The sequence below is a fragment of the Heterocephalus glaber genome, unplaced genomic scaffold (assembly GCF_053883595.1).
Source record: "Heterocephalus glaber isolate CG9 unplaced genomic scaffold, H.glaber_assembly_v1.0 deba00000470, whole genome shotgun sequence".
NCBI lineage: Eukaryota > Metazoa > Chordata > Mammalia > Rodentia > Bathyergidae > Heterocephalus > Heterocephalus glaber.
Window position 1 is genome coordinate 11,320,331 of NW_028258145.1, and position 72,089 is coordinate 11,392,419.

At 41.4% G+C, this 72,089-nt stretch overlaps 1 protein-coding gene across 1 annotated transcript; it reads left to right on the plus strand.

Moving 5' to 3' along the window:
- Positions 1–19,613: 19,613 nt before the first annotated feature.
- Slc5a7 (solute carrier family 5 member 7) lies at positions 19,614–39,121 on the plus strand. Its single transcript, XM_013072087.3, has 8 exons — positions 19,614–19,951; positions 23,618–23,731; positions 24,555–24,710; positions 28,715–28,863; positions 31,395–31,538; positions 34,171–34,324; positions 36,655–36,872; positions 38,321–39,121. The coding sequence occupies exons 1-8, from the start codon at positions 19,774–19,776 to the stop codon at positions 38,942–38,944; spliced, it is 1,737 nt and encodes a 578-aa protein (XP_012927541.2). The 5' UTR covers positions 19,614–19,773; the 3' UTR covers positions 38,945–39,121.
- Positions 39,122–72,089: the final 32,968 nt, after the last annotated feature.

The window sequence follows — 72,089 nt, forward strand, 5'->3', positions numbered from 1 at the left end:
GAGATGACAATCGTAAATATATAGGCACCAAATATGAATTCCCCCAACTATACAAAACAAATGTTAATGGATATGAAAAACCAAATAAGCACTAATACAATTGTAGTGGGGGACCTCAATAACCCACTATAACAAATAGACAGATCATCTAGGCAAAAAATCAACAATGAAATAGTAGAATTAAACCAAGCTATTGAACAAATGGACATAATAGATGTTTACAGAGTGTTCCACCCTACAAAATCATAATGCACATTCTTTTTGGTTGCACATGGGTCATTCTACAAAATAGACAACATGCTAGATCATAGGACATATTTAAGTAAATGTAAAAGAACTGAAGCTATCCCCTGTATATTATCAGACTGTAGTGCAATAAAATTGGAGTTCAATAGCATGAAAAACCACAAACCCCCACAAACACATGGAAATTGAATAACACTCTCCTGAAAAACCAAAGGGTCACAGAGAAAATTAAAGAAGAAATTAGACAGTTTCTACAAATAAATGATAATGCCAGTACAACATACAGGAATGTATGGGACACAATGAAAGCATTTCTACAAGGGAAAATCATAGCAGTGAATGCCCATATTAAGAAAACGTAGAGAACTCAAATAAATAACCTAATGCTGAACCTCAAGCTCCTAGAAAAAGAAGAGCATGACAAACCCAAAGCTCATACAAAAGAGGAAATTATAAAGATCAGAGCAGAAATCACTGCAATGGAGACTAAGAGAATGATAAAAAAAAAATCAGTGAATCAAAGAGTTGGTTTTTCAAAAGAATAACTAAAATCAATAAACCTTTAGTTAACCTTAGCAAAAACAAAAAACAAAAAAGGCTCAAATCCATTCAGTTGAGAATGAAAAAGGTGAACTCACAACCGATTCAGCAGAAATCCAGTGCATCATCAATACCTACTTCGAGAACCTGTACTCTAATAAAATGGAAAACACAGAAGAAATGGACAGATTCCTAGACACCTATGAATTTCCAAAGTTAAATGAAGACGATATAGAAATTCTAAACATTTCAATTACAATCAGTGAAATTGAAAATGTAATTAAAAATTTACCAACAAAGAAAAGCCCAGGTCCTGATGGCTTCACTGCTGAATTCTACAAAACATTTAGAGAAGAACTACCTCCATTACTCTTTAATCTCATCAATGAAATTGAAAGGGGTTCAATACTTTCAAATTCATTCCTGGAAGCAAATGTTACTTTGATTCCAAAACCAGAGAAAGACCCAACCCAAAAAGAGAACTGCAGGCCAATCTCCCTAATGAACATAGATGCAAAACTCCTCAACAAGATACTGGCAAACAGAATACAGAGGGTCATCAAGAAGATCAAACACCCTGACCAAGTTGGATTTATCCCAGGGATGCAAGGATGGTTCAATATACATAAATCAATAAATGTAATGCACTATATTAACAGAGTCAAGGACAAATACCATATGATCATCTCAATAGAAGAAGAAAAGGCATTCGAGAAAATCCAACACCCAATCCTGATAAAGAATCCTACAGAAAATTGAAATAGACAGTCTTTATCTCAATCTGATTAAGGCTATCTATGAAAAACCATAGCCAACATCATACTAAATGGTCAAAAACTGAAAACTTTCATGCTAAAATCAGGAAAAAGAAAATAATGCCCACAATCATCACTCCTGTTCAATATTGTTCTGGAGACATTAGCCACAGTAATTTGAAAAGAGAAAGAAATAAAAGGAATAAAGATAGGAAAGGAAGAAGTGAAACTGTCATTATCTGCTGACAATATGGTACTTTACATAGAAGACCCAAAAAACTCTGCCAAAAGACTTCTAGACTTGATGGACAGATTCAGTAGAGTAGCTGGATACAAGGTCAGCCCTCAAAAAACAATAGCCTTCTTCTACACAAATATCAGACTCACTGAGAGACAAATTAGGGAAACAATTCCTTTTACAATAGCATCCAAAAAAACAAAATATCTAAGAATCAATATAACAAATGAAGCAAAAGATCTCTACACTGAAAAATATAGCACTCTAAAAAAGGAGATCAAGGAGGATATAAGAAAATAGAAAGACATCCCTTGTTACTGGGTAGGAAGAATCAATATAGTGAAAATGGCCATACTTCCAAAACTACTATATAGATTTAATCCAATGCTGATTGAAACTCCAACAATATACTTCACAGAGCTAGAGAAAACAATCCAAATATTCATTTGGAACCAGAAGAGACCTAGAATAGCAAAAGCAAGTCTGGGCAACAGAGACATGGCTGGGGGGTATCACAATACCCAACTTGAAGCTATACTACAAAGCTACTATGATAAAAAAAACAGCATGGTACTGGCAAAGAAACAGACCTGAGGATCAGTGGAATCAATTAGAAGATGCAGAAACAACTCCAGACATGCTCAACCACTTCATCTTTGATAAAGGAGCCAACTACCCTCACTGAAGTAAAGATAGCCTATTTAATAAATGGTGTTGGGAAAACTGGATTTCTACCTGCCAAAGATTAAAATTAAACCCATATCTATCATCATGCACTAAACTAAGATCAAAGTGGATTAAAGATCTAAATATTAAAACAGAAGCACTAAACTTGCTGTAAGATAAGTTAGGTAGAACTCTTGAAGACATTGGCATAGGAAAAGACTTTATGAACAAATCCTGAGGAGCATGGGAAATAGGACAAAGAATCAACAACTGGGATCTCATCTTATTAAAAAGCTTCTGCACTGCAACAGAAACCACCAACAGAGCTAAGAGACAACCTACAATGTGAGAAAAACTTTTTACCAGGTGTTCCTCAGACAAAGGTCTACTATCTAGAATATATAAAGAACTTAAAAAAATCAGGTGGCATGCCATGGCTCCAACCCCAGAGGAGACCTCCAGATCAGTGTGTCATGGCTTCCAGGCAGGAGGAGGCTTCTGGGTAGGCATGCTGCCACTCCCAGCATAGAGGAAGCTTCTGGATAGGCATGCCATGGCTCCAAGCCCAGAGGAGGTAGGCAACACGGGCACTAGGAACACACACACCCTACCCCCCCTCATTAAAATGAAAAGACAGGTAAAAAAGCCACAGAACCAGACTTCCAGATCTCCTACAGCAACCTCCAAGGGAACCGAGATGGAACACTCTGATACTCAAACCCCTGGTTCCCTGAACTAGCAAGGAAAGAGGATCTGGAAAAAATGAAATTAGAAATAATTTCTCACATAAAAGCAAAGATTGTGCCCATAGTGCAAGACATGAGTAATGAATGTAGAGAGAATACAGATAAAGAATATGGGACCTGAGAAACTTTATGGAATGCCAACATAGGAAACAAATTGAATCCATAAAACAGATGCTAACAGATTTCCAGGAGATTAAAAACTCCATTGAAAGTCTATCCAGCAGAATGAGCCAATGTGAAGACAGAATTCCAGATATAGAAGATAAGATTGCAATTAGTGACCAGGAAAAGAAAAAATTCTTTAAAATTTTAAGGGAACACAAGAAATCAATCCAGCAGCTACTGGATGATGCAAAGAAAAATAACATAAGACTCATTGGAGTCAATGGAGAAACAGGAGAGAGTGCAGATGACATTAAAAAAACTGTTCACAGAAGTGATGGCAGAAAGCTTCCCAAGCAGGGGAAAAGAATTTGACATACAGATAAGTCAGGCATATAGGACTCCAAATAGCCTTGATCAAAAACATCTACACATAGGCATATAATTGTTAAGATTCCAGAAACCCAGCAGAAGAACAAAATTCTACAAGTAGCTAGAGAAAAGAAGCAAATCACATACAAAGGAAAGTCCATCAGAATCACAGCAGACTTCTCAATGCAAACCCTCAAGGCAAGAAGAGCTTGGAGTGATGTATTTCAAGCCCTGAAGGAAAACAGCCTCCAACCCAGATTGATGGACCCTGCAAAACTATCTTTCAAAATTGATGGAGAAATAAGGTACTTCCATGACAAAGAGCACATTAGGAACTTCATGAATAGCAAATCATCACTCCAAAAAATTTTAGACAAAATCCTAGGATAAGACCACGAGGCTCAGAACCCTAGGAAGCCCAGCAGAATGAATCCATCAGACACAACAAGAAATTAAAAGCACAGGGGAGGATCAAACAAAAAGAAAAAGTCATGACAATGATAACTCAATACATATCAGTTATAACCATCAATGTTAATGGTCTCAACTCACCAATCAAAATAAATAGACTGGCAGAATGGGTCAAGAAGCAAAATCCAGCAATATGCTGCATACAAGAAAAACACTTAATTCAAAAATAAACTCATAGACTGAAAATTAAAGGATGGAAAACAATACTCCATGTGATGGGAACCCAAAAAAATGCAGGACTAGCTATTCTCTTTGCAGACCAAGTGGATTTCAAACCCACACTGATTAAGAGAGAGAAAGAAGGACACTATATCCTTGTAAAGAGAACAATCAAAGAGGAAGAGATGACAATCACAAATATCTATGCACCAAACACTATTGCACCCAACTATATAAAACAAATACTAATGGACATGAAAAGTCATATAGTCACTAATACAGTAGTAGTGGGGGACCTCAATACCCCACTGTCAAAAATAGATAGATCAACTACACAAAAAAAACAAGCAATGAAATACTAGAACTCAATCAAACTACTGAAGATATAAACCTAACAGATGTTTACAGAGTGTTTCACCCCACAAAATCAGAATACAAATACTATTTGGCTGCACACAGGTCATTCTCCAAAATAGACCACATACTCGCTCATAGAACATATTTAGGTAAGTGCAAAAGAACTGAAGTTATCCCCTGCATATTAAAAGACCATAGTGCAATGAAATTGGAGATCGACAGCAAAAGAAATTGCAAAAACTTCATAAACACATGGAAATTGCACAACACACTTCTGAATAACCAATGGGTCACAGAGGAAATTAAAGAAGAAATCAGACAGTTCCTTCAAATAAATGACAATACAACATATCAGAATCTATGGGACACAATGAAAGCAGTCTTAAGAGGGAAATACATAGCAGTGAATACGCATATTAGGAAAACAGAACGAGCCCAATTAAACAACCTGATGCTGAACCTCAAGCTTCTAGAAAAAGAAGAGCAAGACAAACCTCAAGCTCATACAAGGGAGGAAATTATAAAGATCACAGGAGAAATTAATGCAATGCAGACTGAGAAAACAATACAAAACACCAATGAAGCCAAGAGTTGGTTCTTTGAAAGAATATACGAAATTGACAAACCCTTAGCCAACCTTATCAGAAAAAGGAAAGAAAAGGCCCAAATCCATGCAATTAGGAATGAAAAGGGTGAAATTACAACAGACCCAGCAGAAATCCAGAGGATCATAAATACCTACTTCCAGAACCTATACACCAATAAGATGGACAACACAGAAGAAATGGACAGATTCCTAGATACATATGAATTACCAAAGTTGAACGAAGAAGACCTAAAAATTCTGAACAACCCAATATCAACTAATGAAATTGAAAACATAATTAAAAACTTACCAACTAAGAAAAGCCTGGGCCCTGATGGCTTCACTGCTGGATTCTACAAGACATTTAGAGAGGAACTGCTGCCACTACTGTTTAAACTCTTTAATGAAATTGAAAGGGAAGCAATACTCCCAAATTTCATTCCTGGAAGCAAGCATCACTTTGATCCCCAAAGCAGAGAAAGACCCAACTGAAAAAGAGAACTATTGGCCAATCTCACTAATAAACATAGATGCAAAAATCCTTAATAAGATAATGGCAAACAGAATGCAGAAGATCATCAAGAAGATCATACACTCTGATTGAGTGGGATTCATCCCAGGGATGCAGGGATGGTTCAACATATGCAAATCAATCAATGTAATACACTATATCAATAGAGCCAAGGACAAAAACCATATGATTATCTCCATAGATACAGAAAAAGCATTTGACAAAATCCAACATGCATTTATGACAAAAACCTACAAAAAATTGGAATAGATGGTCTCTACCTCAAACTGATAAAAGCCATCTATGAAAAACCAACAGCCAATATCATATTAAATGGTCAAAAACTGAAATCCTTCACACTAAAATCAGGAACAAGACAAGGATGTCCACTATCACCACTCTTGTTCATTATAGTTCTGGAAACATTAGCCACGGCAATTAGACAAGAGAAAGAAATAAAAGGAATAAAGATAGGTAATGAAGAAGTCAAATTGTCATTATTTGCAGATGACATGATACTCCATATAGAAGACTCCAAGAACTCCACCAAAGTCTTCTAGACTTAATAACCAAATTCAGTCAAGGATCTGGTTACAAGGTCAACACACAAAAATCAATAGCTTTCCTCTACACAAATGACAGACTCACTGAGAGAGAAATAGAGCAAATAATTCCTTTCACAATAGCATCCAAAAAACTGAAATACCTAGGAATCAACCTAACAAAAGAAATCAAAGACCTCTTCTCTGAAAACTATGGCACTTTGAAAAAAGATACTGAAGAGGACATCAGAAAATGGAAGGACATCCCTAGCTCCTGGGTAGGAAGGATCAACATAATGAAAATGGCTATACTTCCAAAATTATTATATAGAGTCAATGCAATCCCAATTGAAATCCCAGCAGCATACTTCATAGGCCTTGAGAAAACAATCCAAAAATTCATTTGGAAGAAGAAGAGACCCAGAATAGCAACAGCAATTCTAGATAACAGAGACATGGCAGGGGGTATTAAAACCCCCAACTTGAAGCTATATTACAAAGCTACTGTGATAAAAACAGCATGGTACTGGCAAAGAAACAGACCTGAAGACCAGTGGAACACATTAGAAGATGCAGAAACAACTCCAGACACATTCAGCCACCTCATCTTTGATAAAAAAGCCAAATACCCTTACTGGAGGAAAGATAGTCTCTTTAATAAATGGTGCTAGAGAAATTGGGTTTCAACTTGCCCAAGACTAAAACTAGACCTATATCTCTCACCATGCACTAATCTAAAATCAAAATAGATTAAAGATCTAAATATAAAAACAGAAACACTGAACTGGCTAGAACAGAGGTTAGATAGAGCTCTTGAAGACATTGAGGTAGGAAAAGACTTTAAGAAGAAAACCTCAGTTGCCTGTGAACTAGCACAAACAATCAACAAGTGGGATTTCTTTTTACTAAAAAGCTTCTGCACAGCAATAGAAAACACCAGCAGTGTGAAGAGACATCCCACAATGTGGGAAAAAATTTTCACCAGCTGTCCCTCAGACAAAGGTCTACTATCTAGAATCTGTAAAGAACTTACAAAAACCAGACCTCACAAATTTAAAGACCCAATCCAGAAATGGGCATCTGAAATGAACACACGTTTCTCACACAAAGAAGTAGACATGGCAAATAAACATACAAACAAATGTTCAACATCACTGGTCATTCCAGAGATCCAAATGAAAACAACACTGAGATTCCACCTCACTCCAGAAAGAATGGCTGCTATCATGAAATCAACCAATAACAAATGCTGGCAGGGCTGTGGGGAAAGAGGAACCATGCTCCACTGCTGGCAGAAGTGTAGACTGGTGCAACCACTGTGGAAATCAGTATGGAGATACCTCAAAGAACTAGGACTGGAAGTCCAATTTGACCCAGCTATTCTCCTGCTGCGTATCTTCCCCAAAGAATTAAAAGAATCATACCACAGTGATATATGTGCACCCATGTTCATAGCAGCTCAGTTTGTAATAGCTAAAATTTGGAAACAGCCCAAATGCCCATCAACTGGAGATTGGATCAAGAAAATGTGGGGTTTTTTTAAATGGAGTACTCCTCAGCCATAAAAAATGAGAAATTAGAGACATTTATAGCTAAGTGGATGCACATTGAGGTGATACTCTTAAGTGAAATAAACAGGACACACGTGTAAATACCAAATAGTTTCTCTAGTGTGAGAAACTGAAAGTGTAAATAAGGACTAAAAGGTATAATAGATAATGTGAAATAGGAAGAAAAGGGGCAAAGAGGAGGGGGAAGTGGGAGGGGTAGGGGAAAGGAAAGAAGAGAATGGAATTAATATGAGAAAATGAAAAAATGGAAACAAAGTCTTTGTAAATAGGGAGGGATGAAGGGGTCGAAGGGAGGGCAGGGAAAGGAGGAAAAAATAAGAACCAAGAGAGTATGTAAAGGTGCATATCTCCAATGATGAATGTCATTATATCGTACACCTAAAATGTACCAATAAAAGGATATACGAAAAAAATCAGAACCCCCAAATATAAAGACCCAATTCAAAAATGGGCATCTGAAATGAAGAGATATTTCTCAGACAAAGTAGAGATAGCAAATAAACTTATGAGAAAATGTTCAACCTCACCGGTAATTTGAGAGATGCAGATGAAAGCAATCCTGAGATTTCACCTCACTCCAGAAAGAATGGCTGCTATCAAGAAATCAACCAATAACAAATGCTAGCAGGGCTGTGCAGAAAAAGGAACCCTTCTCCATTGTTGGTGGGAGTGCAGACTGGTGCAACCACTGTGGAAATCATTATGGAGATGCCTCAAAGAACTTGTACTAGAAGTCCCATTTGACCCACCTATTTCCCTGCTGGGTATCTTCCCAAAAGAATTAAAAGAATAGAGGAGGCTCTCCAGCCAACATTCCACCACTCCCAGGGCAGAGGAGGTGAGCCAATCCCAGCACCCAGGAAAAGGAGGCTCCCAGGTTGCCATTCCACCACTCCCAGGGCAGAGGAGGTGAGCTGCACAGACACCAGAAGCACCGCCACCCCACCCCCCCACCGTGGAAATGAGAAGACACATAAACAAGCCTCAAAAACAGACTTCCAGATCACCTACAGCAACCCCAAAGGGAAACAAGATGTAACACTCTGATGCTCAAACCCCTGGACTCCCTGAACTGGCAAAAAAGATGATCTGGAAAAAATGAAATCAGAAATAATTTCTCAGATAACAGCAGAGATTGTGCCCATAATGCAAGACATGAGTAATAAATGTAGAGAGAATACAGATAAAAAAAATAGAGGAGCTGAGGAAAGTGATGGAATCCTAACATAGGAAACAAATAGAATCCATAAAACAGATACAAACAGACTTCCAGGAATTTAAAAACTCCATTGAAAGTCTACACAGCAGATTGAATCAATGTGAGGACAGAATTTCAGATATAGAAGAAAAGATTGCAATTAGTGACCAGGAAAAGAAAAATGGCTTCAAAATTGTAAGGGAACACAAGAAATCAATCCAGCAGCTGCTAGATGATGCAAAGAAGAATAACATAAGACTGATTGGAGTCAATGAAGAAACAGGAGAGAATGATGACACAAAAAAACTGTTCACAGAAGTGATGGTAGAAAACTTCCCAAGGAGGGAAAAAGAACTTGACATACAGAGAAGTGAGGCATATAGGACTCCAACTAGCCTTGATCAAAAAGAATCTACACATAGGCATATAATAGTTAAGATTCCAGAAACCCAACAGAAGAACAAAATTCTACAAGCAGTGAGAGAAAAGAAACAAATCACATACAGAGGAAAAGCCCCTCAAAATCACAGCAGACTTCTTAATGCAAACCCTCAAGGCAAGAAGAGCTTGGAGTGACGTATTCCAAGCACTAAAGGAAAACAGCCTCCAACAGAGATTGATGTACTCTGCAAAACTATCTTTCAAAATTGATGGAGAAATAAGATACTTTCATGATAAAGAGCACCTTACGAACTTCATGAATACCAAACCAGCACTCCAAAAAATTTTAGACAATATCCTAGGAAAAGACAATGAGGATCACAACCCCAGGAAGCCCACCAGAATGAATCCATTGGGCGTGACAAATTAAACGCAAAGGGGGAGAATCCAACAAAAAGAAAAGCTCATCACAAGTCTTTTAAAACTTTTAACTTCATCTCCCTAATGAGTGTATAATTCAATCTTGTTTTGTACTGATTAGTATTTTTCTGATTTTAGAGTTGCACACCTTTCCTTGTGCTGTACTGGCTATTTATCATCTTCTTGTGTCTACTTCTTAATTGGGTTGTCTATTAATGAGCGGTAAGTTCTTTATATATTGTGGTCAAAAGTTTTATGCATTATAAATATGGTCTGTTTAAGGACTACTTTTCATTTTAAGGATGTCATTTAAAGCTCTAAATTTTGATGGAATCTCATTTATCATTTTTTTCTTTTATACATCATGATTTTTGTATCCTGGGAAGTTCTTGCCTACTCTAAATTCATAAACATTTTCCCTTATAATTTCTTCTTAAAGTTTTATACTTTTAGTCTTTCATATTTAGGTTCATAGATCCTTTCAAGTTATTTTTATGTATGGAAATAAAGGGTTGAGGTTAATTTTTTATATACAGATACCAGGTGTTCTAGTGCCATTTGCTGAAAACACTGTCTTTTCCTCTGCTCTTGAATTGAGTTTATATTCTATAAAATGTTAATGTTAAATAATCTTTCAAAAGTAAGTGGACCATGTTTGTGTGGTTCTATTTCTAGATTCTCCATTTTATTCCATTGATCTACATGTCTTTCCTTACACCAACACTGCTTTGATTACTGTAGCTTTAGAGGAAGTCTTAAAATTAGGTACTAAATATCTTCCAACACCTTTTTTTTCTTTTTCTTTTTACTTTTCTAGGTCCTTTGTACTCCTGAATAACTTTTAAATTTCAAAATCCAATTTTTCATTTATAGTAAGTATACATAGACCTGAATTTTATATATACCTTGTGTTTTCTAATCCTGCTAAATTCAAGTACAAGTTCTAGGGGCTCCTAGAGATTTCTTAGTATTTTCTCTGTAGATGATCATTTCATCTACATAAAAAGATTTTGCTTCTACCTTCCCAATCCTATCCTAATTGTGTCATTTTATTGCCAGACTATTTTGGTTTAGGCCTATGTTTCAAAGCTGAATGGAGAGATGAAGAGTAGGTATATCTGCCTTTGTTCCCCACCTTAGGGAGAAAGCATTATATCTTCTCCATTCATATAAGGCATTTTTGCTGGAACTATGGAGTACATGTCTTTGATCTGTTAAAAAGGTTCTGTTCTACTTCTAGTCTCCTGATAGCTTTTACCATGAACACCTGTAGAACTTAGTCCAATACTTTTTCTGCAACTACTGACAGGATTATATGGCTTTTTCCTTTCCTCTGTTAAAATGATGACTTACGGGGGTGGATCTTCCAATGCTGAACCAAGACTGCCATCCCTATAATTAAACCACTTTCTACATACTGACAGGTCTAGCTTCTAATGATTTGTTTTGTTAAACAAATTTCTATCTATGTTCATACTTTTTTCTTCTATTTTCTTTATCCAATTTTAGTATTAGCACAATGCTGATTTCTTAAAATGAGGGGAGAAGTGTTCCTTCTTTTTTCTAGTTTAAATGTTTGATATAATTTATCAGTTAAAATGTATATGAGCCTGTTGTTGTCATAGAGGTAGGTTTTCAATCTAGGAATATACTTTCTTTAATAGGTGCTATTCAAATTTTATATTTCCTCCAGAGTTAGTTTCATTAATTTGTCTTCCAAGGTACTTCTTAGAGGTTGTCAAATTTATTTCAAAAAAGATTTTTGTAATATGCTCTCTGTATCCGTTTAAATTCTGTAAAAATCTGTGGTAAAGTCTCCCAGATCTTGATATTGTAATTTTAAAATGTATAATTGATATTGTGTAACAGGAAGAAAAGGTCTAAAGGAGCAGGAGAAGTGAGAGGGGTAGGAGAAAGGAAAGACGGGAAAGAAAAAATATGAGAAAAGGAAAAAAATGGAAACAAAGTCTTTGCAAATAGGGAAGGGTGGAGGTGGGGAAGGGAGGGCAGGGGAAGGGGAATAAAATAAGAACCGAGATACTCATGTAATGGTACAAGATCCTAATGATGAATGTAACTGTATTTTATACCTAAAATGTACCAATAAACTTTATGGGGGAAAAAAAGAATTAAAAGAATCATACCACAGTGATAAATGTGCACTCATGTTCATAGTAGCACGGTTTGTAATAGCAAAATCTTGGAAACAGCCCAAGTGCTCATCAACTGGAAACTGGATATAGAAAAAGTGGCTTTTTTATAAAATGGAGTATTACTCAGCCATAAAGAATGACAAACTAGAGACATTTATAGCCAAATGGATGCATATTGAGGCCATACTCTTAAGTGAAATAAATAGGACACACGTGTAAATACCGAATAGTTTCTCTAGTGTGAGAAATTGAAAGTGTAAATAAGTATTCAAATGATTAAAATGAACAATTGATAATTTGAAATAGGAAGAAAAGTTCCAAAGCGGTAGGGGAAGTTGGAGGGGAAGGGGAAAGGAAAGAATGGAAAGGAAAAATTATAAGAAAAGGAGAAAATGGAAACAAAGTCTTTGAAAACAGGGAAGGGTGGAGTAGGGGAAGGGAGGACAGGGAATGGGAGAAAAATAAGAACCAAGATACATCATGTAAAGCTACAAGTACCCAATGATAAATGTAAATGTATTGTGTACCTAAAGTGCACCAATAAAAGAATTTAAGGAAAAAAATAGTTTAAGGTCTAGTAGGCCTCTCTTCTTGGGTGGCATAGAGCTGCCTTTTCACTATGCCCTCCTGTGACGCTGTCTCCCTCTCCCTGTCTCTCTCGCTCTCTTTCCTTTGCTCTTTTTTAAAAATTAATTTTATTGGTACATTTTAGGTATACAATATAATGACATTCATCATTGGAAATTTGCACCTTTACATAATCTCTTGGTTCTTATTTTTCCCCCTTCCCCTGCCCTCCCTTCAACCTCTCCAGCCCTCCCTATCTACAAAGACTTTGTTTCCATTTTTTCATTTTCTCATATTAATTCCATTCCCTTCTTTCCTTTCCCCTATCCCTACTACTTCCCCTTCCCTTTCCCCTTCCCCCTCTTCCTCCTTCTTCTTCCAGTGCTATCAGATGAGATCTCCACCCTTACGACCTCATTTAACCTTAATTATCTTTTTAAAGATTCTACCTCAAAATGTAGTTACACTGGAAGTTAGATCTATAATATATTAATTCACAGGAAAACAATTCATTCTATAACAGAAGAGAATTAAATGTGTGAACACACACACACACACACACACACACACACACAGAATCCACTAAAGAAAAGAGGGCAATCAAACCTCAAGGGATAAAGAGTTGCATCTTACTGATCAGCAAAGAAAGTGGTCTTAAGATAGAATCTTCTCCCTGCAAAAATGCTGAAATGACAAAAGATTGTCATTGTTGAAATTGTAAAATTGTTGAAATGACAAAAGATTTATCAGATCGCAAAGACTGAAATTTTGAAAGAGGTCCATTGTGTGTGAAGTGCTATCAAATAGTATTTTTTTTGTTACAGAGAAATCCTTCGTGAGTCAACCATGACTTCGTAGCATAGAAATTGCTATTTTAACAGAAAAAGGCCTGTACACAATTACAGAACTGTAGGTTCTACTGTGCTTCCGGAAGTGTTTGGGGGAGTTACTTTATGCCATTACGCTGAAAGACGTTGGTATTTTGAATGAATTGGTGAATGGATAGAAAGGTGGACAGGTAGATGTTAAAATTTTTAAATGTTAAGAGAAACCTAGGTAGTAGTGTACATGGGCTAACTTTAATACACTTTTCAACCTTGATATCTGCTTGCATATTTTCATAAAATGTTAGAGAAGTGACCAGAAAGAAAAATGCTTCTGTAGCTATGGAGAGTGCTAGAAACAGTGCCCAGAATGACAGAAACTAGTCTTAAAACACAGTGTCCATCACTGCTGTACTTTTTATACAATGAGGATGAAATGGTGTATAATTCCTACATAACTGTTCATTTTGAAAGTCTGGAGAATTAGTCATCATATACCATTTGTCATAAGGACATAAGAAAAAAACTTGGCATTTTCTGGGCAATTGCATTTACATCAAAATGATTTGTCTCAATTGATTAATTCAAGTGTTATTGTTATTACCAGCCTATGGAAGTCTATTCTAACATACTCAGATCTGTGTGATTGAATCTTAACTTAAAAATGTCAGCTTCCCCCACCAACTCTAATCCCTAAGCTATTTCTTCTCCGTCTTTCTTGCCATATTTGCTTTCCATTTACAGCATTCCTTTTTTCCCTTCAATTTTTTATTACAATAATTACAAAAAGGAATGTATGATCTAGAGATTTGAAATGAAAATTATGCATAGTTTGGGTGGAGAAATGTCAAAGTTAGCATAAAAGTCCAGTTTACACAGAGTTAAAAGTCATTTCTTAAAAAAAAAAAAAAAGTCATTTCTTTGAGAACCAAGAGAATTCTGTTTTATATGGGCCACTAACTGTTAAACCCACAATGTATGCATGTACCTAACCACTAGAAGAACCAACTTTTCCTATTAGCTATCTTTTATTTTGCTCTTCATTTATATTTTGGGTTTCAAGAGGCATCTATTTTCCTACAAATGACTCAATTCTATCTTTCTTCATGGTAGAGTAGTAGTCCATTGCCTGTAAATACCACATATTCTTTATCCATTCATCTGTTGATGGACATTAGGCTGCTTCCAAGATTTAGCTATTATGAGTCATGCTGCTATAAACATGGGTATACATGGATCACTATAATCTGTGTCTTTAACTCTTTTGGGAAGATACCTAGAAAAGGGATAGCTAGGTCAAATGGAATTTCCAGCTTCATTTTTTGAGGAATCTCCAGAATGGCCAATTTTAACTCTTAAATATCAGGGTTTTTTTAAACTAAGATTTTTATTACTTCTCTTATCCTTATACTTTCAAGTGTCAATGCTTCTAGAAAAGTAGAGCAGTTTAGATGGTCAAGTTTAAAGCACTGTATTCCAATGCAGTACTGAGTGCTGAGCCAGAAAGGTGAACTGAATTGGTTTCCTCTTTCTGGAGTTCACAGTGAGGAAGAAGCAGACCAGCATCTTCCTGGCACGTGCAGTGGGACGGCAGCTGGAGAGGAACTCATTAGCCACAGTGTTTCGGGAAGGGTCTGGGCCATCCACACCTGTGAGGTTTCTGAAGGAATGAAAAGCACAAGTGTCGCAGGAGGGAACAGATGGAGAGGACACCCTCACCAGGAGCTGAGAACTGCTAGCCGGGACTACGTGAAGCACAGGCAGTAGAGGCTGAGGGCGCTTGCTATCCTTTGGACCTGCATCTCCTGTGAGTGAGTCCTCGTGCTCCTCCCAGTCCTGGCCAGCAAACACAAACTGGGCTTGGTGAGCAAAGCCATGATATGGGGCACACAGCACAGAGCCCCTGCTGCACGTGAGGTGGTTTTTAGCAAGATATTTCTCTGCAAGCAGGGACTTTTGTCCTGTGCACCAGCTACTGCAGCTGGGACTTCAGCAGCTCCAGTGAGGAAGCCAGGTGGCAATTACTGAGGCCACCACAGCAGCAGCTGCTTATGGTACATGATCGAGCACCCATGGGGAGAGCATACGCTGCACTAAGCACTTTCACACCCCACACAGTGCTCCTGGACTCATGATAGTGTTGGGTCCCAATCAACCCAGTGTCCATGGGACATCAGGTCAAAAATGCCCCTGCCCCCCTTAACGTGGCCAGAACACCCACAGCCGCCTACAGCAGGGCCAAGCCATCTTTGCAAAACCTGTGAAAGCCTGTTTTATGCATGGTATTGATGTCTGTGCCAAGCACTGGAGGGCGCTGAGGGTTTGCCCTGGCGATCATGCAGTGGTTGGCAGCCTTAACTCCAGCCCCTGGCCAACAAGGAGAGAGAGCATCACACCACCTGTCCCTATCCAGGGAAAAGACCCAGATAAAATTTTCAAAGCTTCTAAGTTTCCAAATCACAAGTCAAACCACTGTAAGTAGGGACATCTGTGTACAAGGCCACTCAACCTTCTCATTCCTGAGGTTGACACTCACCTTGGACCTTTAAAAGAAAATTAAAGTTCAAGGAAGACAAAGATTTGATAGAGCTCTCACCTGCTCAAAATGAGCTCACTTTGTGTGATTTGACTTCGAAGTTCTTTCCAACCTGAAATGCAGCTGGACCTCCCCAACCAGCCCATCACTGAGATTCACAGGGAAGGGCCTGGGAGAAACCGGGTCCAGCAGCTTTGCTGGAGATGTTCAGCTTCAGGATTCTGTAAAACACTGTGGGGCCTCAGGCTCTCAATTTCCAAAGCATGCTTCGATTCTCATGATCACCTCAGTTTGGAAATGACTGGCCAATTGCAAGTGAAACACAATGTAACCAATTAAAATTTATGAAGGGTTCAAGTTAAAATTGTGTGGGGAATAGGACACCATGGAAAGTGGTGACCTAAAGAAAGATGGGCCCCCAAACCTCAGTGTCTATTTGAGATATACTTGAGTCATTTTGAAAATGTTCACCCCAAGTTATGACCTGCTCAGAACACCAGTGTTTCGGGGGACTGCTGGTGATGCTACTGTTCTGTGGACCTGACTTCGAGTAGCAAGGTCACAGATATTCAGTGCGAGGAGAGGGATCCTTGGGTCTCAGTCACCTGTACTTGCCCAGTTCCTTGCATGATTCCCAGCACACGGGAGGAGTTCCCCATGTTTGTTGAATGAATAAGCTTTCCTCCCTGAGGGAAGAATATCTCAGTCTCATTGAGATGGTTTCCCAGTACTTCCCTGGGATCTGCAGGTATGGGTTCAGATCTTCTTGCCCAGTGTTGACAACAACACACTCAAGTGCAGCTTCTGCTCATTTATTTCTTCTTTCCATCCGTGGATGGGGACCTGCCGAGGGCAAGGGTGATCCATCATTTTCTATGTGTATCTTCAGTGCTAAGGACAGTGTTTGGAACACTAGCATATGTGTAGTCAATAGATAAATGATCTGTAAATGCAAAACTGCTTTCTGTCTCCTAAAGCTGGAGTCCATTTAGCACTGGCATTTATTTCCCTAGCTCCAAGTCTAATCACATCCTCAGCAGAGGAGACGGAGGGGAAGACAAAAGGGGAGTGGGTGTCAGGGTGTGTCTGGGACACGAGGCACAGGCAGTGTCAGCCTCAGACCAGACACAGGGTGCGGGGCTCACAGATGAGGAAGCGTCTCCCCAGGACCAGACTCAATACATCAGAGCTGTCATGACAATGGTGCCTCTTGCCATGAAGGACAGCTGCTCTGCTGGGCCGGATGTTTGTGGCCATTGTCAAGGTCACTGTCCTGGCTCAGACCTAGCACTGAGTCTAGTCTGGCACACCCTCCTTCTCAAAGTGAATTAGATCCCTGCTCCCCTGCCCAGAGTATGTGCCTGGCCCCACTCCGGGCTGCTATACCTGGCCAGGGATGCACTCTGAGAATGGCCATGGCTCTGCTTCCTCCCTGGGCCTGAGTCACACTTGCTTCCTGACCTCAGCCCTGGGTACTATTTCAGACCCTGCCATGGCCCACACCCGCCCTGCTACCACCATAATTCTGTCGTCACCACCTTTATGTATCCTCGGGGAGGAAAACTATAAACTAAGTTGTGGCCAAAGTCCAGAAGCAGAAATTGAGTTATAACTGTAAAAAAACAAAAACAGAAACAAAAAAAACAAAAAATGAATGAAATGACTTTCTTTTAAAACACTTGAGTGATTACAAGAAATTCCATCTCAATCTCCCATCTGTCAGGTCCCTAAAAATCACTTACATTGTCACCCTTCCTGCACACAGATCCTGACATTAGCTAATCACAAAGCCCAGCTGGGCAGTGTCCACCCAGGCCTTGGCCGATCTTACACCTCTGCTGAAGACCCTGGGCTTCCATTCCTGACATGACACTGGGTGCATCTGCTGTTTACACAGAGAACAGGGGAAGGGGCAAGGACATGCATTGGAAAGATCTTTCCCAAACCCAGTGCCGTGAGATGGGAGGTGTTCCAAACCCTGCCCAGAGCAGGACTGCAGCCAGGAAGCTCTGAGTGTGGGCCTGGCTTTGATAGACTGGCGTGTGGAATATGGAAGGATGGAAAGGTGCAGGGGGTCCTGGCTTTGGGGCTTGTGGCTCTTTCACAGGATTCTCTTTCTCCCACAGCGTTTCTCCATACAAAGGTGTGCACTGGCACACACATGGGAAACTACAGGTGTCTATGCACACACCTAAGCGTGCACACACCTCCACAGAAGGTGTTTGCAGCAATGCCCATGTGAAGAGTCCCACTGAATAACACAGATAGTAGGTATATATCAGAAGAACTGGGGGAAACGGGATGACATAGGACCTTGTTTACAGGAGCACAGTTGCTAGTCTTATCTGTAACAGAGCAAAGAACAACCACCACGGGGAGGGAGGAATCCGAGGGAGAATTGCTGAAAAACTTGTTTTCCTTTGAATTTTGCTTCACCCCCATCTGGGAAGGACCTGAATTCCTGGCCCTGACCTCCAGCTGCTCCTGGACCCCTCGGCTCCCCACTCTGCTTTCACCCAGCATAGAGAAGGGGGTCAGGCTGGGGCACCTGGGCTGCACTTCCCTCTGCCATCGCACCCACTGGCCCTCGCTCACAGCACCCGTCTCCGCCCAGCGCCGAGGTCTGCTGACGTCGCCTCCGCCCTGAAGATCGCCCAGCGGCCGCGCTATAAAGGGGTTCCTGATAGCGATCGATCAGATCCGATCGGTCGCCGCCACGAGCCACGACACCCACAGCTGCAGACCTCGGCAGCCCTGGTCCCTGACTGGCTTTCTCACCCTCCAGCTCCCTTGCAACCCACACTCGAGCCCCGGACCAGCTGATACCCTGCGTCCCCCTCAGCCCCTCCTGACCCACGGTGCACCCGACCCACCCGCGCACCCCGCAGCCCAGCCCGCCCAGTGCCCGCGGCCCCCTCGCAGGTAGGAGCAGGTGCCCGGGGACTCGACTGGGGCTCAGGGGGCGGAGGGATCCAGTCGCACCCACCTGCCGCGCGTCTGAGTTTTCCCCCAGCTTCCCTGTGCGGGTTGGAGGGTTGAGGTGCATGAAGCAGCCATGGCCACGAGGGGAATAAAATGAAAGAAAGCAAGAATTCCTGAAAGGGGGGGGGGGGGGGGGGGCGTTCAGAACTTCCGTCCTTCCTCTCAGGCTGGAGTTTCATGCCCCGCGCGGTGAAGCCTCTTCTCAGGGCACACCTGGGGAGCCCAAAGAGAGCACCCCACCCGCCGCATAGCACTGCCGCTCTCTGGCCAGTCTCTGCGCGCAGGAACTCCTTAAAAATAGGTAGCCAATGTGTTCTAAATGGATTTTCCTGAAGTTTTCGTTCCAGCCATAGCAGATCACTTTTGGAACCAGTTCCTGAAATCCTTTGACAGGACCGGTGGGGGGGAACAGGACAAGTGCTTGCAGCTCTGGGAGAATCCCTCTAAAATACATCGCTGCCTTTCAGAGTAAGAACTTAGTTTCAAAAAGCAACACAACCATGTTCTTTGTAAATGTTTCTGGACAGAGTTACTGGTTCTGATACAAAGTTAATTTTAAGTGGAAAGAGAAATGGTTATGATTTGCTTGTTAAGCAGCAACCCCTCTCCCCTTCTGTTAACTTGAAAACCCAGAGCGGCTTTGAATTGCTGAGCAGAAGTCGACGCCCGGCCCCACCTGCCTCTCTGAGCTCAGCGCCCCCTTCTCTCCCCCAGTCTGGGTTTCTCTGGATCATTGCAGCGTGTTAACCCCCGCCCTGCAGCTGGGCTGGCGGCGGCTGCTGCTGCGGTCCTTTGCTCTCTGGGATCTGGATGAAGTAGTCTCTGCCGGAGTCCTCCGGCTCAGGCCACAATGGCTTTCCACGTGGAAGGGCTGGTCGCCATCGTGGTGTTCTACCTGGTCATCCTGCTGGTGGGCATCTGGGCTGCGTGGAGAACCAAGAACAGCGGCAGCGCAGAGGAGCGCAGCGAGGCCATCATTGTGGGAGGCCGCGACATAGGCCTGCTGGTGGGGGGCTTCACCATGACAGGTAGGTCCTCGCCCTTGCTGGGTCCACCTTGCTGCCTTCTCTGAGTGAGTGACAGGCCTTGCTCTTTGTCCCTTAGGCAGTCTTCAGGTTCACTTTTGATAATTTTACATTTAGATGTGACAATGAAATGTTTTCAGTGCGGGAGGACTTGAATGAAATGATTTCACAGTCACTGGAGCAGCCCTCAGGGAGGCAAGGGTGGGCTCTCCGGACTGCATCCCAGGTGAGAGTGGAGGGCACGAGGCGGAGGGGAGTGGAGGGACCTGGCGCTGCACACCCTGCACCTGTTGGCTGAAGGGAGGACTTTGCCATGAGTCCCTCACATGTGCAGGAAGTTGTGCCTGGGCTCCCCTAAGGGACTGATGTCAATGAATATGAACCAGTGATCGCTTTTATCCTGAATCAATATATCTGGGGGCAATGCAGTTCCAAATGGATCGATTCCCTGTTTAGAAACTTACTTTTTCCACTTGATGCCTGATTTCCTTACCAGAAGCCACTGCACAGCACTAAAGCTGATATTTGCAGGAACCTTGGCCAAGGGGAAAGGCGGGTGTGTCCATCTGCACACCCTGCCCCACCCCTCTGCACTAGGAAGCCCAGGTCTGCTTTCTTCCCCTTAGTGAGGGGTTGTGGTAAGGAGTGGGTTTTTTTATATTTGTCTTGGTCATTGGAAATATTTCTGAAAAACAACATCTTTCATGTTATTTATTACACTTACAAGTGACACATTTCGTTCAGGTCTTAGTAGGTATTTAGACATTAGCAATATAGTGCACATTATCAGGAGCATTAGAAAAATATCCCACTGGATACCATATTCAAATTATGCCATTTACAAGTGATTTACCCTGTGTTTCAAAAACTTTACCAGACCAGTCTATAAAGACAGTGTCCATGTTCTGGAAGTCATAAATTGGTCCATCTGTGATCTACAGTGTTAATGTGGACTGTGGAGTTAACCTTTCAGGCAGGCGCAGTTTGTTTAATGCCTCACCAACAGCATGGAGACTCATGCGGTCTTTATAAGAACACTGTGGAAGGGCTGTGGGGTTAAGTGAAGAGCCAGGGCTGTGAGATTAAAAAGGACCAGAGCCAGGATGGACCCAGGGCTCCTGGCAGCCACACCCTGGCCCGGTGCTGGAGCAGGCAGCCCTCTGCCGGCTTCACTGTGTTTGTTTACAGGGGTGCTTTCCTTGTAACAACTGTCCACAGGAATAAATGGGCTGCTGCCCGTCAAAGTATTTTATTCCTTGCAAATTATTATAATGTTCTATTATTCTACTTAACATTCTACTTAATATTATCATAAGATAATATTTTGAAATCTGTTATTTTATTATGTAGAGGGCTTTCTTTCAGTCTAGTACACTACTAAAGTATATAGAAAATATTTGAGTGATGCTGTTTCTTACAAAGTGTCATGGTCTAGCTCACTTCTGAAAGCTTTTCTCTTTCGTAAGAACCTCAGTCAAAACCATCATTCATTTAAGATCTGAATCACATTATTTGAGTCTTGTTAGATTCATTCACTTGTACATATTTCCTACAGAACAGAGGTTGAAAATGTTTATTCCTTTAAAATGCATAGAGTTTGAAAGAGTTTGTGTTCTCACCCATGATTTAACGCAAACACACAAACAAGGGGGACAGATGTGGCACAGAAAAGACCCAAGCAGTATGAATTGGAGCACTTTGTTTGATCACAGTAGGTAACCCAGCCTTCGTGTCTGTATTTTAGTGGGTGTAATCAATCCTTCAGGCGCCAGGGTTCTTTTTGGACAAGGAACAGGAGAGCTACGCAGTGAAGAATGATCACTAATGAGCAATGTGCTTGTCAGCCAGTTGGAGCAATCGCTCTTCCCAGGCAGCAGCCCTGCCTCCCAGCAGGAGAGGGGGCCCAGGCCCTTTCCTGCACCAAGCCTCTTCTTCTGGTGTTTCTTACACACCCAGTGTAGGGGGATCTAAAATCCCAGCAAGGATTTCAGTGAAGTAAGTGACGGCATCTGTTATGTGTTAACACTCAGTCCGAAAGCCACCTTGAAGGTGGGAGTGGCTGCTGCTATGTGTGTTATTTGTCCATGTCAGTGGTTAGTGTATAAACTCTCACTAAGTGACTTAAAGTCACTATGCAGAAAACTTTTCAAGTTGACCATTTAACAAGTGACATTAGCCCCACAACACAGTCTCGTCTTGACTTTGAAGCCAGATAAATTCTGGCATGAGCACAACAAAAACTATCACCTTGGACAGAGCTCTATGCATATTACATCTTTTCTTCATGTTCTGTGGGAATTAAGTATTAAGTTGTGTTCCCAATGGGATCATACACCCCAGAATCTCTCCTCACCTCTAATAGGCTTCTTACCAGCCTCTGACCATCAGACCTTTGCACAAATCCTACATAGACGTCATTTTTAATATTTTACTATATTCTTAAAGAATAATATGTATTTTATATGTATATATCATGCTACAGATATAGAGTTCCATTTAACTCAGTTTTTCAATGAGTATCAAATAGTAGGTTGCTTTCTGAGAGACAACAGTGGCACAAATGGGCTTTCTTTGGTTCCTTGACCTCCTTCCTTAGCTATTATGCTACAGAAATTTTATTTATCTGAAGAGCATGTATTTCTTAATATTCCCTGTGAAATATCAAACACCACATGAGAAGACCCAGGTTAAAGAACTGTGAGTGATGTGCTGTCAGCACTGCCAGAGCCACAGCCCTGAGTGTCTGCCAGATGCCAGAGGAGAGATGAGAGGTCACTCTGACCCACTGTGGAACACGTAGGAGTGGGGCCCTATCTCACCTTCTTTCATTCTTCTGACAATGTAGGAGCTGAGTACAGCTCACTGTGATCATGGTCAGACTTACCATAGCCAATGTTGCCAGAGTATTTGAGAAAATATTAGGGGAAAGCACACACAACTACATCCACTTGCACACATTTACAGACACACACACATGCACCTGTGCCCACTCACACACACTTGTACGCACACATACATACATGCCACTCCTTGAGGACAATAGTCACGATCAGTATAAAATTATCAATTCACTTCAAGTGGCGGGGTCTTGAAATAAAGACCCTTGGCCCTACACTATGGGGGTTGGAGAAAGGGTCATAGAAGTCCCACCCTGTACAGTCTCAGACTGCACGGTATCCATAACTTCACCATAAAGTGCTGATGGCTAAACGCATTTAGACAACACCAGGACAGCACTGTCTAGTAGATGCAGAAGGTGAGCCCCAAATGTAATGTTAAATTTTCTACAAACACCTTTTAAAAACATAAGAAATAATTAAATTGAGGTCATCAATACAACTTATTTAATTCAATACATTCAGAATGCTTTCATATGAGTTTGTGATCAATACAAACCATCCTTTAAATCTGATGTATCCGTCATTCTGGGCCCAAACTTCTTTAGCCCACACTTTCTCTCCTCAGCTCTTTCACCTTCTTCATTTGGCTGCTTCCATTTCTTCCTGGAGCCCCTCACAAGACTCCTAGCCTGGACAGCTGTACTGCAGGTGCTCCTGGCCACCCGAGGCCAGCGGCCACTGTGCTGGGCAGTGACCAGTAAGTGCTGGGCAGTGACCTGGGAGTGACCAGTAGGACAGTGGCTCACCCTCATCTTCCCTTTTGTTTTAGCTACCTGGGTCGGAGGAGGGTACATCAACGGCACAGCGGAAGCAGTGTACGTGCCAGGCCATGGCCTCGCATGGGCTCAGGCACCCATCGGATATTCTCTTAGTCTGATTGTAGGTAAGTGGAGGTTCAAATCTCAGTGACTCATTCCCTACAGCAGGAAGGGCAGGAGTATGAATAACAAGTGGAATAACAAGTTAAACAACATTAGTAACTATTGTGGGAAAATGTCACCATAAATTTCTAAGTGGCTATTACCAGAAATTGGTATGTAGCAGAACACTAGCGCTTAGGTAATCAGGAGTGATTATGGAATATGTAAAAAAAGTCCTTTGATCCTATGACTATGAATTTCTTAACATAATCATGTTTTATTTCCTTCAAAATAGTCTGGGTGTATCATTAAAATGAATCAACTTGATTGTACTAAATTTCTTGTAAATCAAACTAATTAATAGTCAAAAATATTACATAACAATTTAACAGAGAATTCTTCCTTTTTCACTCAAAATACTTGTATTGGATCTGGTACTTACTCAAAATGTCTAAATGTTGTGCTCAAGGCCTCTTGGTAAGCACTGACCTGGCCCACTGTTTCCAGTTCACATGTTTCACTGTGCCAGTGATGGCAAAACTTTCAGAGCTTTCGGTGACACACAGTCTGCTGCGGCACACATGCCATAGGTTTGCCACCACTGCTTATGCCAACTAATTGTCCACCAGGCACGTGTAATATTAAATATACTAAGGAATTTATATTAGCTTGCTAAAATTTTTCTTGGTGCTATAGCGGCAGTACATTACCGATCAGCTCCTCCATACAGATAAGTATTCTACAAAATTCATTTTCCTGGAGAAATTATAACACAGTAAAAGGTTGCCAAAGACTATTACATTCTACATTTTTAATTTTGCATAAACATGTGTTTAATTTTTTTAGGAGGTCTATTCTTTGCCAAACCTATGCGCTCCAAGGGCTACGTGACCATGTTAGACCCGTTCCAGCAGATCTACGGGAAGCGCATGGGCGGCTTACTGTTCATCCCTGCACTCATGGGAGAAATGTTCTGGGCAGCAGCGATTTTCTCTGCCTTAGGTAAAGACCCACAAAGCATCGTCCCATCTACACCTCCAGTTTCCTGAACATCAGACACATAAACTTACTTCCTATTGTTACAGCCATTTTTATATTGGTAAAATCTTAACAGAAATTCTACATTGACTGCAGTATGGCTGCAGAAGCTAAATGAAGTGCATTTACTTTTTACTTGAATTACATCAGTAAGGTGTTAGTCATGGCTATAATGATCAAGAGTTGCTTTTTTAAGTTGGGATTTCAGGCAAAGTGTCATTAATTAAGCAAAACTAAAGAGTGAAGTTTATTTTTCAAAGCTAGTGTCCTTGAGCCAGGCGTTAGAGAGAATATTTGGTGTTGAACAAATTTAAATCAATGAGTTATACCTGCTTTCTTCCCACCATAGGGGTGCTTTCTGTGACCCAAAGACTGTTTACCTTTCCCTGTTTTTCCTTCTAACACCTGCCTTGTTAATTGATATTTTAAAACATATGCAAAATTATCTAAACAAAGAACAGCACAGCAGGCATTTTAAAAGCATTACTTTTTCTAAAGATGTTACTTTTTACATAAAACACATCTAATTAAAACCCAATAGAAGGGGAATGGGGAAAAAATAAGAACCAAGATACGTCATGTAAATGTACAAGATCCCAATGATGAATGTAACTGTATTATATACCTAAAATGTACCAATAAACAAGGAAAAGGAAGTGTATTTTATATATTTTAAAATCAAATAGAAACCAAGTGTGAGTCCCAACAGTCTATAAGAACAAACAGTATGTCACTAGTCCCCTGCTGACAGGATAGGCAAACCATATAACCAAAACCTCCTAACCTGAGCTGTTTCAATATGCTGATGTTTGCAAAGCACAGAGCCATGGTTTGTTAGCGCAGATGTTAAGTGTGGTAGTACTGATGTCTTCTTCTTCACTCTCCAGGTTTCCCCACCCTGAGCTTCTCTTCTCCTCCAGTGGGATCTTAGGGAGGCAGAGGAAGGTGGCTGACACTCATGCCCACTATTGAGATCTGGGCAGATGGAGGTTGCCTGGTTGGCCATGGGGAGGCAGAAGCAAATCCCCCATCCTGCGGATGCACAGCTGTGTTCAACCACACTCAGCTGCTCTGGCTTCTCCACCCTGACCCCAATTCATTTTCCTGCACCTGCCCCAGGCCATGCCACTTCCCTGGATTAGAGCCCTTCTGCATGCTCTGTAGGCTCCACCCACAAACCATGCTCTTCTTTCTAAATCTGCCTCTCCTCTGTCCCTTCCTGCTGAAAAGCACACTCTCTAACAGGGTCCATAGTGAGCTGAGCCTTGCTTCTCTCCTCTCAATGCCCACCACCCTCTTCCTCCCCCCAAAGCTGTAGCCATCTCCTGCCTCCCTGCTCCTCTTGGACTCCTCTACCCTCCTTCCTCCCTCACGTCTGTCTGGCGCTTGTCCTGGAGTCCCCCAGGTGCATCCCTGGGAACTGGCCAGGAGTGTTTCCTGTGGGTGCCCAGGAAAAACCTTCTGTTCTCACTGGATGTATCTATCATTTTGTACACGGGCCTGTTTATCAACTTCACGTCCAAGTTCTAATCCTACACCATGGATGACAAATATCTTGAAGGCAGGACTTGTGTCTTGTTAGCACTTATAATCCTACACAAAGAATTAATGACTGAATTGTTTTGGGTTCTGTTTTCCAAAAAACAAAAAAGAATGTTGCTCTTTTTTCTCCCTCAATGTGTTCCCATTTCATCCTTGAAGGTTGGGTCCTGAGCACATTGAGGGCTCTTGAAACTGAACCTAGACTTTAGGTTGTAATTGAGAGCCAAGATCAAAAATGCTAAGAAGACTCTGCCTTCAGCCCTTGGGTTTTCAGCTCGCTCACAGCATTTACAAAAGCAGTGGTCCTAGGAGCTCTCTGGGTTCAGTGCCCTTCTGTTCCAACAAGGGCAGTTCGGTACTGTCCTAGTGAGGGCTGAGGTCCCGTGTTCTCCTCCATGAGCTAAGGCAGGCCCTGACATCCCGCCATTCATCTTTAGGTTATTTTCCATCTCTTCTTGCAAGCAGAAATGCAGCAGCCTTGAGTAATTGGAGAAACATCCTTCCTTCCGTGTTGTATATTCCAGACTACAGTCTTGTCTTCTGGATTCCAGCTATCATCTTAGGTGGTCTTTGAATATTAGATAGTACTGTAGCTCGTACTGTCTTTCTTCCAGTCTCCTATATAACCTAACATCATTTTCTTGATCTCTGGTGTAAAAACAAAGAAGTGATTTAGGTGGAAGAGAATTTGATAGTTATAAAACAGTGTAATGCCATCCTTCCCTGGTGCTAGATAGTAGCACTATTGCCCTTGTATAGCAATAAAACTGTGAATACCCCTTCCCACCTCACTCTCTTTAGCTGGGAAGTAATAGGGGTTTATTTTTCATTGGTTTCAGCACCAGAAATTTTAGGTGCTAAGAACAAACTACCTGCTGAGGTACCAGAAAAGGAGTGGGCCAAATATCTAAGAGAATACAAACTGTTCACTCTGACTCAATAAAGATCACCTTATGTAACAGCCTGAAGAGCCAATGTTTCTAAAGTATTTCATAAATATGAATCATAGTAGCTAAAACTTTGCTTCAATTAGTTAATTTGTATATATGCGTTTGTGCATGTGTTTTTCAATACACATAAAACGTGGGGAAATCTCCCTCTCTCTCCCTCTCCTTCCCTCCTTCCCTTCCTCTTTTCTTTCCATACTCACAGGCATGCGCATATATCTAGAAAAACATTATGTGTCTGAAGTCTAGGCTCTGATAAAGCATTTGTATTTTTAATTATCTTTTATATTTTCTGGACATGATTCAAATTCAGTTTATAGGAAATAGGTGGGTTACTTAAGAATGGATGAGTATCAGATTATTATCACCTCACCACAGTGTGCACGATTCTGAAACATAGGAGAACCTTTATGAGGATTGAAATAGACATTTTTTGAAAGTAATAACTGCAGGATACATGAGCAGGCCCAGTGCTCACTTAGTGTGGAGTGAGTGTCCTGGGTGGCAAACAGGCCTGCAGACCTTCTCATGGTTTGCACATCTTCACCCTCGCATGTCTCATCATCTTACCTTCCCCTTGGCTCATGAAATCCAGTGATATTATGATGCTAGTGTTTGTTTTGCAATACTAGGGGTTAAATCCAGGGTCTTGGCACTGAGCTACATCCCAGTGGTGACCCAGGCCTGTAATCCCTGCACTGTGAGAGGCTGAGGCAGGAGGATCATGCTATCTTTGAATACCACCCAGCCACCAGTGGATGCTGTGGTGTTCATCTGCTCACCGTTTGCTCCAAGAGCAAATAGAGCTGTCTCTGCAGGAGAATTGTAAATAGTCTGTCTAGCACGCATGGATAGCATCTTATACAAATGTGTACTTAGACTTCTCAGAGCTCAAGTTAAGGGATTTTTTTCATAACTTTAGTGTAAGTCCCCAATTTATAAACATTTGAGTTGAGAACTTTCACAGGTGTACTGTATAAGACTCACTTTGTAGGCTTACAAATGAATCTGACTTATGAACAATTCTCCCAGAATGGAACTCATTCATAAGTCAGGGACTTAATTGAAAAACAGCAAACAAATATTCATTGTACAATGTGGAAATGGTCACTCATGCGTCTCAGAAAGGCTGCTTTTCCTTATAGATGTGAGTAAATGTATTGCGTTTATTACAATTAAGTCAGCATTTCAGATACCTGATGAAGTTATTATGAGTTCTTAGAATCAGTGTTTCAGGTATTCTTTATCCTTACCACTGATTTCAAGATCTCACATAAACAAGTCAGGAAAACACTAACCTCAGAAAGCGAGACTATATATCTCTCCAGATCTGACATCATGAACTAGAGAGATTCCCAACTTACTAAGATGAAGTTTTCTGCGTGAGTCCAAATTAGCTGTTGTCCCAAGTGCCTTTCTTGTGGTGTGGGGAAGCCCACCCGCTGCTCCGCTGTGACTCCACCCTCTGCTGGCTTTCAGGGGCCACCATCAGTGTGATCATCGACGTGAACATGCACGTGTCCGTCATCGTGTCTGCGCTCATTGCCATCCTGTACACACTGGTGGGTGGCCTCTACTCTGTGGCCTACACGGATGTCGTTCAGCTCTTCTGCATATTCCTAGGACTGGTAAGTGGAGCCACCTGCAGGTTTTCTCTCTTTTTCTGTTTAATAAAAGGATAATGCAATATTTTATAGTAACAAAAATTGGTAGAAATCTTACTTTCCATCATGTGTAATACATAGTAAGTTGCATAGTCTTTTAAAGTTTAAATCACTTCTGTATGATTTAATTAATCAAAAACTCTAATCATTTTGTTAAGTTTTTGATGGAAAAGTGTGCCCCAAGTCTAATTCTTGGAAGGGTTTAAGTCTTCCTTTCCTTTGTCCCTAGATTGGATGAAAACTTGTGTGATCCTCTTTGAGAACTGACTGTAACACACCTTTCTTCTGTTAGCAAAATTTAGATTTTAATGTAACTTACCCTACCCCATGTTAACATTATCTATGAGACTATTCATGGAGCTCAGAAATTATCCCATTGGAAAAACAGTAGATTTCAAATAATAATCTTCTCTCTCTGGGATCCAGAAACAAAGGACTTATTATGTAAGAAATTGTAAGTGTTTATTATCTCCTACTTTGCTTTCAAGCCCTAGATTAAGTTAAGTAATATTTGTGTGTTGAATCAAGTAAAGAGTACTGTAGAATTATGAAACATGAGTATTACTAGTATTATGTTAAAAGTTCTTTTGTGTGTCTTAAGCACATTCTAGTCAATGTTGATTCTTTGTAGACTCATGTCTTAAAACATGGAGCTTATAATTCTGTGAATAATAGTATCTAATACCTAAAACATATCAGAAGTGTAAAAGAGATGGTGTGTCCACTCTGCTAGGGCCCATGCTGGGTCCATATTCCTGATCTCCTCCAACACGTGACCATCATGGATCCACATTCATGATCTCATCCACCCTTGTCTGTCTTGAGTCCCAGGTCATCCAACATATGGGTTTATGTTAATGATCTCATCTAACTCATAATCATCTCAGCTTTGTTTCCTGTGGGAGCAAAACCCTTGCGCAGAGGTCACAGACAGAGCAAGCAGATACTGACTCATGTTCCCAAAAATGGTCCAAGTACCCTTGATTTTCCTTGTTCTTCTTTACTTTCTATAATAAAAAGCTTTCCACTCTACTTTAGCTTTTGCACTAGATACTTAGAGATGAAAAATGAAGAATAATCTCAGACTCTTTATTAACTTTCTAACATGATATCCTGGAGAAAAATTTTAAAGGACTGCTATTAGATTTATAGTTTAACTATAAATTAACATTAGCAAATATTACATTTCTTTTCTTCTAGATATTTTATTTACATTTTATGGAGTGTCATTTACTCATATTAATTTACTCAAAGACTCTCACTTTTTTCTTTTGAAATTGTCAAAATCAACTGGACAGTGCAGAAATTCTGATATTCATATTACGTCATCCTAAACTTCCAAAGATAAAGCAGAGAACACAGGAATAAATCTCCAGAATGTCAGGGCGAGGTTAGCTTGGTAGTGCAGCTCTGGTAAGGGATGCACTTGTTATTCCAAGAAATGTGCCCCGGGGGCCGCATCCATTAGTGGGTGATGTATGTGATGCCTCCTTACTCTGCATGAGACCAGAGGCTGAAACACACAGGCACATAAATCAAGTGTGTGGGGTGCACACTTGAAGGGACGTACCCAAAGCACCTTTCTGCTTCGAAATCTGACTTCATAAGGAATGAAGTTCTATGGGTTACTTAGTTAAGACACTTACATTGGTAAAACTAAATGTTTTCCTTTCTAAACTTTAGTTGCTGTACATGCAGACATAGTTGATTAACTTATCCCTTAAACCAGCTCATCTCAAATCGTCTAACAGTGGATTTTATCATTACCAATGAGGCCTCAAGGCTGTGTGAGGTCCCCTCTGTTCGCTTCCTCTCTGGCCTGCCTCCCCCTAGGACCGAGGGCTGCTGACTTCATCCTCCTCATCAGTCCCCACATGTTCCCATCTCTGGTGATGCTGGGGCACTTCAGACTCCATTCAGTTGGCCCTGAGATATCCAGGAGCCCCCCTTACCCACTGTTTACAGCTATAATACCTAAATCCAGAGAGAATATCACTGAAATCTTTTTTAACACTCAGAAGAAATCCTCTTCCTGTTGCTTTCAAAACAAGATAAAATATTTAAGCTTGCAACAGGGGTCCCTCCACATGGTTATCTTAATCTCTGCCTTTCTTTAACCTGTCCCCTGTACCACCCAACCTTGTCCCCAACAGACAGGGGTGCACACATGCACAGAGCACACAGATGGCCCCCTACTTTCAGTGGTTCAATTTAGGATTTTTTGACTTTACAATGATGCAAAAGTGAAACACATTCAGTAGAAACTGTGTTTTGAATTTCAATTTTGGATCTTTTCCTGGGTTGGCAGCATGTGTTGTTTCAGATTCTCTAAATCAGTGTGTCATGGTGTCACACAGAACATGACCTCAAGTCCTTCTCTGTCTAAGAGGAGCGATGAGCTGTGCCATGTGTGAGTGCGGCACACTAGGTGTGTCAGTCTCCACATCCTGAGTGTTCAGAAGTCACATAAAGGCTCCTGTGTTGCTCTTGTCCAGTGGATCAGCGTCCCCTTTGCCCTGTCTCATCCTGCGGTGGCCGACATCGGGTTCACGGCAGTGCACACCAAGTTCCAGGATCCCTGGCTGGGAACCATTGAACCCTTCGAGATCTACACTTGGTTGGACAACTTCCTGCTGCTGGTAAGTGGTGCCCCGGCCTGGGGAACAGGGTCTGAGTGCTCCAAACATCAAAGGCATTTCTGAGACGCCCCCACCTGAGGGCCAGGCCACCTGAAAGTTTTAGTCTGGGTTCTGGATTAAGGCATTAATAGCCAGTTTATTTTGAAATAGGTAACTCATTCATCCTCATACTGTGGAGTGAGTTAGTGGTTCCACAGGCCCTAAGCACATGAGAAATATTGGGAAGGGAGGGAGAGGCTCAGGACAGTGGCCCAAGAGAAGCCTGCAGGGATCACAGTTCAGGAAGAGGGAAAATCCAAAAGAACTTTCCAGATCTCAAGATTCTACTAACTAGAGAGGTTGTACATGAAAACAATACTCTGTATTTATTTAATCACAAGGAATAGGCTACTGTTTTTGTCAAAATGATGGGGAAATGGGCTTTTTAAATTTTTCTCTTTGAAGGGCTGGCAGGACTTCATGACTGGGTTTATGAAGCCTTTCTGGACTTCAACACTGTCTCCTCCAAGCTCATTTCCCACATTGCTATCTGTCCCAGGCATTAGGGCTGCAGCAAGTTCTGGGAGTAGAGTTGTCTTCCCACAGGAAGTATGAGCCGGGACCATAGGGCAGGTTCTGGTGATGGCTCTTCCGGGTGTGCTGGCTGCCTCTGACTTTTCTTTTCTTTATTTTCTCCTGTGGGCAAAGAGAGGAGGGAGGTCCATGGCCTCTTCTCAAAAGGACACTGATCCCATTCCTGAGGACCTTGTCCCTCCCAGCAGGCTGCAGTCCTCTGGAGACTCCCCACTGAGATTAGGGTCCAAGCATGTGAGTTCTGGGGGGGGGGGCACAGACATCAGGTCTGTTTGTAAACAGAGGTCAGAGTTTACTTTACTTAAAAACACAAAAAAGAAGAAGCCTCTGATGACCCAACCACGCGGGTAGTCAGTGTGTCACCAGGGTGTACCAACTCCTGTCTGTCTTTGACATTGGAAGAGTTAATAATATGAGTTAATAATAATTGGCTTATAGGTTGCAAAAAGAAAGAAAAAGTTCTTGGGAGAATGCAGACTTGAGAAGAATAACTGCATTCTAGAATATCTTCCTTTCTCTCTTTTATTTTACTTCTGAGCCTGTATGGTTCTTTTAAGAAGGAAAATTGTTTGGAAATCACTGTGTGTCAACCACTGTGCTCAGCACAGGTGTGAAAGGGTAACAAATAGGTTGGGCATCCCAGGGCTCAGACCCCAGCCCAGCGGGAGAGCCAGGCAGTTGAGGAAGCCTCAGTACATTGTGACACAGTGAGCTCATTGGCCAGGTCATTTGTGTAAAGAGCAACACTGGGTCTGCAGGGGGAGGAGGGGCCAAAGCCCAGGCATCAGGGATTTTCCAGCTTCTGAGGTACACACTATCACCTCCAGTCGGCCACACTGTGCACTGTCTTACAGTTGCCTGTGGGGCTGGAGTTTCCTTTTCTACACTAGCTGCCCTCCTGAGACTTCCTCTCCCCACTCTCTACCTTCTGCTGGGTGCACGAGGACTGATTCAGAGTTACTTCTGTAGGTTTTCCTGCTTACTATGCCTCAGCCCTTCCTCACCACCCCTGCTTTACCCTAAACCATCTTTGCTTGTTCCATATCCATACAGACCTCTTATGGCATGCAGACAATCCCACTGTAGTTCAGTGTCTCAGACAGTCTTCAGTTGTATTTCCTCAACAAGAAACATTCCACCCACCTACAGTATGCATTTATCACTGGCTTTCATGCATGTAATATGTCACTTAATTTTTAAAGATGACATTTAGATGCTACATAGAACAAATATAGGCGGGAGCTTGGGCTTTCCCGCTGGTGCTGCACTATATTCTCTGAGCATTCTGCTCCCTACCTTGGATGAGGGCAGAGCGAGTTCAGGGGAACCAGCCCCCCACCTTGTCCTTCACAATTCTTGCCTGGCAATGGGCTGTGTACTGGGCTGGACTGACTCAGCTTTCACTTAGTGCTTTCAGAATCTTAATTATGTTGAAAATATTTTATGATGATTGAAACTTCTGGATGAGAACAAATTGGAAGACTTCAGGGTAGTTTGAAAGCAGCTTAAAGCAGGCAAAATAAAGAAAAGAAAGGATTGTCCTATGCCATTACAAAAAAGAACAATCTGGGGAAATTCTGTGCCATGAAAAGCCTGGCAATAACATTGTCTTGGTCTGTTTGGGCTGCTATGACAAGTTACCATAACTGGCCATGGTGTGTAAATAACAGACAAGTATCTTTCACAGTCCTGGAGGCTGTGGAGTTGAAGACCCAGGAACTGGCTGATCAGTGTCTGGCCATGGCCAGTTCCTCCCAAAGGGACTTATCCCTGTGTCCTCACGAGATGGGAGGGGAACAGAGTCCCTCGAGCACCAACTGCATTGGTGACAGCCCCACCAGTGGGATCTCATCAGCTGGGGATCAGCGTAAGTATGGGGTAAGGGGTTCGGATCACAATAAGCACAGTGACAACAGTTGAGATACACAGGCTACAGAGCATCTTCTTACACTACATAGTCTGACCTAGGACTTCTCAAAAGGCAGTTGTTAGAAAGTCTTTAACACACAAGCACAATGGACATTAACTGCCCCATCCTCTCCCCTGGGCTCTGGTGCAGATGCTGGGCGGAATCCCGTGGCAGGCCTACTTCCAGAGGGTGCTGTCCTCGTCCTCAGCCACCTATGCGCAAGTGCTGTCCTTCCTGGCAGCCTTTGGGTGCCTGGTGATGGCTCTCCCAGCAGTGCTCATTGGGGCCATTGGAGCCTCCACAAGTAAGTCCTGCAGCCTCACTCAACCAGGGAGCCTCCAGACCCTCCCCAGCTCCTCACCCCACTTTCCTATGTGCTTTTGCTGCAGTGTCCAGCACAGGGTGCACACTGTCATCCTGTGGTCCATACTTTTCAGGTGCTCCCTGCATGATAATTTCCCTCCCTGGCTTTGTATCTCAGAGGGTGCCAAGAGGACTTCTCTCCCCCACAGCTCTCAACCAGGGCCCAGAAGCATCACAGGGCTGGGAGGGGGTCTGAGAAACCCCTGCTTCTGGCTATTCCACAGTAAGCATACTTCACCATCAAAGACAGAGATGGACCCCAGTGTTTTCTAAAGCCCTGAGGGAGGCAAAGTGCTAAGGACTTAGGCTGTCTTCATCACAATTACTCAAGGGCCCCTCTGAGATTGAGTCTAGCTTTATAGTTTCCATTGTTTGTTTTTTTCATGGTTTGTTAGTTAAGCATTTTTTCTTGGAGAAATCAGTATGTACACAGATTAAGAAAATTAAGAAACAAAATGATTCTTTAAAAGGGCAATAGATGTTATTTCCCTGGTAGACTCCATGTGGAACACATCTAAAAGCTTGCCTTTGATGGGATTGGACTCCCTGACTCCCGACCCTTCCACTCCTCTCATAGTGGAAGAAGAAGCCAGCTCTATGATAGGAGCACCAATCACACTCTGAAGGGCTCCACCTCTGTGACCTTGTCCCCTCCCAATGCCCCCCATATGATATGCAATATCATCACCCCAGGGATTTGAACTTTGGATAATAAACTTCAGACCATTATATACTGAACACAATGCTAGAGACCCACAATATGCTAAAGGCTTGGTCATGTAGGGCATTGTCTGTACCTCAGAGCCATACTTGGGACGTTTCTGATCATCTAATGCATTAAAGGAAAAGATATCACATTAACCCAAGTTCAAAGGCATTCTCTACATAGAAGATATTAAAGCAGCTTAGAAAAGGTTCATGTTTCACCCTGTTGTATTTTCTAAAGATAGTCCAGGGTGATCTGTACACAGTCACTTTGACTTTCAACTGGTAGAGCTAGTTATTGGGTTATTTCATGCAGAAAAGCGCAGCCTTGGGTCATCACACCCTTCTCCTTTCCAGTTGTCCACCTGGGACATAAACAAAAAACAAACAATCAGTGGTAAGCAGACAGCCAACAGCAGTGATGTGCAGTGTCTGATGATTTTGGAAAAAGACTGGATTTATTTCACAGAGGATGGATCTAGACCTCAGTGTGGAGGGGTGTGTGTAAGCTTATGTGTGTCAGGACAATAGGCTGGCAGAAATAGCTCCAGGCCCATTTTCTCTTAGACAGGGTACATGTTCTTGAATGTTATTTTCTGGTATCAGAACATCTCACTTAAGGCTTTAGAGCTAGTATCATCTAAGCACAACTCTAATACCAATTATAAAGGAAAATGGGGGGAGAAAAAATGGTAGAGTCAAAAGAAACTACTTTGTTCATCATTATGACATTAAGGAAGTTCAACAAATAAAAAAGAAATGAAGCTGGGTGTGGTGCTCTATGCCTGTGATCCCAGCTACTCTGGGGCCTGATGCAGGAGGATTGCACATTCAAGCCCAGCCTGGGAAATTTAGTGAGACTGTGTCTAAAAAACAAAAAAGAAAAAGGAAATGGAATTATATTGATGTACATGTGCAGGTTCCCTATATTCAACTCATGCTGTAACTAAACAGTAAACAAGGTATAAATTCAAAGATAAACTTACATTTCAAGTCATCTCACCATGCCAAGTTCAAAAATCCCCTTAAAAACCTCAACCTCAAAACCCGAGAAATGTAGTTTTTATTCAATAAAAAGGAACTGCCCTTAATCTAGCATGCTTCCAATTTCTGGGCAGTGAAATTCTATGCAAAATTTAATTAGAGGAAAATAGAGCTCAGGGAGCTCCAAAACCAAAAGTACATGAAGGGAGAGGGTAGACAAGAAAGGCCATTGGGTTCTCAGTTGCACCCAGATAGGATGGCCCTCTCTGGGTGCACAGGTATCCTTTCACCTCCAAGTGGTGGAAAGAAAACTGTGATTCTATGTAAGAACATTTGCTACTGTGGCAAAAAGAATAAATATGTCTGGCCAGCACAAGCCAGACAAGGGCTATAAGACTACTGTGGCCTTCAGAAGCCAGAACACATGAGACATTTCCCCCTGAACAATGAAAGATGTCCCACCTGCACACACAACACACGTGACTCTGAATTTGTTTCCAAACTACCTGTGAATAGTGTGAGTCAGCAGCAAAGAGCACATGGCCCCAGGTGTGTGTTTTGCTCACTGTTTCTGCTCAACAGACTGGAACCAGACCTCCTTTGGGCCTCTGGATCCCAAGGACAAGGGCGAGGCAGACATGATCCTCCCGATTGTGTTGCAGTACCTCTGCCCTGTGTACATCTCCTTCTTTGGCCTGGGTGCAGTGTCCGCTGCTGTCATGTCCTCAGCCGACTCATCCATCCTGTCGGCAAGTTCAATGTTTGCAAGGAACATCTACCAGCTATCCTTCAGACAAAATGTGAGCATGGTGTTGTAACTCAGTTTGTTGTTGCTATGGTTCCTTGCTGTCATCTCATGGGTTGTGTAGATAGTGTTGCAGGTTGAGCCTCCCTTATCTGAAAATGTGAAACTTGAAATGTTCCAAAGCCTGAAATGTTTTGAGTACTGACATGGGAGATTCTACACCATAAAACTTTGCTTTGTGTATAAAGTTATTAAAATATTATGTAAAATTACTTTCAGGCTATGTGTATAAGGTATATACAAAACATCAATTACTTTTTTTTTTAGACTTCAGTCCCATCCTAAAGATACCTCAGTATGTAAGTGTGAATATTTCCAAATTCAAAAATCCTGAAATCCAAAACACTTTTGGTTCCATGCATTTTGTTATTGACTTTTTTGTTTGTTTGTTTTTTGGTGCCAGGGATCAAACTCAGGACCTTGTGCTTGCAAGGCAGGCAGCAGAACCACTGAGCTAAATCCCCAGCTGTCCCATGCATTTTGGATAAGGGATGCTCAAAATGAATGGATAGATAGATAAATAGATAATGTTAAAATCTGACCCTGCTTTGATTAAGCATACAAGTTTAAGTAACAGTGAATGTGTTTATGTTATAAATGGATATTATCAATACATGTTATCATTCATGTTAATACTAAGGGAACAAATCAAGTTACTGTTTCCCAAGAGATTCAGTCATGTTGCTATAATTTAAACTTCATATCCTTTTGATAAAAGAGTAGTGCAGCCTAAAATAACTTAGCATGATATTAAATACGGCAGGAGCCTGGGGACCTGTTGCCTGGTGTGCGACATTTGGATTGCTCCTCATTAGCTCTCCTGATGCAGCCTCACCATAAAATGTACCCTGAATTTTACTGTCCTTACTGAACCATCAGTTGTGTGAGACCACATGCTGCGATGATCCCTGAGATGGCGAGAACCACCCCCTCCCTTGAAGGCCTTGCTTCCCAGATTGTAGCTTGCCTCCAGGTTTCCTAGGTCAACAGTGAAATGGCCTCAGTGGTTTTACTAAGGAAACATCCTGGAAGGCCTGGCTAGACTTAAAGATGGTGGCATACCTGCAAAGAGAGGAAATAAGGATGGCCCTGGCTCTCTAGGTACAACATAAGAGCTGCTGCTTAGTAGGTATAAGTGAAACCCTCCTTTGTCTTATCCCCAGAGGTTCCAAGTCAGCTCATCTTACCATCCCCTGTGCACACAATGAAGGGTTCAGAGGGCTGGCTCCATACATGGAGTGCACAGATGCCTGCCCAAATGACACAGGAGGCCACCATCTCATTCCTTGGGGTTGTAAGTTAGGTTGCCTTTGCCAATACAGTGAGCCATTTTGCACAAAGTCTTTTTAAGAACAATTTTTAACCATGGAGATATGTCCCGTTCTTTGCCTAAATGAGCTAATGCATTAGATGCAAATCTGACCCTCTCAATTTCTTTCTTAGGCATCAGACAAAGAAATTGTCTGGGTCATGCGAATCACAGTGTTTGTGTTTGGAGCATCTGCCACAGCCATGGCCTTGCTGACCAAGACTGTATATGGGCTCTGGTACCTCAGCTCTGACTTGGTCTACATCATCATCTTCCCACAGCTCCTGTGTGTGCTCTTCATCAAGGGGACCAACACATATGGGGCAGTGGCAGGGTATGTGGCAGGGCTCTTCCTGAGAATAACAGGAGGGGAGCCCTATCTGTACCTGCAACCTCTGATCTACTACCCTGGGTACTACATGGACAACGGTATCTACAACCAGAGGTTCCCATTTAAGACCCTTGCCATGGTGACCTCATTCCTAGTCAACACCTGTGTCTCCTATCTAGCCAAGTATCTATTTGAAAGTGGAACCTTGCCACCAAAGTTGGATGTGTTTGATGCTGTTGTTGCAAGGCACAGTGAAGAAAACATGGATAAGACAATTCTGGTCAGAAATGAAAATATTAAATTAGATGAACTTGCACCTGTGAAACCTCGACAGAGCCTAACTCTGAGCTCAACGTTCACCAATAAAGAGGCACTCCTTGAAGTGGATTCCAGCCCAGAAGGATCAGGGACTGAGGACAACTTATAAAGACCCACCTACCATTGCTTTCCCAAACAGAGCACTGTAGGAGGGCAGTCCTGGAATGATGGTTTGCAAACTATAAAACACATATTAAAATATAAAACACATATTAAAATATAAATAAAGTTCAAGAAGACAAAATCCTGCAGAAAGTAAAAAATAAGTCCTAAAGGAAGAGTTCAGGAAAAATACATGTCAAGCTAGGAGCAACAGCTGTGAAGCAACAACTTTATTTCTCATCTGCAATAGCTTCAATTTTGATGCTAGATAGTTTTGTTAAGTATAAAAGTGAATAAATCCTCAATCAAAAAACACATCGCCAAACAAAATTTATCCTTGTCTTGAAAAAAGGAAATACACAAGAATGAGGCTAAGAGAGAAGAAATTGGCCAGGCTTTATGCATATTGTTGGCTACATCACTGGCAACTCAATTTGACTGTATACATGGAGGCTGTGCCACTCCAGTAAATGATGTGATGAGTGAACCACTGATTTTTCTTCCAGAGATGATTGACCCCTTCTTTCATGATCTGAGCTATAACATTTACTGAATATGCAATCCACTGTTTTGTTTTGTTTTTTTGTTTTGTTCTGTTGTTGGACGTGGAATCAAACCCAAGATCTTGCACATGCTACGCAAGCACTCTACCATTATGCTACCTCCCAGCCTTGTAATCTGTTACTCTATTAATAACAGCATAAATTATTCTCAGCACAGGCAAATCAAACACATAAAAATTAATGAAGACTGGGGGCCAGGGATTTAGCTCAGTAGTTTCGCCTCCTGCCTCGCAAGCACAAGGTCTCTAGTTCGATTCCTGGTACAAAAAAAACACAAAAATTAATGAAGACTGGCATTATTTATGTACAAAGTGTTAGGAAAATAGAGTCCATTCTGTGATTTGAGAGAACACCAGGCTCCTTTGGATGTATCTCTAATACATAGGTAAAAGTACCTGGAGTTCCAGAAGATAATTAGATGACTTGACAGCAATAAATCAAGAAGGACATCAAGCAAAAAGTGATAGAAAGAGTAGACTTTTATCTTTAGTTGAAGGGTATAAAGTTTTTCCACATGCTACAAAAAGTAGTGTCTTGGCATACTATCTAAATTAGTATTGGAAGTAAAATTGAGCCATATATAAAAAGAGCTAGCTACATGCACCAGTTATGCTTGATGAAAGAGAAACTGATAAACTAACATGAATTTCATTGAATATGTATTACCAGCATTTCCCAAAGCACCTCCTCATAGTAAACCCAGAGACACAAACCCCATTCATTTTTGGATATTCATTGATGAGATTATTTAGTCTTGAGGGGTCTACCCTGTGACATTTTTTCACATAAGCCAGTTTTAGAGACTGCAAAAATCACTACCACAAAACAGCATGCAGTGAATTTCAAAATGTGGCAGAAAACAGAGAGCAAAAATAACTCTTAATGGGAAGAAGCCATCAATTTTAACATATAGTATGTACATAGCTTTCATGAAGCCAGTCATTAAATATTATGTTGCTCCTTTTTGGGGGTTAAAATGCACACACACACACACACATGTATATATGCAATATACATAGGAAACAGTTTGTATCATACAGAAAGTTCACTATTAGACACTCAACCCACTATTAGAAAGAACAACCTGGAACCAGGTTGAAAACACTGGAGTAAACTGATGAGCTGAGAAGCCGACCGGGGATGGGCTCCCAGGGCTGAAGCCAGTCTGCACTGCAGAAACTAAAGTATTTTTCCCAAAAATGTTTCTCTTTTCCAATTTACAACCAAAAAGGTGTTAACTCAGTGATCAGAAATAAGTATAAAAGTTGTATTCCTGACTGTTAGAATTTCATTTTATAGATTTTAATTGGAATTATCGCAATTCACTAAATAATATATCTCCTTTTTCCACAAAATAGGAATTAAACTTCCAAGGTAGTTTTTTAAATGAGAAATTAAATAATTTTAGATGTCATAATATTTTCAGTACTTTATCAAAACCTCATAGTGAATGTGGCACTGCATGCAAAATCTTTACTGAAATCTTATCTACCTAAATGAAAAGAGAATTCCTTTATTCAACACTTTCCTCAAAATCAACTCAGTACTTTCCAGGGCACATTTTTGGGACCTGTGAATAGGGAGCTCCAATATTTTCAGACAGGCTCTGAGAAACAACCCAGTCCTGCCCAGTATATTAAAACTAGAGAAATAATTTAAACAAATAAAGTAAGCCCATTATTTCCCATCTATTCTCAAACTAGATGTATCAAAATATAAACAAGGTTATATTTTAAGTCTAAAAATGGAAAGAATAAAACAACAGTCTCAAGATCTTCATTTACTTATACCCATTTCTGCAGAAATTCCCCTCCAATTCCCAGGGAAGAAGCAAAGTTGTGGGGTGTAGACAGGCTCAGTTTGACCTCGTGGGTGAGTGGACAGCACTAAATTCATCCAGCTTCACACAGTGGACTTGATTTTCAAAATTCATCCTCAGTGAAAATAAAATGACCAACACATTTTAGACACTGGTTATCTTAACCTTTGGAGGTGAGACCTGTGGCTAAAACATAGAATAAAACAGCTATTCTATTTTCATACTTTTACAATCATTGTAACATGTTCTTGAGTAATTTTATTTTTTTCCCTACACATTCAGAACATTGAGCTTGTAGCTGGACTGAGAAGCCAAAAACAAGCCTCCAAATAGTGTCAAAAGCCCGCTTCATTGCTACACTTATATAAGTAGTAAATTTTATGTGAATATCAAATGAATGTAAGCCTGAAATAAGTGAATTTAGTATAATAGCTATTCACTTTTTTATTTGAAATAATGAATTAGCATTATATTTTAAACATAATGAATTTTTCCTTTTTTAGCCTTCAAGAAAATTTAGTATAATGTATAATTTATTATGTTTGCTATAAAGTATAACTTATTGTAAGTTTGCTACTGAACAGACAGATGCATATAATGGTTCTAAAACATATATTTTTGTCTGTCAAAATATTATACATAAAGTTATGCTTAAAATAAGTAGATTTGCAACTATACATGTAAATGTTTTAAATGTAATGGTCTTTATTAAATTGTGCTAGTGCAATTGTTGAGGTTTGGCTTTCTGGGGCCCTTTTAAAATAAATGTCAATGGTGCTGAATAGTTATGCAGTGGAATTGAAGTAAACCACTTTGTGGCTGGAGGGCATGGGAATGCCAAGTGGCTATCCCACACTGAAGACATGGTTCAATCTCAGGATAAGGTGAGAATTCTCCTTCCTGGAAAAGATGTTCTACCACTTTGCATTGGCATTAGTTTAAACCAAAGAAGTCAGTAGACAAGATACCCAGTGCATATGAATAAAGCTTGTGTCTTAGGAATCACATAACTGACTCATGGTTGTTGACATAGGACACAAAACCAGTCACTAAGTGATGAACTGGTCTCATGTTGCTCTCAGTGTGTACCACACACCTCTCCCCTGATGCTATCAAGGGAACTTTAAAGGTGAAGTCTGGATCCTCAAAAGGACCTTGTCCTTTTATGCCCTCATCATTCACATTAGTCTCTGGATGCAAAAGTGTAGAGGGCCAGCAGTTTGCTCAGGAGGAATAAAGGAAAACATAAGCATCACGGCAGGGGAGGACCACGCCAACTTCCTGCGGTTAGGGGCACTCTCCATGTGCCTGAGTGAGTGTGAGGGTTTACTGTAGCACAAACCTGTGTATAGGGGATCATTAGAAGCCAGAAGAAGGAAGGCACAATCATATGGATATTGGAGCCTGTATTTTATTTGCAAGTTAGTCATCCTGTAAGAGTTCAGATTTTATCACTAGCCCTCTCTTAAGACAGACACCCTTGAGAGACTCAAAGAGTTTCAGGAAAATGATGATATTTCTACATTTTTATAGTCACCTGAAGAAAAGCTCCAGAACAGTGGAAACAGCAATAATATTTAAATTCTCTAAAATCAAAGAGCAGGCAGTGCTTCTGTGTTGACATTTAGTTGGGAGACCGAAGCTACCCACTTGATAGGGGTACCACCTGGTATACTTGGAAGTCATACTGCAGGGCTGACTCACCAGTTTGCCATCGGAAGCAGGTAAGCCATAAACCAGGTAGGCCTTGACAAAGGACAGACTCGAGAGCACTGGGTGTCACTGAAGAGGACCACAGAAAACAACCCCAATCGTGCAGGAGCACAGGCAGGTGAGGCACAGCAGGATGCTCAGTGTCACAGCCACTGGCTTTGGGCCTGAACATGGAGGGTGCTGGGAGAACAGCTGAAACCCTCTGGTCTCTTCGTTAGCTATGGAAGGCTTCTAATGTTGATCACCATTCAGGTCCTGCATTTGTCTAGCTTATGATTATATCCTCGTTTGAAAACCTACGCAGAAATTACCCATAATCTGTAGGGGGTACCTAAGAGTGGGCTGGATCTCTTCTGAAGGACACACTGAGCCTCCACTCTTTATGGTCTCAGCCAAGTCACACAGCTTCTGTAACCCCCAGTTTCCCAGATGGGAACAACGCATACCTGTTATGAGTAAATTATGTGAGGCATACAAGGTTACATGGTAAGAAACCCTTAAAAAGTGGACACATACAGAACTATGAGTACAGCTCTCCATCTGGGAAAATTGTACAAAAACTACTGTCTGGAAAATCATTTTAACTTTGAATCTTGTCATGTATTCAACTAATTATCAGCATGAAATTATGTATTAGCTATGAAAAACATAGAGTCATGTTTGAAAGTGCATTGACCTATTGGTTACATTTGCTTACTTTTGGCTTTTCAAGGACACAGTTTACCCTGAGACCAAATTGTGCCCCATATCTGACTGTAAATTTAGCTAGGAGTGCCCATAGCAAAGTTTACCTCATTATTTATATTAGACTCTTGAGTGATACCGCCTTCCAAGGGCACTTTCTGCTAAGAGCAAGAAATAGAAAGAAGAAAGTTCATTGACTAGAAATGTGAAAATGGGGGTGAAGTTTTATTTAGTTGCCATATTTATTTCTGACATTTCACTAGAAAGCAGTGATTCAAAAAAATTCTAAAACAGGTATAAGGATGCGAAGAGATTGAAAAAGTAAGTTTTGTAATTTGAGAACTAGCCTAAGTTGGCCTTTAACGTTCATGAATGTGCATTGTGGACAGGAGGGACGCATGTGTCCATGGCTTCCCATCAAGGTTAACATGGAATCTGACCACACAAAAGCCAAGGCTATTTTGCCAACCTCATGACACTATGCAGATTAAGATGTCCCAAGCATAGATGGCCATTGCCATAACATGTGGCTGTGGCTTAAGTGCACAGAACAATGTGGGCAGAATGCGTGCAAAGCCGCTGTGTGTGAACAGCTTTGTCCTTGTGCACAGAGCCTGAATGCACGTGGCAGCTTCTGCTCATCAGCGCAGAGGCCAAATTTAGCCCTTAGGGAAATCTGACCTACATAAGGTTCTGCTTCATCATAACGTCCTTTTCATTTTATTTTAGTATATTTAGTAAAATATTCAGCAAATAATTCCCAGATTTCATTTTTCAGAGAGAAATTCAAAGGCCCAGAAAGGAAGTTTTTAATGAAAAAATAAAGCAAAACAATAACAGAATAAAAATAGATAATACCCTGTGTATCATAATCTTAAAAATAGTTACTCAGAGTATAAGACATAGACAAAAAAGCGTAACTCTTACCAAGAAGAAAAAAACAGATAAATAATAAAAAAATTTCTTTTCAATGAACTAAGAGAAACTAGTAATATAAGTTAAATGAACTGGCATATACATTAAAATATTTTTGAAACAAGGGAATAGGTAATTTGGGGAATTATTTGAACTTCTTTTACTTTCTATTTTTCTGTCTTCTATTTTGCTCTTTATTTGTATTGAAAGGAAGTTTTTAAAACTAGTAAGATAGAAACAAACCATAAAAACACCTGATTCAGACCTTGCAAACATTTGCTTCAGTCTCTTTTCATCCTTATTATACAAAACAGCTATTTTTTTTATTAAATTCTTTTATTGGTACATTTTAGGTATACAACACAATTACATTTCTCATTGGGAATTGTACCTTTACATAATGCATCTTGGTTCTTATTTTTTCCCCATTCCTAGCCCTCCCTTCACGCCGTCCACCCTTCCCTATTTTCAAAGACTTTATTTCCATTTTTTCCATTTCTCAGCATTTTTCCTTTCCCTTCTTTCCGTTCCCCTGCCCCTCCCACTACCCCTACCCCTTTGGACCTTTTCTTCCTATTTTACATTATTGATTATTCATTCTAATCATTGGTACATTTTAGGTATACAATATAATGACATTCATCATTGGAAATTTGCACCTTTACATAGTCTCTCTTGGTTCTTATTTTTCACCCTTGCCAAGCCCTCCCTTCAACCCCTCCAGTCCTCCCTATTTACAAAGATTTGGTTCCTACTTTTCCATTTTCTCATATTAATCCCATTCCCTTCTATCCTTCCCCCTAGCCCTCCCACTTCCTTCTCCTTTGACCCTTTTCTTCCTATTTCACATTACCTATTATACATTTCGTCCTCATTTACACTTTCAGTTTCTCACACCAGAGAAACTATTTGGTATTTACTCACGTGCGTCCTATTCATTTCACTTAAGAGTATCACCTCAATGTGCATCCACTTAGCTATAAATGTCTCTAATTTCTCATTTTTTATGGCTGAGTAGTACTCCATTTTATTTTTTAAAAACCACATTTTCTTTATCCAGTCTCCAGTTGATGGGCATTTGGGCTGTTTCCAAGTTTTAGCTATTACAAACTGTGCTGCTATGAACATGGGTGCACATATATCACTGTGGTATGATTCTCTTAATTCTTTGGGGAAGATCCCCAGCAGTGGAATAGCGAAGTCAAATGGGACTTCCAGTCCTAGTTTTTGAGGTGTCTCCATACTGATTTCCACAATGCTTGCACCAGTCTACACACCCACCAGCAGTGTAACAGGGTTCCTCTTTCCCCACAGCCCCGCCAGCATTTGTTATTGGTTGATTTCACGATAGCAGCCATTCCTTCTGGAGTGAAGTGGAATCTCAGCATTGTTTTCATTTGCATCTCTTCAATGACCAGTGATGTTGAACATTTTTTCATGTATTTATTTGCTATTTCTACTTCTTTGTCTGAGAAATGTCTGTTCATTTCAGATGCTCATTTTTCAACTGGGTCTTTAAATTTGGGAGGTCTGATCTTTTTAAGGTCTTTATAGATTCAAGATAGTAGACCTTTGTCTGAGGAAGAGCAGGTGAAGATTTTTTCCCACATTGTGGGTTGTCTCTTCACACTGCTGGTGGTTTCTCTTGCTGTGCAGAAGCCTTTTAATAAGAAGAGATCCCACTTGTTGATTGTTTGTGCTAGTTCACAGGCAACTGAGGTTTTGTTCATAAAATCTTTTCCTACACCGATGTCTTCAAGGGTTCTACCTAACCTCTGTTCCAACTGGTTCAGAGTTTCTATTTTAATATTTAGATCTTTAATCCATTTCGATTTTAGTTTAGTGCATGGTGAGAGATACAGGTCTAGTTTTAATCTCTGGCAAGTTGAAGCCCAATTTTTCCAGCAGCATTTATTAAAGAGGCTATCTTTCCTCTCGTGAGGGTGTTTGGCTCCTTTATCAAACATGAGATGGCTGAGTGTGTCTGGTGTTATTTCTGCATCTTCTAATCTGTTCCACTGGTCCTCAAGTCTGTTTCTTTGCCAGTACCATGCTGTTTTTATCACAGTAGCTTTGTAGTAGAGTGGCAGGTTGGGGATTGTGATACCCCCTACCATGTCTCTGTTACCTAGAATTGCTTTTGCTATTCTGGGTCTCTTCTTGTTCCAAATGAATTTTTGGATTGTTTTCCCTAGGTCTATGAAGTATGCTGCTGGGATCTCAATTGGCATTGCATTAAATCTATATAGCAGTTTTGGAAGTGTGGCCATTTTCACTATATTAATCCTTCCTACCCAGGAGCAGGGGATGTCTGTCCATTTTCTGATATCATCTTCAATCTCTCTTTTCAGAGTGCCATAGTTTTCAGAGAAGAGGTCTTTGATTTCTTTCTTTAGGATGATTCCTAGGTATTTCAGTTTTTTGGATGCCATTGTGAAAGGAATTATTTGCCCTATTTCTCTCTCAGTGAGTCTGTCATTTATGTAGAGGAAAGCTATTGATTTTTGTGTGTTGACCTTGTAACCAGATCCTTGACTGAATTTGGTTATTAAGTCTAGAAGACTTTTGGTGGAGTTCTTGGGGTCTTCTATATCGAGTTATCATGTCATCTGCAAAGAATGACAATTTGACTTCTTCATTACCTATCTTTATTCCTTTTATTTCTTTCTCTTGTCTAATTGCCGTGGCTAATGTTTCCAGAACTATAATGAACAAGAGTGGTGATAGTGGACATCCTTGTCTTGTTCCTGATTTTTAGTGTGAAGGATTTCAGTTTTTGACCATTTAGTATGATATTGGCTGTTGGTTTTTCATAGATGGCTTTTATCAGTTTAAGGTAGAGACCACCTATCCCAATTTTTTGTAGGGTTTTTATCATAAATGCATGTTGGATTTTGTCAAATGCTTTTTCTGCATCTATGGAGATAATCATACAGTTTTTGTCCTTGGCTCTATTGATATAGTGTATTACATTGATTGATTTGCGTATGTTGAACCATCCCTGCATCCCTGGGATGAATCCCACTCGATCAGGGTGTATGATCTTCTTGACGATCTTCTGCATTCTGTTTGCCATAATCTTATTAAGGATTTTTGCATCTATGTTCATTAGTGAGATTGGCCTATAGTTCTCCATTTGGGTTGGGTCTTTCTCTGCTTTGGGGATCAAGGTGATGCTTGCTTCCAGGAATGAATTTGGGAGTATTGCTTCCCTTTCAATTTTATTGAAGAGTTTAAACAGTAATGGCAGCAGTTCCTCTCTAAATGTCCTGTAGAATTCAGCAGTGAAGCCATCAGGGCCCGGGCCTTTCTTAGTTGATAAGTTTTTAATAATGTTTTCAATTTCATTAGTTGATATTGGGTTGTTCGGAATTTTTAGGTCTTCCTCGTTCAACTTTGGTAATTCATATGTATCTAGGAATCTGTCCATTTCTTCTGTGTTGTCCATCTTATTGGTGTATAGGTTCTGGAAGTAGCTATTGATGATCCTCTGGATTTCTGCTGGGTCTGTTGTAGTTTCACCCTTTTCATTCCTAATTGCATGGATTTGGGCCTTTTCTTTCCTTTTTCTGGCAAGGTTGGCTAAAGGTTTGTCAATTTTGTTGATTCTTTCGAAGAACCAACTCTGGCTTCATTGATTTTTTTGTATCGTTCTCTTAGTCTCCAATGCAATGATTTCTCCTCTGATCTTTATAATTTCCTCCCTTGTATGAGCTTTGGGGTTGTCCCGCTCTTCTTTTTCTAGAAGCTTGAGGTTCAGCATCAGGTTGTTTAATTGGGCTCGTTCTGTTTTCCTAATATGCATATTCACTGCTATGAATTTCCCTCATAAGATTGCTTTCATTGTGTCCCATAGATTCCAATACGTTGTATTGTCATTGTCATTTAATTGAAGGAACTGTCTGATTTCTTCTTTAATTTCCTCTGTGACCCACTGGTTATTGAGAAGTGTGTTGTTCAATTTCCATGTGTTTATGAAATTTTTTGAGTTTCTTTTGCTATGGATCTCCAATTTCATTGCACTATGGTCTGATAATATACAGGGGTTAATTTCAATTCCTTTGCACTTACTTAAACATGTTCTATGTGTGAGTATGTGGTCTATTTTTGAGAATGACCCATGTGCAGCTGAGAAGAATGTGTATTCTGATTTTGTGGGGTGGAAGACTCTGTAAACATCTGTTAAGTTCATTTGTTCAAGCGTTCAATTGAGTACTAGTATTTCATTACTTATTTTTAGTCTAGTTGATCTATCTATTTGTGACAGTGGGGTGTTGAGGTCCCCCACTACAACTGTATTAGTGCATATATGACTTTTCATGTCTGTTAATATTTGTTTTATATAGTTGGGTGCACTAGTGTTTGGTGCATAGATATTTATGATTGTCATCTCTTCCTCTTGGATTCTTCCCTTTACAAGAAGGTAGTGTCCTTCTTCGTCTCTCTTAATCAGTGTTGGTTTGAAATCTTCTTGATTTGCAAAGCGGATAGCTACTCCTGCTTTTTTTCGGGTTCCTGTCGCATGGAGTATTGTTTTCCACCCTTTAACTTTCAGTCTATGAGTTTCCTTTTGAATTAAGTGTGTTTCTTGTATGCAGCATATTGTTGGATTTTGCTTCTTGACCCATTCTGCCAGTCTATTTCTTTTGATTGGTGAATTGAGACCATTAACATTGATGGTTATAACTGAAACGTATTGACTTGTCATTGCCATGACTTTTTCTTTTTGTTGGGGTCCCCCCCTTTACATTTGATTTCTTGTCATGCCAGATGGGTTCATTCTGCTTTGCTTCCTTGGGCTGTGATCCTCAATGTCTGTTCCTAGAATATTGTGTAAAATTCTTTGGAGTGCTGGTTTGGTATTCACGAAGTTCCTAAGGTGCTCTTTGTCATGAAAGTATCTTATTTCTCCATCCATTTTGAAAGACAGTTTTGCAGAGTACATCAATCTGGGTTGGAGGCTGTTTTCTTTTAGGGCTTGGAATATGTCACTCCAAGCTCTTCTTGCCTTGATGATTTGTGTTGAGAAGTCTGCTGTGATTCTGATGGGCTTCCTTTGTATGTGATTTGTTTCTTTTCTCTGTCTGCTTGGAGAACTTTGTTCTTCTGTTGTTTTTCTGTAATCTTAACAATTTTATGCCTATGTGTAGATTTTTTTTGGTCAAGGCTATTTGGAGTCCTTTATGCCTCACTTATCTGTATGTCAAGCTCTTTTCCCCTCCTTGGGAAGTTTTCTGCCATTATTTCTGTGAAGAGATGTTTTTATGTCATCTGCACTCTCTCCTGCTTTTTCTTTGACTCCAATCAGTCTTATGTTATTCTTCTTTGCATCATCTAACAGCTGCTGGATTGATTTCTCATGGTCCCTTATAATTTTGAAGCCATTTTTCTTTTCCTGGTCCCTAATTGCAATCTTATCTTCTATATCTGAAATTCTGTCCTCACATTGGCTCATTCTGCTGTGTAGACTTTCAATGGAGTTTTTCATGTCCTGGAAATCTATTTGGATCTCTTTTATGGATTCCATTTGTTTCTTATGTTGGGATTCCATCATGTTCCTCAGCTCCTCTCTAGATTTATTAATCATGTCTTGCACTAGGGGCACAATTTCTCCTGTTATCTGAGAAATTATTTCTGATTTCATTTTTTCCAGATCCCCTTTTGTTGCCAGTTCATTGGGTCCAAGTGGTTGAGTATCAGAGTGTTCCATCTCATTTCCCTTTGGCGTTGCTGTAGGTGATCTGGTTTTGGAAGTCTGTTAAGTTTGCTGTGGGAAGTCTGGTTTTGAGACTTATTTACGTGTTTTCTCATTTCGACTGGGGTGGGGGGCTGTTAGCTCCTGCACGGATTACCTCCACTGAGCTGGGAGAGGTGGGACAGGGACCGGGAGCAGCGATAGGGATGGTGACCCAAAAGCCCTTTCCTGTGGGCTTGGAGCAGAGGGAAGGATGGTGACCGGGAAGCCCCTTCCTCTGGACCAGGAGAAGTGGGAAGGTGGCTCAGAAGCCCCTACCTCTGGGCCGGGAGCAGCAGGACTCCATACCTTGGTCTGGTGGTCTGGTGTCCTCTGCGTCTTTGCACTGTGGAATCAGGTGGCTGCCTGTCTGCAGCGGGGTGATTCAGCATCTTCCGTGCAACTCTAAAACAGCTATTTTAAAATGTAACTAAAAGCAAAAACAATAAAGTTAGATAAAATATTAATTTTAGTGAGATAAAAATGTAGCTAAATCTGTATAATCTGTCTAGCAGACAGGACAGCAGTGCAACAATTCAGAATGAAGTCTTTGCATTGCTGCTAATGTCCCATTCTAAAGAGATACCAGTTCTGTTCTAACATCTTTTAAAACAATATAATTTGACTTCCTTAAGCAGCAACAAAGGGAACATCACACTCCTCTCCAGTACAGTGGTCTTTATCCCCTTAGTCTCTGAGACTCCATGGCACCCCCCTGTCTCCTTTTCTGTCTCCTCTCTGAGTTTCCAGTCACCCTCTCTCCAACCCTGGCTTGCCTCTTCTTCCTCAAGGAGAAAAGTGCTCAGTCATCCCCATCTTCCTCAGTCTTGTATCCCCCTGTACTGCAGCTCAGCAAGCTAAGATGCAAATCTCCCCAAGTCCCTCATCAGAGCTTCAGGAGGGAGAAGGGTACACACATCCATCTCCTCCAAATGCACGCCCCCAGTCCTAGAGTGTATCTCCCTCTAATGTTCCACGGGCACAGCCTTCTCATGTTTTTTAAAGCCATATTTAATTGTGGCTGCAAAATTTAAAAGTCAATAAAAAATAGAAATTCTTGTAGTTTTCTGGGCTATATTGCTCATCAATGACTGACTACTGTCCCCATGGATGTGGCAATAGGATTTGATGTTTTGGGTGCTCTCTCTTCCCCAATGAGGCTGTGAGCTCACCCATCATTCCTCAGGACATTGCTTGTCCTGTCTGGACTTTTGCCTGGAGAAAAGGCTGTTGGCTTTGGACACCACACAAAGGACTTCAAATAATTCAGGGCAAGTATCCTAACTTATGAACCTTGTAAACATGTGGAAAATTGAATGGAAAAGAAATACAGAAGCAAAGCATGTTTCCTTTCTAGAGATGTTTCTGTTCATTTGAGGTCAGAAGAAACAAAACTGAGCACATCTACTACTCTGGTGCTTGGTCACAGAGAATCAGATGTAAACAGAAGCCAAACTTTGCTTTGTTCATGTTAATTGCATTTGCCTTCTTTTCACTGAAACCCAATACCTGACACCCACAAGTTAAAGGAGGAGAAGTTTAATTTGCCTCATGGTTCGGGGAATTCAGTCCATAGTTGGTCATTCCAGGTGGGAACATCACAGCAGATGGACATAGCAGAGCAAGGTTGCTTAGCTCATGGCTCTCAAGAAGCAGAATAGGGGAACAGTGTCAGCTCAAAAATGAGCCAGGGTCCATATGCAGTGCCCAGAGTCACATCTCCATGATCCACTCAGACATAGCTATAAGTGTGTTCCACCAATCCTTCAAACAGATCCCAAACCAATCAAGTGGACACTCCACCTGACAACAGTATCAATCTAATCATCAAAAAACTCTGAGATGCATAGACACTTGTAGGCCCTAGATTTCCTTCTTGATGGGGTACTAGTAATTTCACAGATGGAACTACAGCTCCATGTATCACCCAGTAAGCACATGCCATGCTCAGTTGAACAAGAGAAAGGTCCCTAGAGGGTGTAACAAGAGAATATCTAGGTTGGAAAAAAAATTGGTCAATTTTATCATCTGGTCAACAATGTAACTGGATACTGGTAAAAATCAAAGATCAAGAAAACTTCTAATTGCATTTATTGTGAAGTAGAGGAGCTAGTAGGTATGACTGAAGAATAATACCATGTATGTTTAAATTTTTTTAAAAGTTATTACAGTAAAAGACACATTGCCATTAATCCCCCTCAAAATACTCCCTATGGCTTCAAATACTTATCCCATTGGTCTTGCCACTTGAAATATATATTTATACAAGGGATAATTGTGATATGCAGTGAATGTTTAGAATCTTATTATCTTATTATAGTGAAAGACACTCCCAGAATGATGGGATAAGTATATTTGAATAAATGCATTGTGTCTTTTACTATAATAAATTCTTTTTAATTTAAATAGTCACCATGTTTTTTATCACCTGATCACCCCAGTTGATCAACCATTTATGAAAATTTCTGTCAAACAAAGACATTACAGTGTGTCCTTACCTACCTTATTTGCTGGATCTGGCACCCTGACTCTTCCTCAAAGTCTTCCCCAAAGTCCGAATTACTATGAAACATTTTGAATTAATGCAGGATATCAAAACAGCCAAGAAAGTGGAACTAAAGACACTCGTGAAAGAGGACTTCCAGAATTGCTTCAAAAAATGGCAAGAACGATGGGCTAAAGCTATCCAAAGCAAGAAGGAGAATTTAGAGGAAGATTAATGGCAATGTGTCTTTTATCATAATTTTTTAATTTAAACATTACCATATGTTTTGATTACATCTCATATATATTTTCACCTCCATATAAGATGTAGATTTTCTATGCATATTCACCAATCCATACAAATGTGTATCACATACATGTACTGTTCTTTGTGTATGTGCCTATATGTCTCATGTCAGAACATGAATTTCACTGGGAGCATCCTGCCTTCGTCATCAGAAGGCTTCCTAGAGTGGGCCTTCCCTGGTCTGTACATTCCAATCTCTAGACAAGGTTTTTAGAAACCCAAGGCCTGGTTCATTCACTCTCCAAGTTTCCTCAGTCAGAGCTTCCTATTGGGCCAAGACATCGGGCTCCTGGTCTCAGATATCTTCATCAACACAGTCACTTACCTTTGCAAAACTCAAACAATAAATCACATTTTGCACATCCACAGGTCCACGTTATCTTCAGGAATTTGGATGTGTCTGTTTTCAGAGAGGCAGTCATGAGGAGGTGCCCCAGGGCACATGTTTGGTACACCTGAGTGACAGTGAGCGATTCTGGGGGTCCCCGAGTGAGAGGAGTGCCCTGCAACAGCCTGGGTGGAAGGTCACAGCCATGCACGCTGGAGCCAGGCTGCCATCCAAGTGGTGATGTGCTAACTGCTGGCTCCTACTGTGTTCCTTCCTGTCTCAGAGGCGCACTGTCACATTGACCAAGCAAGTGTGTAGAATGTACTCAAGTCACTGCCTGACACATAAGAAGCTCTCAGTGCTTCTTTCTATCTCTTCATTACAATTTTATCTATATTGAGGAGCTATTTTTGGAATGGGAAAGCAAAAAAAAGCAAATAGTAGCACTTGTCATGCTAACATAGACTTATAAAAAATAATTTTAAAAAACTAAAAAGTACTTCAAAGCAAATGCTGCACCCTGGTTGGATTTTCTGTGCAGTCTGGGGCTGGCGTCTGAGCCCCAGCTGTTTGATAGGTGGGTCCTCCTGATTCCCCTGCCAGCCCAGCCCCACGTGATGAGGAAGAGTGCCTGGCCCATCATCATCAAATGCTGCTGCTGTTGCTTCTGGTGTATCGGAGATTGGGTTAGCAGTGAAGCTAAAGGTCACAAGCAGAGGAGATAACTTCGTTAGGCTGAGGCAGCCTGGGAAGCTCCTTTTGAGTTGAGGATTTTCAGAACCACAGACTCCAAGCTCATGGCTTCTGCATTATCAACTGCAGGATTCTGCTGGGTCTTTAATACCAGCTTTTAAACTTTTAACTGCTAAATAATAATTGTACATCTTGATGAGCTGTGACACTTCAATAAATGTGTACAAGGTGTAGAGATCAGATGGGGAGAGCTACAGGCTCTCACTCTCATGTGGAAGTTAAGAGTTGTCAAAGGAGCAGAGAATTAAACAGCAGCTCCCAGAAGCTCGGGGCTGTGGGGAGCATGGTGGAGGGTGGTTAACGAGTGTAGGGTGCAGTTGAACAGGAGTAACTATAATGTTCTACAGCATAGGAGGGTAGCTGTGGGTGAAGATATTTAATAGTGTATTTCAGAATAGCTAGCAGAAAGGATTCTGAATTATCCCAACATGAAGAAACAGTCTGTGTTGGAGACAATTCTGCTGTTTTTGAGGCATCTCCTGCCCTGGTTGATGCTGTAGTCAGATCTTTAGGAAGGACTGTCTGTGGTTTTGCAGAAGTGCTGGGCAGGCTTATGGCCATTAAAAGAGTTTCACCTCCAAGTATTTCCTGAACTATGTTGCTTTGCAGTGTCTTGAATTTGCTGTCCTCTTCTCCCCTGAGGTCAACCATCCCAAGGAGGAGCCCAGTCTCCATCTGTCCCTCCACCTTCTAATGCACAAGTGGCCATCAAACCCAGAGTCTAGGCCTCAGAGAAGACCCCTCTGGGCTCAGCTGAGGCTGAGACAGGGCTCGACAGGGGCGGCTGCACTATGACACACTTATCAAAGAATGCAGAGGCAGGAGTGTTCCTGGGGGAACTGTAGAAGAGCAGATCTTAATAAGCTCATCCCTTACAGAGCAGAACATCTGCCTGGGGATAAATCAATAAATGAAAGAGACATTTGTGGCAGAGCCACTGGGGACACCATTCCCTTGTCTATGGCTTCCCAAGACCGGCAGCACCCTATACTGAAGGAGCTCAAGACAGTGACAGCGAATTGCTCAAGGGAAGAGGCTGACCTGTGATGGGATTCTTTCCCCCAGGCAGTGAGAAGCATGTTTTTCTTCCAAATGTAATTTCTCCTGCAGAATGTATTTTGTACAAGACCATATGAGTGTGTACATACACACACACTCCAGAAGAAACCTCCAGAGAGGCCTGCAGAGCTATGCCTGTGTAATTAGGCTCCTGGCTGCTTTCACAGTCTGCAGAGCTGAGAGTTACCTTCCAGGATGTCTATTAATTACTTTGGTATTTGCTTATCCCAAATGGAAGAGACAAAATGAAAAGAAGCAGATTTGTTGTTGCTGCTGTTGTTTTATTTTCTACTATGCCGACCATAAAATCAGTGTGTAAAAGAGAAAGCGAATTTATGATTCACAGATGCTGGCACTGGGCCTGAAGAAATGGTTTTTTCAAGGCCAAGCTGTGAAAATAAGCCTACTTTTTCATGAAAAAATATTGATATCTTTAAGTATAATGTGGAAGTTAATTATATTTTGGAGATATTATCTGTATTCACTTGAGCTTGCACAATGTTTGCAATCTCCAAGCAGGATGACAGTTCCCAGACAGATGGCAGGAAAAAGTGACATTTAGAGAGTCAGTTTGGCCATGCACTGTTTTCAGTGACAAAGGCCTGGGTGGAAGGATGTCCCTGCATTCTGGGCCACTTTGAATTCAGACAGTAGCTAGAGGAATGACAAGCTGGAGTTGAGTGAAATTAAAGCCAAAATGAAGGCATCAACTGGCAGGAAGGTGGAGAGCAGCAGAAAAGGCATCAGTGACCTTGTGACCGGGGAAGAACTAAAGCAAGTTTTGTCAAATACAGCAGCAAGGAAAGGGGAGGACACTGAGAGGAGGATTTCAATCTTTAAAGGAAGAAAAGGTTTGGAAGAGGAAGAATGAGAGAGGCACGTGCCTTCTGGCCACACCCAGGGCCACTTCAGACATTGCCCATGCCTCTGTTGTAGGGTCCACATCTCGGGGCAACTTTGTTCAGTTTCCTCTCACCCTCTTTCCTCTGCCTCAACACATCTGATGCACCTTTGGTGTCTGCTTCCTGCAAGGACCCAGGCTTTGTCAAAGTTTGGTGACATATTTATTTTGGTGCGTACATGGTTCTGACTGTTGAATGTGTACAAAACTGTGCCACCTTTTTTATCAACTTCCTGTTTTTTCAGGCACCACTGGCAAAGGTTTGGAGAGTGTCCCATCAGGCCAGTAACATTTGTTGTGACTTTATTTATTTTGCATGATACAGTCATTTTTTTAATGCTTCTATTTTTGGATGGCAGAACTGGCTATGTGGATTTGAGATCCACTCATTTAAGTTCTAAAGTAGTACTCCAAAACTATCCATTAAGGATAAACAAAGCTGTTGAAATGGGCCAGTGTGCTCTGGAGAAAGCACGGGGCTCAGGGAGCTAGGGTCTTAGCAGCCCCAGTGGAAGGAGAACAGAGTGTGGACTTTGAGGAAAGAGGGTCCAGGGTGGGGAGGAGGAGCCTTACTGACCCCAATTCACAGCTGGGAGAAGCTGCAGGAAGCCCAAGGAGGACAGCACAGGGGCCAGAGGGAAGCTGCAGCACTTAGCCAACTGCCGCAGTTTGGAGGTGGCTTAGCACAAGAGGCTCATGTGCTGGAAGCCTGGTCTCCTGTGCGCATGTCTGGAGGACATGGGACCTCCAGGATAGGTTCCAGCGGAGCCATCAGTCACTGGGAGCCACACTGAAAAGGGCCAGGCAGGTCTCCTGGGACTAGGGTAGAATGACTGTCATAGGGGAGGCTGGCATGTCCTCCAGTCCTCTCCTGCAGGTGCCACTGGCCACTCCCATGCATCCACCTTGGCCCTCTGCAGAGGTGCATACCTGTCTTAAAGGCCAACCCCTCCAGAGAACCAATCCAGGGCTGCTGCATTCCCAGGATGCAACTCCCTGGCCTCCCAGCCATAGTCCTGGAGCTGGTGGATCCTGGCTGCTGTTCCCACTCTATCTTTCCAGCCAACTCATCACTCTGTACTCTGTGGCCGCACACCAGGGCCTCCCAGACAGAGGCAACCAACCACTCCCAGGTAATCAGCAGTATCTGTGTGTGGAGCACTGCTGAGCTTAGCCTGAGACTGGCCTTTGAGCATCCTTTGGACAAGGTAACATCTGCCTGCTACCAGGCCCTGTTCCACACCCCTGCTCCCATCCTCCCTGCCCCACAGCCCTGAGCTCCAGGCCACCATCCTCTGGACCATATATCAAGGTCTCCTGGAGGGGAGGATGGATCAGTTGGGAGACAGCCTTGTAGCAGCACCCATGACCAGCACCCTCTGTGACAGCTCAGAGCCCTATGCCTGTGGCCTGCAGGGACCCTCAGCTCCTGTTCTCCTCTGCTCACATCACTGCCTGCTGTCTGGATCTGCCTTTCTTCAGCACCTCTGGTCAACTCTGGCAGGAAAGTCCCTTCACTGTAAATCTTCAGGGTGACTTCTTTTCCATTCTGGGTCCTGGCTGGACTCTGCAACATCTGTATCTGTTTCAGGGCACAAAGCAGGCACTTGGAAATGTCTGTGTGGATATCAAACAGGAAGGGTAAATACAACCCACAGAGACTGTCAAAAAAAGTAAAAATACTGTCAAAAAAAAAGGAAGAGGCTAACTGAGGATGGGTGGAAAAGGAAGCCATCAAACATGACAACAATGTGACCCGGTACCTTTGTGGCTAGGAATGTGACTCCATGAAGAAATAAGAATGTAAGGAAGAAGTGGGTGATGTGGCCAGAGAATGCCTGATGATTAAGTTTGATTCTCACTGAAAATACTTTGATACTCTAATGTCCCACTATATGCTAGAGCCTGTGTATTTTATAATTTACAATTTTTAATAATTTTGCATTAGCAAAAAACATATAGGCTTTGCTACACAGAACTCCATAGAAACCCATTCTCTTTTTGGTGATTGAGATATGATTCACACATAATGGTAATTAAATTACTTAAAAGTTATATAAGCCTGTGGTTTTTGAATATTCACAAATTTATGCAGTCAGTACCACTATTCGATTCCAGGGTGCTTTGCACACAAAAGGAATCCAAAATCAATTTCAGCCCCTTCCACACTTGCTCTTTTCTCATGATTTTTCTTTTCCCTTCTTTCCGTTCCGCTGTGCCTCCCACTACCCCTACCCCTTTGGACCTTTTCTTCCTATTTTACATTATCAATTATTCATTCTAATCATTGGTACATTTTAGGTATATAGTATAATGACATTCATCATTGGAAATTTGCACCTTTACATAATCTCTCTTGGTTCTTTTTTTTATTATTAAATTCTTCTTTTATTGGTACACTGTAGGCATACAACACAATTACATTTCTCATTGGGAATTGTACCTTTACATAATGCATCTTGGTTCTTATTTTTTCCTCATTCCTAGCCATTCCTTCACGCCCTCCACCCTTCCCTATTTACAAAGACTTTATTTCTATTTTCTCCATTTCTCAGCATTTTTCCTTTCCCTTCTTTCTGTTCCCCCGCCCCTCCCACTACCCCTACCCCTTTGGACCTTTTCTTCCTATTTTACATTATCAATTATTCATTCTAATCGTTGGTACATTTTAGGTATACAATATAATGACATTCATCATTGGAAATTTGCACCTTTACATAGTCTCTATTGGTTCTTATTTTTCACCCTTGCCCAGCCCTCCCTTCAACCCCTCCAGTCCTCCCTATTTACAAAGATTTGGTTCCTACTTTTCCATTTTCTCATATTAATCCCATTCCCTTCTATCCTTCCCCCAGCCGTCCCACTTCCTTCCCCTTTGCCCCTTTTCTTCCTATTTCACATGACCTATTATACACTGAATCCTTATTTACACTTTCAGTTTCTCACACCAGAGAAACTATTAGGTATTTATTCATGTGTGTCCTATTTATTTCACTTAAGAGTATCGCCTCAGTGTGCATCCACTTAGCTATAAATGTCTCTAATTTCTCATTTTTTATGGCTGAGTAGTGCTGCATTTTATTTTTTAAAAACCACATTTTCTTTATCCAGTCTCCAGTTGATGGGTATTTGGGCTGTTTCCAAGTTTTAGCTATTACAAACTGCACTGCTATGAACATGGGTGTACATATATCACTGTGGTATGATTCTCTTAATTCTTTGGGGAAGATCCTCAGCAGTGGAATAGCGAAATCAAATGGGACTTCCAGTCCTAGTTTTTGAGGTATCTCCATACAGATTTCCACAGTGCTTGCACCAGTCTACACTCCCACCAGCAGTGGAGCAGGGTTCCTCTTTCCCCACAGCCCCGCCAGCATTTGTTATTGGTTGATTTCATGATAGCAGCCATTCTTTCTGGAGTGAAGTGGAATCTCAGCATTGTTTTCATTTGCATCTCTCGAATGACCAGTGATATTGAACATTTTTTCATGTATTTATTTGCTATTTCTACTTCTTTGTCTGAGAAATGTCTGTTCATTTCAGATGCCCATTTTTGGACTGGGTCTTTAAATTTGGGAGGTCTGATCTTTTGAAGTTCTTTATAGATTCGAGATAGTAGACCTTTGAGGAAGAGCAGGTGAAGATTTTTTCCCACATTGTGGGTTGTCTCTTCACACTGCTGGTGGTTTCTCTTGCTGTGCAGAAGCCTTTTAATAAGAAGAGATCCCACTTGTTGATTGTTTGTGCTAGTTCATGGGCAACTGAGGTTTTGTTCATAAAATCTTTTCCTACACCGATGTCTTCAAGGGTTCTACCTAACCTCTGTTCCAACTGGTTCAGAGTTTCTATTTTAATATTTAGATCTTTAATCCATTTTGATTTTAGTTTAGTGCATGGTGAGAGATACAGTTCTACTTTTAATCTTTGGCAAGTTAAAGCCCAATTTTTCCAGCAGCATTTATTAAAGAGGCTATCTTTCCTCCAGTGAGGGTGTTTGGCTCCTTTATCAAACATGAGATGGCTGAGTGTGTCTGGTGTTGTTTCTGCATCTTCTAATCTGTTCCACTGGTCCTCAAGTCTGTTTCTTTGCCAGTACCATGCTGTTTTTATCACAGTAGCTTTGTAGTAGAGTGGCAGGTTGGGGATTGTGATACCCCCTACCATGTCTCTGTTACCTAGAATTGCTTTTGCTATTCTGGGTCTCTTCTTTCTCCAAATGAATTTTTGGATTGTTTTCTCTAGGTCTATGAAGTATGCTGCTGGGATCTCAATTGCAATTGCATTAAATCTATATAGCAGTTTTGGAAGTGTGGCCATTTTCACTATATTAATCCTTCCTACCCAGGAGCAGGGGATGTCTGTCCATTTTCTGATATCATCTTCAATCTCTCTTTTCAGAGTGCCATAGTTTTCAGAGAAGAGGTCTTTGATTTCTTTCTTTAGGATGATTCCTAGGTATTTCAGTTTTTTGGATGCCATTGTGAAAGGAATTATTTGCCCTATTTCTCTCTCAGTGAGTCTGTCATTTGTGTAGAGGAAAGCTATTGATTTTTGTGTGTTGACCTTATAACCAGATCCTTGACTGAATTTGGTTATTAAGTCTAGAAGACTTTTGGTGGAGTTCTTGGGGTCTTCTATATCGAGTATCATGTCATCTGCAAAGAATGACAATTTGACTTCTTCATTACCTATCTTTATTCCTTTTATTTCTTTCTCTTGTCTAATTGCCGTAGCTAATGTTTCCACAACTATAATGAACAAGAGTGGTGATAGTGGACATCCTTGTCTTGTTCCTGATTTGAGTGTGAAGGATTTCAGTTTTTGACCATTTAGTATGATATTGGCTGTTGGTTTTTCATAGATGGCTTTTATCAGTTTAAGGTAGAGACCATCTATCCCAACTTTTTGTAGGGTTTTTATCATAAATGCATGTTGGATTTTGTCAAATGCTTTTTCTGCATCTATGGAGATAATCATATGGTTTTTGTCCTTGGCTCTATTGATATAGTGTATTACATTGATTGATTTGCGTATGTTGAACCATCCCTGCATCCCTGGGATGAATCCCACTCGATCAGGGTGTATGATCTTCTTGATGATCTTCTGCATTCTGTTTGCCATAATCTTATTAAGGATTTTTGCATCTATGTTCATTAGTGAGATTGGCCTATAGTTCTCCATTTGGGTTGGGTCTTTCTCTGCTTTGGGGATCAAGGTGATGCTTGCTTCCAGGAATGAATTTGGGAGTATTGCTTCCCTTTCAATTTTATTGAAGAGTTTAAACAGTAATGGCAGCAGTTCCTCTCTAAATGTCCTGTAGAATTCAGCAGTGAAGCCATCAGGCCCTGGGCTTTTCTTAGTTGGTAAGTTTTTAATTATGTTTTCAATTTCATTAGTTGATATTGGGTTGTTCGGAATTTTTAGGTCTTCTTCGTTCAACTTTGGTAATTCATATGTATCTAGGAATCTGTCCATTTCTTCTGTGTTGTCCATCATATTGGTGTATAGGTTCTGGAAGTAGCTATTGATGATCCTCTGGATTTCTGCTGGATCTGTTGTAATTTCACCCTTTTCATTCTTAATTGCATGGATTTGGGCCTTTTCTTTCCTTTTTCTGATCAGGTTGGCTAAAGGTTTGTCAATTTTGTTGATTCTTTCAAAGAACCAACTTTTGGCTTCATTGATTTTTTTTTTGTATCATTCTCTTAGTCTCCAGTGCATTGATTTCTCCTCTAATCTTTATAATTTCCTCCCTTGTATGAGCTTTGGGGTTGTCCCGCTCTTCTTTTTCTAGAAGCTTGAGGTTCAGCATCAGGTTGTTTAATTGGGCTCGTTCTGTTTTCCTAATATGCGCATTCACTGCTATGAATTTCTCTCATAAGATTGCTTTCATTGTGTCCCATAGATTCCAATACGTTGTATTGTCATTGTCATTTAATTGAAGGAACTATCTGATTTCTTCTTTAATTTCCTCTGTGACCCACTGGTTATTGAGAAGTGTGTTGTTCAATTTCCATGTGTTTATGAAATTTTTTGAGTTTCTTTTGCTATGGATCTCCAATTTCATCACACTATGGTCTGATAATATACAGGGGTTAACTTCAATTCCTTTGCACTTACTTAAACATGTTCTATGTGTGAGTATGTGGTCTATTTTTGAGAATGACCCATGTGCAGCTGAGAAGAATGTGTATTCTGATTTTGTGGGGTGGAAGACTCTGTAAACATCTGTTAAGTTCATTTGTTCAAGCGTTCAATTGAGTTCTAGTATTTCATTACTTATTTTTTTGTCTAGTTGATCTATCTATTTGTGACAGTAGGGTGTTGAGGTCCCCCACTACAATTGTATTAGTGCATATATGACTTTTCATGTCCGTTAGTATTTGTTTTATATAGTTGGGTGCACTAGTGTTTGGTGCATAGATATTTATGATTGTCATCTCTTCCTCTTGGATTCTTCCCTTTACAAGAAGGTAGTGTCCTTCTTCATCTCTCTTAATCAGTGTTGGTTTGAAATCTTCTTGATTTGCAAAGCGGATAGCTACTCCTGCTTTTTTTCAGGTTCCTGTCGCATGGAGTATTGTTTTCCACCCTTTAACTTTCAGTCTATGAGTTTCCTTTTGAATTAAGTGTGTTTCTTGTATGCAGCATATTGTTGGATTTTGCTTCTTGACCCATTCTGCCAGTCTATTTCTTTTGATTGGTGAATTGAGACCATTAACATTGATGGTTATAACTGAAACGTATTGACTTGTCATTGCCATGACTTTTTCTTTTTGTTGGGGTCTCCCCCTTTACATTTGATTTCTTGTCATGCCAGATGGGTTCATTCTGCTTTGCTTCCTTGGGCTGTGATCCTCAATGTCTGTTCCTAGAATATTGTGTAAAATTCTTTGGAGTGCTGGTTTGGTATTCACGAAGTTCCTAAGGTGCTCTTTGTCATGAAAGTATCTTATTTCTCCATCCATTTTGAAAGACAGTTTTGCAGAGTACATCAATCTGGGTTGGAGGCTGTTCTCTTTTAGGGCTTGGAATATGTCACTCCAAGCTCTTCTTGCCTTGATGGTTTGTGTTGAGAAGTCTGCTGTGATTCTGATGGGCTTTCCTTTGTATGTGATTTGTTTCTTTTCTCTGTCTGCTTGGAGAACTTTGTTCTTCTGTTGTGTTTCTGTAATCTTAACAATTTTATGCCTATGTGTAGATTCTTTTTGGTCAAGGCTATTTGAAGTCCTATATGTCTCACTTATCTGTATGTCAAGCTCTTTTCCCCTCCTTGGGAAGTTTTCTGCCATTATTTCTGTGAGGAGATTTTTTTATGTCATCTGCACTCTCTCCTGTTTCTTCATTGAGCCCAATCAGTCTTATGTTATTCTTCTTTGCATCATCTAACAGCTGCTGGATTGATTTCTCCTGTTCCCTTATAATTTTGAAGCCATTTTTCTTTTCCTGGTCCCTAATTGCAATCTTATCTTCTATATCTGAAATTCTGTCCTCACATTGGCTCATTCTGCTGTGTAGACTTTCAGTGGAGATTTTCATGTCCTGGAAATCTATTTGCATCTGTTTTATGGATTCCATTTGTTTCTTATGTTGTGATTCCATCATGTTCCTGAGCTCCTCTCTAGATTTATTAATCATGTCTTGCACTAGGGGCACAATTTCTCCTGTTATCTGAGAAATTATTTCTGATTTCATTTTTTCCAGATCCCCTTTTGTTGCCAGTTCAGTGGGTCCAGGTGGTTGAGTATCAGAGTGTTCCATCTCATTTCCCTTTAGGGTTGCTGTAGGTGATCTGGAAGTCTGGTTTGGGGACTTATTTACATGTTTTCTCATTTCGACTGGGGTGGGGGGCTGTTAGCACCTGCAGGGATTACCTCCTCTGAGCTGGGTGAGGTGGGACAGGGGCCGGGAGCAGTGGTAGGGATGGTGACCCAGAAGCCCTTTCCTGTGAGCTGGGAGCAGCAGGAGGGATGGTGGCTGGGAAGCCCCTACCTCTGGGCTGGGAGCGGTGGGTGGGATGGTGACCAGGAAGTCCCTTCCTCTGGACCAGGAGCAGTGGGATGATGGCTCAGAAACCCCTACCTCTGGGCCAGGAACAGCAGAGCTCAGTACCTTGGTCTGGTGGTCTGGTGTCCTCTGCATCTTTGTAGTGTGGAACCAGGTGGCTGCTTGTCTGCAGTGGGATGATTCAGGGTCTTCTCTGTGACTCAGGACCTTGGTAGGGCACGCACAGACCTGCCTGTCTGCAGCCAGCTGATTCGGCATGTTCTGTGCGACTCAGGACCTCGGTAGGGCATGGGAAGACCTGCCTGTCTGCAGTGGGCTGATTTGGCGTGTTCCCACCTTGCTCTTCTTGGCAACTGCTGACCCATTCTGTGTGTCTGAGGATTTGCCCGCTGTACATTTTGCATAAATGAAGTCATACAGTTCATGAGGTTTTTTGTTTCCCACTTCTTTCACTTCAGTTGCTCTAATAGTAACTTAATATCAGTGATGAATTTCAAAATTCCATAATCAATACAAATAGAAAAATCAACATTGTTTTGGTAAAGACTGCATGTAAGGGAAGCTTAATACTAGCAAAAACAGAGAAAATCACACCAATTTCTCAAAATTGTGGACAATGCCCTGCACTAACCAGTTTTCTTCCTGTTAGTTAATTGAAATTATTGCCTTTATAATTTTTATCTCTCTCTGCTCAGAAAGATATATGCAAGAGATTTCTGAACCATTGTAATAACTGTCTTCACACCTATCCTTTGCACCCTCAGGAAAGCCTCATTGTTTTCTCTTTTCCCTGACTTGCAACATGTCTTCTCTCCAGGGTACAACAGGATCTGGGCTTCATGTATATTTCCACAGCTGCAGCGGCTGCATCTGAGTCCCAGGGCCTGGAGTAGCCTTTGGTCAGGGAGAAGCAGAGTTCCTATGGTTGTCATATTGTTTTGTTGGGTTTTTTTGTGTGCAAGTAGCAGGAGCCCTAAGTCTCTCAGCAGAATCAGGTCATGAATGTGAAACACTATTGTTTGTGCAAGCCCTCTGACATCTTGCTAGTGTCCCCCAACCCTGGTGTCCTTTTACAGAAGACACAGCTCCTTGCACCTGGGGACCAGAGCCTCATTGTCTGAGCTCTGAGAAGGTGCACTCTACAGACATCACAGATGTTGTGAATACCTGAAGACATGCATCTTTGGACATGTTTGAAGAACTGTTTGTCCCACATCAGGGTCATTCATGCATGCCACCAAATGCAAACCACACAGCTACTACAGGAGGACCAGCACTGGGGTCCCAAGGCCACAGAGCTGAGCTGGGCCCTAGCCCTGGAACCCAGAATGGAAAGTGTTACTGTCCACCACAGTAAGCCACTGAGCAGCTTCATTCTAGTTAAGGTGAAATAAGGACATTTGGCCTTTGTGTGACTGCAGAAAAAGAAACTGAAGACTGAAAAAGGAAACAGTAGTATGTGAATGGAGAAGGGCATAAACACTCCCACCAGGCCAGAATGGCAATGTTTTCACTTTCCTCCCATCATCTCCAGACTCAAGACACCAGGCAGCCTGAACTCCAGCACTACCCAGCTGGGGTGAGCAGGAGAAACTCTCTGTGGTCAGAGGGCCTGGAGGCAGCAGCCCAGAATAGTGAAAAGAGATCTGGCCATTGCCCAATGTTTACTCTCCCAATCTCACCTGGACACAGCCCAACCAAACCTGCACTGTAGTGACAGAGGACCCACAGGGATGCCAGGCAGGGGTAAGTGGCAAGGAAAGGCTGTTGCTGTGCCCACAATGTGGCCAGAGGATGATGAAGGTAGCTTTGGGAGCTGGTGGAGGAGGGTGCTCAGGCGTGAGCCCCACAGTTGGACTTGAAGTCTCAGGCTCACCACAGATGTGCATGCAAGGCTGTGAGAAACAGAATTCCAGAGCCTGCTGAGTCCAGCTTCAGGGGTATCTGCCAATCAGGCCTACCTTGGCCTGTGGGGAGCATAACAGACAGTGGATGGAGCAGCTGCAGCAGCATTGATGTCAGAGGGTCCAGGACAGGACAGACATGAGCATCTCAGTGGGGAATCATGATCTACAACCTAAACAAGACAAAACCAACAGCTTCCCAAAGGCTTCATAGGATGCAGAATCCCATGAAATCACATCCAGATGTTGAGGATATGAAAGTATGCAACACAGAGATAACCAGGAAAACCTCAGCAAGTAATGAAGACAGAGAGTGAGGAAGGGTGCACCCCAAGGTGACACAGAATTCAAAGCACCTTGAGTAACCACAATCCATAAACTTGGGGTAAGGAGATTTGAAATGAATACAAAGATAGAAATTCTCAGCAAAGAAGCAGAAGCTGTAAAAAGCAAGGAGAAATATATAAAGAAATGTTCAACCTTTCTGGCCATTAGAGAAATATAAATTAAAACAACACTGAGATTCCATCTTACTCCAGAAAAAAAAACAGCATAAAAATTCAGACAATAACAACTACTTATAAGGCAACAGGAAAAAAGAAACCCTTGTACATTGCTGGTGGTAATATAAACTGGTACAACCTCTATGGAAATAAGTATGGAGATTCCTCAAAAACTAAAACTAGAAATTCCAGATATACTTCCTGCAGGTAGCTTCCTGAAAGAGTTAAGATATCATATGACAGAGATCCATACATACCCATGTTTATAGCAGCACAACTCAATATAGCTCAATCTTGGAAGCAGCCTACATGTCTATCAACAGATGAGGGTATAAAGAAAATGTGGTATTTATACACAATGGAGTACTACTCTGCCATAAAGAGGGATAAACATGTGTCATTTGTAGGAAAATGGATGCCTCTTGAGCCCATAATGTTAAGTGAAACAAATCAGAAATACACACTTAAATATCTCATGGTTTCTCTTATATGAGAAACTGAAAATATAAATAAAGAGCAAAATAAAATAGATAGTAGGAAGTAGGGGGATAGATCTTTTGTAAGAGAGAAGGGAACCAAGGGGGGGGGGAGGAAGAATCTGTGGATGAAAAAAAAAAAAAAACAAGATATGTTATATACGTATACCAACTCCACACAAGGAATGTGATCATTATGTACTGCAAACATGTTCTAATAAAAAAATTAAAACTGAAAAAAGTGAGTAAGAAATAAGCAAAGGGAAAATTAATTCTCACTAAAACTTAAAAAAAAAACAGGAGGAGTTTTAGAAATGAAAATAGAGTAACTGAAATAAAAAGTGCACTAGATGTATTTGATATCAGAACAGAGAACTTAGAGGAAAAAGTAAATTTGAAGATAGATTCATAAAAATCATCTAATCTGTACAGTAGAGAGAAAAAAGACTGAACAAACAATGAACAGAGGCCTGTAAAATATTTGTAAAAGTTCTAACATTCATCTTGTTGCAGTACCAGGTGGAAAAGAAAATAAGATCGATGTGGAAAAAATTCTGAATATTATATCTGAATTTTCAAATGATATTTGAAAATTTCCAAAATTTGGCAAAAGATGTAAATATACAGATTTGAGAAGCTCAGTAAACCCCAGTGAGAAAGAAAATAAAATTTGAAACCCCATACCTCAAAACATCATAACCAAACTACTGAGAAACCTAAGATGAATTTAAAATCTTAAAAGTAACTAGAAGAGTAATACATTATATTTAAGGGAAAAGCAAATGAGTATAGATTTTGCATAAAAAGTCAAGGATCCTAATAAACTATTTCACCTAATAAGCTGATGAAATAAAAATTTTAGTGCTCTGAAAGAAGTGTCAGCCAGGGGTTCTACATGCAGTGAAATCCTCTTCAGGAATGGGTGCAGAGTAAAGTCCTCCTCAGTGAGAGGAAATTGAGAGGATCTGTTGCCAGTGATGTGCACTGAAAGAAATGGGAAAGGAGGCTCTTCAGAAGAAAGAAAACAGTGCCAGAGATCTGACAATGCAAGAAGGAAGAAAAAGCAGAAGAGGTGAGAATCTGGGCTAGTGTAATAGAAAGGCGTGATTCTCCTCCTAAGCGACTTAAAATGTGTATGACCATTGACAGCAAAAATCACACCGCTGCCTGGCAGCACTTCCAGCAAATGGGGATGTCACATGTGGCAAGTGCCACCCAGTGCAGAGAGATTTCTGTACTGTCCCTCACTCAGTAAACATCACTCCCTAGCTGACTGTGAAAAGTTAAGCTGCATATTACGGTCTCTTGATCAACCACTTGAAACATTGTACAAGAAGATACAAATAGCCAATGGAAAATTCAAAGGGAACTAAGTAATATTCCAACAATACAAAAGACAGTATGAAAGGAAATGGCAGGGAAAGGAAAATAAAAAGATGAAAACTAAATAAACACATGATCTACACACATGAATCAGATTAATGGAAACCAATTACTATCCACCATGCTGGAATCCCCATGGGGCACACGTGTGTGTCAAGGAACAAGACATCCCCTGCATGCCAGAGTGGCATCTCCTGTGGTGAGCTGCAGAGAAAATGGGAAGTAGCTATGGTGCGTCCTCTCTGTCCTGGTCCCTGGAGTGGGCCCAGTGTGAGGTCCTAGAGCTGGATCAGCTGCTGACAGCTGGTCACTGCCCTCCACCTCCCTCTGATCTGTGGCTGCTGCCATGGTCCAACCCCAGTATGAAATCTGTCTGCAGTCCCAGGGCCCAAACTCTGGACTCCACGGACATGCCAGTCACTCTTCCTATCTCTCACTGCCACCCCCATGTACTCTTTCCAGCCTTCTTCCTCTTGAAAGTCAGCATCTCACTATTTTTTCTACCTTTTTGCTTTTTTATGAGCCTTCATAATGAATGAGAGGAATAATTGCTTCTGTTTGGAGTTGTTTCTAAGTTCAGCTGGTATTTGATCACTAAGACATTATCTTGATGGTTATCCAATGTTATCATTTGCATCTAGATGTCCGCCAAGAGCCTCATGCATTCATGGGCTGTGCTTTTAGAAGAGGAATGGGCCATGGGAGTGCTGTAAGTAAATGTGATGTTAGAAGGCAGGAACTGGTCGGAAGGGGGGGGGTCACTGGGGGCATGAACCTGGTAGGGTTTATCTCCCTCCCAACTCTTCCCTTCTTTCTCTGCTTCCTGTGTGCCACGCTTGAGCAGCTCTCCTCCAACAAGCCCCTCTGCCATGCTCTCTTGCCTTGGATCCAGCCAACTATGGGCTGAAAACATGAGTCAAACTAGACCTTTCCTCCTTTAAGTTGTGAGTGTCCGGTATTGTGTGTCAGTAATGAGGAAAGTGATGGAAACTATGTGATTTATGAGTATCTCCATATGTCCAATCTCATACGTAGGGTTTTACTTCCCATATTGTTATTTACAGGAGAAAAGCCAGAACCCAAATCCACAAATTAGAACCTTTACTTCCTGATAGTCTCATCACTAAGAAATAAATGCCAGGCTTTTTAATGCTTTTTAAGAAGTGCAAAAAATTGTCACTGTCAGTGTTTTGGATTAGAATAAACCTGTGATTAACCTTTCAAGACCTGCAGCCGACATCATGTGTGGAGAAATCAGCTCTAGTTAGAAATGGTATTTTTCACTCCGCAGGCTATTTCTCATTAAGTTAAAAAGTTCATACTTCTGCACACATTAGCTTTACTAATTGAAGCTAATTTAATGCTCTTGAAAACCTTAAAAGCAAATGTGGAAAAACACAGGAATTTGGAGGATTTTCCCAACTAATTAGTGCGAGTTTCTGTAAACAGGTGGCATGATTGCCCTGCCTGGTGCCACACCACAGACCTTGATGAAAAATGTTAATTTTCATTTGCGTTGATGGCTTTGACGTCAGTGCTTCATGCTATGCTTGCCGGCCCTCTCCACAGTGAACGCAGCCCCCTCAGGAGCCTTGCCATTTGCTGTAAGTATTCATCACACTGATAAATAGTCACATCCTGGCACAGTTCAGATGGTGGATTCAGAGAAATCCGAGCCATTCCAGGAATGGTGAGGACAGAAATGTGAGTTTACTTTCAGTGGCTCAGTGGGATCTTCACAAAGCTGGTAGCTTTTTGCAATTTCCAGATGGTGCGATGAAGGATAGACCATGTCTGCTTACACCAAGCTGTGAAACTGCCACCACTGCTGCACACACTCAGGAACACACTCAGTGCCACATCCATTCATTCCACACATTGTTTGCTAAGTGAGGACCAAGACTAGGCATCATCTCCAGACGTGGCTTCTAATCCTCAGGGTAAAAACCAGATGATAAACATGTACTTCCACCCCAGCATGAGCCTCAAGAAAAAGCATCCTGTGTCACTGGCCTAGCCCACAGTGTCACATGGAGAGCCCTACTGCTGAACTCATGTAGGAACAGTAGGAGAGGGGTGTCAGCAGGGAATTAGGGCATGACCTGGGTGGCTGACGGCCATAAAAATGACCACGAGCTGATTGTGCACAATGTCCTGAAGGAAGCGAGCTCTTATGAAATTATCAGATGTATTTACGTTGTGCCCCTAGCCCCATGACCCTTATCTCACCTCAGAAACAAAGCCTAAGACCCAGATTGACCGAAATTTCACCAATCAGTAAAAGTTATTTTTAGAAATAACTCTCACCCCAGCTCACCCCTATAATTATGAATGTCCTTCCTAAAGGCCCATGAGTACCTCAGTCAAGGGCTCCCTGTCTTGTAGCTCAAGGTAGCCTTTCCCTGCATCCACAACATGGTAAATAAACCTTTGCTTTGCACTACTTTCATTTCTGAATTCTCACTTTTCACCGGACCCTGACTTCCCTATTTTCTGCCACAGCTTTGCACCAGCCTCACCCCACTTCTTCATTCTTCACAGGAGTGAGGGCAAGGACCTGAAGACAAAATAGAGAAGGGCGGAGGGTTGTATGGGAGACCCCGGGCCCCCAGATCCCCACCAGAGGGTACAGTCATGGTGTCCATGGGCACAGGAGCAAAGTTTGGGGAATTCTACAGCAGAGCTGAATGGAAAGGAAAACAAGAAGCAAGGAAAAGGAAAAGTAAGGAGAGAGAGAATATGAAAATGAGAAAGAAAGACAGTAAGTGAAAAGAAAAACAGAAGCAGACACCTCCACCTGCAAGTCCAACAGGATACCTGTTTCTGACAGCAGCCACCACACTGCTTGCTCAGAACCTGGGTTGGCCACACTGTAGATTTCATCAACACCAGGGTGGACACCAAGTGTGAGTTTCACGTGCCAGAATGGATGCACTCTGAGGTGTTACCATACAGGTGCATGGTGTGGAGATGTGAGCGCACAGGCTTCCATGCCACCTGGCTTCTCCTGGGAGGTGTGCCAATGGATCTACTTATGTGTAAAGGGGCCAGTGTTTACTGTCAGCTTCTTCTGGAATCTTGCAGAGACAATAATCTTAAGTCATGTTGTTCAGTTGATCTAACATGAGTGAATAACCACATTCACACTGCTGGTGGAAAAAATCAGTCATTGAGGCAAAGCTGTGATGAAAATCTGTCTTCACAGTCCTTGACAATCTTTGGAAGGAAGAGCTCACCCATTGGAAATCCACCAAATATTCAGCCTGGGCCTCCCATGTGCCAGGACCTGGGATCAGCTCTGGCGATGGGGCAGTTAGACAAGATCGAAACATCCCTACCTTTGGGAACTCCAATCCCCATCAATTCCTACTTCTCAGCAGGAGGAGGGAGGTGGCCTGTTAGGTCAGTTTCCATCCCAGTGTTCTGGGGATTTAGCCTGGAGGACATATCATTGGTGGAATGTCTTCTTCTTCTTCCTCCTCCTCCTCTTCCTCTTCTTCTTCTTCTTCTTCTTCTTCTTCTTCTTCTTCTTCCTCTCACTCTCTTCCTCTCTCTTTCTCTCTCTCTCTCTCTCTCTCTCTCTCTCTCTCTCTCTCTCTCTCTCCTGATTCCACCAATG

Excerpts from the sequence above, each read along its gene's own strand:
- Slc5a7 (XM_013072087.3), top strand. The coding sequence starts at position 19,774 with ATGGCTTTCCACGTGGAAGGGCTGGTCGCCATCGTGGTGTTCTACCTG. Across the intron at positions 19,952-23,617 it reads GGGGGGCTTCACCATGACAG|CTACCTGGGTCGGAGGAGGG; the intron begins GTAGGTCCTCGC and ends CTTTTGTTTTAG. Across the intron at positions 34,325-36,654 it reads GGCCATTGGAGCCTCCACAA|ACTGGAACCAGACCTCCTTT; the intron begins GTAAGTCCTGCA and ends TCTGCTCAACAG.